The sequence below is a fragment of the Nymphaea colorata genome, chromosome 2 (genome assembly GCF_008831285.2).
Source record: "Nymphaea colorata isolate Beijing-Zhang1983 chromosome 2, ASM883128v2, whole genome shotgun sequence".
Lineage (NCBI taxonomy): Eukaryota > Viridiplantae > Streptophyta > Magnoliopsida > Nymphaeales > Nymphaeaceae > Nymphaea > Nymphaea colorata.
This window is the reverse complement of record NC_045139.1, coordinates 2,005,023-2,065,970: the sequence shown is the minus strand read 5'-3', so window position 1 is coordinate 2,065,970 and position 60,948 is coordinate 2,005,023. Positions and strand designations below refer to the sequence as shown.

Here is a 60,948-nt window from a genome sequence, read left to right as displayed (position 1 = left end):
ATAAAAAATTATTTGACAATAAACACATTTGATGAGTATTTCATGAATCTGTTTTGAAACATGTTCATCAAACAATAGAACTATTGTTTCAATTAACTTACTCTAATCTTTACGATTACGATTGATTTATGGGACAGTTATAAAGTATTTATGCTGCCAAACTACCTCTAAAAATTTAAACTCGAATCTAAGCTGATTCAATCTGATTTTGATAACACTAGCTACAATTTGGATACTTCTACATATAATCGTCTATCATTTTCATTTTTATTCCGTCATCATATGAGAAATTTTGAAGTTGTTTGATAGCAAGAATCCCGCCCAAGGAACATACTGTTCCATGACATCTCATGCAATCTATGTCACCAAAACGTTGTTTCCACTTTATTAATTTCGCCAGCTGCCTCCACCTGCCCACCATGTTCTCATCCCTGTCGTTGCCATGTGCTGCAGCCCCCATCTCTGTTTGATCCAAGAAAAATATTTGATGAGATTTAAAGCAAAAGGTTTATCAAATGACACTGATGTTTTGGAGCCATATTCAAACGCTTCATGATTTTGAAATTTTGAAGTTACTTTATAAATATTATAAAACATTAAAAAAATCGTTAAATTGTGTCATATATTTCTAAAATTAATCAAAAAATTAATATACACAAAAAAATATGTATATTATTTGTGTCATGCATTTTTCAAATTTAAATTTGAGAGAGAGAGAGAGAGCTGAGAAGGGAAGAGATGTTTAAAATTAGGTCATGGGCTGACATCAGTAAGTCACCGTCCATTCTTCCCTCTCCTCTTTCATGGGCGGATATTTCAACCACTCTCCCTTTCTCTTCAGTGTTTGGTAGAGACTAGAGAGAGAGTGAGACTGCGGGCGGACTGCGGAGGGGTCTCTCGGATATTTATAGAGAGAGAGGGAGACAGAGACAGAGTCGTTCCAACTTCTAATAGAGAGGGAGATCTGTTCTTACTTCATCAGTGAGAGAGAGAGAGAGGCAGAGACGAACCATGCAGAGTGGAACCCTAGCCTTCTCGCCCTGCCACCCTTTCCTGAGAAGCAGGAACATACCAAGAGGACTGACCTCGCTTACCCATCACTCCAATAATCTCCCCCTCCCCACAAGGCGTCTGGATCTCAGAGCAAGACATGAGCAGCATGATCATCTGCCATCGAAACCTGCTTTCGACCCCCTCGTCTCCACTTTTCCCGCGGTGTCTCCAGTTGTGTGCAAGAACGGGAGGAAGGATTTCACTGTAAAGGCGAGCTCCGTGCCGGAGAGCGTCGGAGGAGACTCGGCTTCGGCGGAGAAGGGGGGATCCGGTGGCATTGCCCAAACTCTGGTTCTCGGATCTCTCTTTGGTCTTTGGTATCTCTTCAATATCTATTTCAATATCTACAACAAGCAGGTAATCTTTTCTCATGCCTTTTTTTCGACTCTTATGATGTGGGTGCCGAGCAAAATATATTGCTGTTCCTTTTGTCAAAATTTCGAAGTCTATGATTTAATACATGCATGTTTGTTTAACGAATTTTTCTTGTTTCTTTTGAAGAGTTTGGTTGTTAGGCAACGGAAAACCAGATTGCCTGAGAATATGTATTCTGTTGATTCCATTTTTTTTTCTCCGCTTGTTTAGCCGCTTTCGCTTATTTGTAGATCTCCTGACACTGGTGGAAAATAGATTAAGAGTTCGGTGATTATGGTTCTATCAATTTTTCTGGCGGGCTTTAGTATGTAGTAGTGAATGGTGAACTTCGGCTCATAGTTCTCAACAACTATAGCAATGAAATTAGTGCATTGGTAACTGAAGTCCAATTGTTATGCTCATAGCGAGAAAATAACAGTGTCAGTAAGGTTCTAACTTCTAAGTCAGGCACAATGGAAGTGAAGGATAGCCATATATAGTTGTACTAGGTTATGGAAGCTATGGAATTGATTTTATGAAGTAGATCTTTTCATCTTATCTTGTGGATGTGTAATCTGACATCATTGATAATCTTTCTTGATTTTAGCACCTCAGTATCTAGTCTCCTTGCTGGCTTCTCTGTTTTGGTTACTCGAATTTTCTTTTTATTTCTAGTCAAATTATGCTTACATTTTCGAGCCATTTTCAGTTATTCCACTTTGATTATTATGATTACACTTGGTTTTGGTAAAGGCTTTTCCGTTGTATGTCAGTTGTCAATAAACAGAATGATGATAGATATCCAGAGCAAAAGGAAACACTGTGTCAACTTATTTTTTTATTGAATAGCTTGCCGTTTTCAGCCGAAAAATGTCTTATTAATCTATCTGGAGCTTAACTAGTTTATTAGTAATTTAGTAATAATGCCCAATTATGTCGTGTAAGGCTCAGATCACACATCTGTTGAAGTGATGTTTCTCTGCGCAGGTTTTGAAGGTTTATCACTTTCCGATAACAGTCACAACTTTGCAATTTTCTGTTGGAAGTGTTATTGTTCTCTTCATGTGGGCAACGGGGCTGTATAAGAAACCAAAAATTAGTGGCTCACAGGTAAACTGATGACTCCTAGCTTTTTCCCAAATTCTAGACGTAAGATGGCTAACATATTCAATTGTCTTTAACATTCCTGTAATGAATGTGCTATATTCAGCTGTTGGCAATCTTACCATTGGCAGTAGTCCACACCATGGGGAATCTTTTTACCAATATGAGTCTTGGAAAAGTTGCTGTTTCCTTCACGCATACAATCAAAGCAATGGAGCCCTTCTTCTCTGTTCTCCTTTCTGCAATGTTCCTTGGCGAGGTATGTACGCATGTCTCGGATTTACTAAAAGTAATCTTACCAGTTTGATTGTGGTTTATCTTTTCCAGATTGATTTTGCTTTTTCCATACCCCTAGAGCATATGGTCATAATTTTGGTTACTGTTGTTGTTTGGAAATGGTGTGGTGCTTCTATTGATACAGTTGTAGGTTATTAAAAGCAATCCTCTTGTTTATATCTAGGTTACATTTATGATATGTTGGCTGTTGTTAGATTAGCTAGATCCTTACTAAGTTACTTTTACGTGTCCATGTTTTGTACCCCCATCCAAAGGTTTGGACTTCTCATATGATCACATAAGGAGTGTTGAGGGTTTCTTGCTGCATCTATGTGAAAGCAGTTTGTGCCTATGCGATATTTGGTTTATTTTCCCTTACTGACATGATTTTGAAGGGATAAGTATATATTGTTCTGGAGGACATTAGTTAGATAAGGTACATATCATGGTTATGGAAGTCTTCCCCAACTTTACAATTTGCATTTCTTCTTTTAATAGTCTAAAATTTAGAGACACAGAAACGCGTTTTTTTTCAAAAAAAACGTGATAAATTAAATGGCCTTTTAAAACTGAAAAAAAAACGCATTTTGTTGAAAAAAACGTTAAAAACACGACGTTCACGTTTTCTCATTTTTTTCAGTTTTTTAATGCCAAACACTTTTTTTCATTTTCTATTTTTTATTTGTTGCAAATCTACTTATCTTATGATGTTTGTGTTATTAGTTTCTCACTTATTTTATTTTTCACTATTTTTAGTTTTTTATTTTTTAAAAAAAATTGCCGTATTTTTCCCTTTTTTTTCAAGCTCGCCGTATTATACCCAAGAAAAACCTCGCCGTTTAAAATTCTGAGACGTTATTTGTGACTTGTTTCTTGAGATATTTGGTTTAACATTTTAGGTAACTGGGTTTTTTGCTGTTATTCTTCTCTGGTTTGGATTCTTATTAGTCCATAAACTTTTCTACTTTCTTAGATATTAAAAAAAAATGCTTGTTTCATACATTATGTACTTGTGAACATTAGTAACTTCAAGACTGTATCTCAAACTCTGGCCACTGATATATTCACCATGTGCTGTTCGCATGCCCCCGTTATCTGCATCCTTATCAGTTGTCTTAATGAATAAATGTTTTTTTTTTTTAAAAAAAAATTGATTTCATCATTTAATTTTGAGGTGTAAAATGTAAACTATTTAGCCCTATAAAATTTCTATTTCATTGTTTCTGCTGCAAACATTTATAGTTGCATTACAATGTTTATGGATGTTCAAAATTATGTTCTCCACACTTAAGAGCACTTGATCACCTTTTTTTCTTGCTTATTGCAGTTTCCAACAGTTTGGGTTGTTGCTTCGCTCCTGCCAATTGTTGGTGGAGTAGCATTGGCATCGATGACTGAAGCGTCTTTCAATTGGTAAACAAACAACATTCTTACACCCTCATCTGCCTATTCGTGTATGGTTGTTCTTGTAGCTGTTTTCCTTCACTACATATCTGTCTTCTTTTTTCTTTCTCAAGTTTGACGAAGGCTTCTGAAAATTCAAACCTTTAATTGGCTAAAAGCCTAAAACGAAGTAATGAGCTTTAATGAATTATTCAAATAGAGAATCCTTTATCAGGGCCAAATTGTTGTCTGCTATGTAAAACATTGTATGTCCTTGTCATTATCCTTAGTGATTTTTTAGAATGGCTTGGTTTATTCTCTTTGTCTGCAATGGAACAGGGCTGGATTTTGGAGTGCTATGGCTTCTAATGTTACATTCCAATCCCGTAATGTGTTGAGCAAGAAGTTCATGGTCAAGAAGGAGGTAAATTTACTTTGTACTTTCTTGCCAATGAACTGTGGGAGGTTTAGAATTCAACTACTATTCATGCTTGTCTCTTTTAGTTGGAAGCTTTAATTTAGTAATATATTCCTTGCAGGACTCCCTTGACAACATAAACCTCTTCTCAATCATAACAATTATGTCATTTTTCTTGTTGGCTCCTGTAACCATATTCACTGAAGGCATCAAGTTCACCCCTGCATATCTTCAGTCGGCTGTAAGCGTTTTGGAATTTGATTTTTCTAAGAGATACTCTTTATTTTAGGTGATGTATTGTCCTACAAGTTTGGCACATGAGAGCATTTGACCCGAGCTTTCCTGTTCCAGGGTTTGAATGTTAGAGAGCTATGCACAAGGTCCCTCTTGGCCTGCATTTGTTTCCATGCTTATCAGCAGGTAGGCCTTCAGCACTTGAGTTTATGCTTCTGTTATTTGTTATGTATATTTTTGGTCAGTGGCCCTTGTCCTTTGCACATCACATGCATGAAAAAGGTGTACTTGTTAGCATTACATGGCTTCTCCAATATGTGATTGACATACCTGTTTGAACTTGAGAATTGTCTCTCCATGCAAAAGTTGGAGCAAGAGGTGGTTGTTGCTTGTGACGGTTCTTTCTCATCTGAAATAATATAGTAATCCTGCTTTGGAGTGACAAACTTGAAACAGCATGTGGATTAGATCAGCACATGTATTTTGTTTGTGTATACTTTTAAGATAAATCTAGCACATGCCTTACTATTGTATCCATGCCAGATACCATATCAATTTTCAGTTGGCGTAAAGACTGTTGTCCTTGTTTGTTTATGAATCTGTTTCGGGAATGCAGGTCTCATACATGATACTTGCTAGAGTGTCACCTGTAACTCATTCTGTCGGCAACTGTGTGAAGAGGGTTGTGGTTATTGTGACATCCGTTCTCTTCTTCAGGACCCCAGTCTCACCTATCAACTCATTAGGTATGTTTCTTTTACACGACTTATAAACCCAATATTCGGATCTAACTACTAAATATGCATGTCGAGTCAGACATGTTTTCTCTAATGTATCCACCGTTTATCATGCACAGGCACCGGAGTGGCATTGGCTGGAGTGTTTCTGTATTCACGTGTAAAGCGCATAAAGCCAAAGCCTGAAGCCAAGGCTGCCTGAGTTTACTGCCATTTTAGTGATTTAGGGTTTTGTTTTCTAATATTTTCCATGAAAGAAAAGAAGAGCACAAGCAACTGAGCTTTGAGTAGTGAAACTGCTCAACATTGCCTGTATTGATTTGCTGCTTTCTCCTCTGAAAGTTTTGTTGGGAGCCTTGTTTGTTTAGCATCAACTTGTGCCTTAAAATGCTTACTTCGCTAGCAAGGAAATGGGAAAAAGAAGAAAAATTTGTTGTTTCAATGTTTGTTGAAATTTTTTATTTTTTCACTCTAGAAATTATGGAGTTATTATTGTTACAGTGAATTATTCCCAAAAGAATAATACGCCCTAATGCAAAGCTTGGTGAGTGCTCAGCCCAGATGTGATTGCGGAGTGTTCCTAACTATGCCTCCAGCAGTACGCTGATGAACACTACCCTCTGATATTTTGGGCTCTTTCTTCGATTTCTGGGTATTGAATGTACATATTGAGGTTAATCAAACAATGGGACTTTGGAGTTGCGCTAATTACAACTTGAGCTACTTTTCTGCAATTGATGATCCAGCAGTACCTGGAAATCTTCCAAAAAGGAGGTTGACAGAAGGCGAGGAACTTGGGTTGTGGATGCGAAAGGCTTCATTGTCCACTCCAAGCAAGACTACAAACTGGGTTCACACCTTACTGGTGACTGGTTAGAGGAGGAGAATTGGTAACTGTGACCAATGACTGCTAAAACTCTAATTGCAAGTAGTGAAAGTTTAACTATTGGATTTTAGTATGGTACTGGATTTGCATTCAAAATCTGTCTCTGGATTTTATGCGGATTGGAAAACAACTCTACTTCAATGTATTTTCTTTTCTATTTAAAACGGTTTCAGAAAATATATTTTGGAGCTTTTCATTCATGAAAAATGTGTTCGTAAATTATTTTATAAACTTGGGCAGTTTTTTGTAATTATCCAAGTGTTGGATCATTCCTTGCAAATGCACTAAAAGTTTAGCACTTTTTAAAATTTTATCTATTTCATATGAATCCAAAACTTTTGAAAAGACAGGTCCCTCGTTGACAGTTTTCCCCCAAAAAAGCGGATAATAGAGTCGCTGTTGGGAGCAAATGTGTAGTAAAAGCCCTCAAATGTTGCTGTAACATCACTTTTGAATAGTAGCTGTGCATGAAAGGCAAGTGTAAACTTTAATAAAGTCTCTCTCTTTCTTGTTTTTGTATTTAGGAAACCTTTTGTCTCTAAATTTTGATATATATTTTCATTTTATCGGCTCTTTCTCTATACTAGAGTGCAATTCGGTCAAAGCACTCATCACTTATCAGTCAACGCAACCAGACGCAAGAGTGTTTGCTTTTAGGGTGAGATCTGCCACCAGTTTACATCTCATTACAATTTCAAATCCGCAGATTTAAGGCCGGACTGCCTCTCCTCTCCATGTGATCTTAAATCCAATGTTTTTAACATGCATGTGGATGTAAGATCTATGTTCTTTAAATCTTTAGTTTGTTTAATTTGAGTATTTTTTTTAAGCACACTTTTTAATTTAACATCCAATCTATCAAATGCTGAGGATCTTTCCGACGCACTTTGCTGGCTCGGTTTCAACGTTTAAACCTTGAAGGCGGTGAAAGACGTGTGTTTGATTCTCTTAAATCAAACATAGGTTAGTAGAAACATCCAAATATTTTGAACTCTTAATCTCATTCAGCTTAAAGGATTTATGTGTGCCATGTGTTCTACCGTTTAAAGGGAGCACGGGTCAGCTGGTAGCCTTTATGTTGTCAGAATCGTTCGTTTGGAATCGGATCAACGGGCAAACTCATGCCATCCACCAGTCGATTCAAGAGTGCCACCTGCCTGCTTTCAACTATTATTTTCAATATTATTTTATATTCTTAAATTGTACTTATATATTTTTATTTTTTGAAAGATGATTTTAAATTTTTTGCTATTTTTTATTTTTCTTTCTTTTTCAGACATTGCCACCAGCTTTTTAGCATCTTCTAAAATGCAAAAAAATAAAAAAGTGAAAAGCACCAGTAAAGGTAAAATGAGAAAGGATGGAAAAAGAAAAATCCTTCTTAGCCCCTGCCATAACGCGCACGCCCTCCCAGGGCCGAACACGTTGTTCATGTCTTCATGAACAATTAATGATGGATCCGAACAAACGCAGCACGACCCAACCTAATAAAGGCATTTTTTGTCTTTTGGTCGCACCGAGTAGCTTGGCTGTGTTCTTATCAGCCTCGAGTTGGAAGGAAACATCTTCTAATGGTCCAAACCTCGGGCTTGGATTTCATTTCAATTGGATCAACTATACTGTACCCCAGGATTAGATCCACATAAGAATCCTGGTTAATGTTACGAATAACCAGGTCGGATCTCTTTTTCCTTTTGGGATTCAGATTCAAAATTCGATACCAAGTTGAAAGTATGTCGGATCCATATCCAACGTTGGCTCTACACTATCTTTCTCCATTACTCATTACTGTTTTCTGGACTCTCTTTCTCTCTCTCTCTCTTTCTCTATCTAGCACCAATTGATCGTCGTCGTCATGCAAACAGAAGAACAGATGGCAGTTGTCTGCATGGACAATATGTGAACATAAAGCTGCAGATCGAATACATTGAAAAGGTGAAACAAAAAAGCTCTGATGTAGTTCCATGCAACGTAGACGTGGAAAATCAAGTTAGCTAGAAACCAAAGAACATGCAGACTGTTTCATACTCTTCTTGTTAAACAAGCTATGATCATGCTTCTTCCCTTCTCTTCTTCCATCTCCTCGGTCATTACCTACATCTGTTGCGGATTTTTTCAACTTTCATGTCTTCGTTCGTCGAGAAAGGCGCATATGGAAAGGGATTTCAGCTGCTGTTAGGAAGACTGGAACTCAGTTTGAAGTACATCTCCACCAGATCCACGTCTGCTTTCTTCTCTTCTTCACTCATTTCGTCAGGATCTATCATTTCTTTCTTTGGCTCCACCACTTGGCACGGTGGCAACTCAAAGAGATCGTTGATATTAACATCTTGGCTCCCGTTCTTGGTCCTCTCCTGGAAATGAATCAGGAGATCATCACTGGCGTTAAAAGGGTAGCTACCATCGTTGTGGTTGTAGCAGTCAGGGATGAATCCTTGCTCCCTGGTGACGCTCGAGTTCTCATGGGATGAGAAATCCGTATTTGCCAATCGGTTTGAATCTTGTGCCTGGTTCATTGAAGCCTTGTCGTCAATGTGGCTTCGATCTTTTTGATGGTCAAATACTGTGGACGACGATGACGACGACGAAGAGCTTAGGTTCTTGATGTATTCCTGTAAGATGGAGATGGGTTTCTTGGTTTCTGCATCAGAGGACTTGGACCTCCTTTTCGAGAGTTGCCTTCTCTTGGTAGCGTTCCAGTGGTTCTTGATTGAGTTCTCTGTTCTTCCTGGAAGTCTCTTGGCGATCTCTGCCCATCTATTTCCGATCTCTGAATGGGCTGTAATCAGCATTCTCTCCTCCTCTTCTGTCCAAGCATCCTTCTGCATTGCAAGTTAACAGTTTAGATCTTCAGAAGTTTAAGACATGTAACGTCAAAACACAAAGAGAGAGAGAGAGAGAGAGAGAGAGAGAGACACCTTGATATTAGGGCGCAGATGGTTGTGCCATCTTTCACGGCACTGTTTGCCTACTCTCCCCTTCAGCATCTGGGCTATATGAGACCATTTCCTCAAACCAAACTGTTCAACCAGACGCCTCAATAGCCTGCACGCATGATCAGTCTGATCAATAACAGCATGAGAGAGAGAGAGAGAGAGAGAGAGAGAGAGAGAGCAAGTAAGCATGCTAATAAGAATTACCGATTCTCAGGCTATCTTTCTAGAGATGTTACGTCCAAGGAAAAGAGAAACTAGATTTCTAGAGATGTTACATCCAAGGAAAAGAAAAATTTTTCCACAAACGAAAAGTTTTGCTGTAACTGTGTGACATCTTGGTAAAATAACATGAACGAAGCAGCATCGTTCGATTGCAGTCTTCATGTGTGTTGTGCCTTAACTTTGCAAGCATAGCATGAATTAGGCACGATAAATCGGCCTTCAGATCGTTGTTGGTAGCTCAATCTAGCAATGGTTGATCTCTAAAATTAAGAAATCCTATACTGACTTTTCCTTCAATTGTCACATTAAATCCAACTGGACTTTCCTTCTGTTTGCTTTAATAACCACAAGGAATGGCAGCAAAGATAGTAAAACTCTGATTTAGATAAAAAAACTGCCATCTTTTGCTCGATTCTTTCCTGTGGTTTCACCTACATATATATATCAATAAAACTATTCTTTCTTTCAGTGGTCCTGTATATCCGGCTCATAGCAAACAATTTGGCAAATATGCTCAGTAACTTCCTGAGTTTTTGTTGCCTAATTAGTTGAAATATATTTTCAAAGTAAACGAATGCATATTATGATAGGGAACAGTCACAAAAAGAAACCAAATTTAAAATGAAAAAAAAGGATCTATTGCGTATGTATTTTAAAGAAAATTCAGTCATCATTTCCCTCCATTCCATTTTTACCTGTCTTCATCGTCCGTCCATTGCCCCTTGATCACATTTCCCTTCTTCTGATTCTTACTTGTTTTCTTGCTTGAATTGACCTTCTTCTTTCCAAGGCCACGACCAAGAAACCCCATTTGATCACCTGTGGTGACACAAGAAATGTCTTCTTCATATGTTTCTCCATTCTTCCTCCTGTCAACCGCACCATCCACGACTGCTTCACTAAAGCAAGACCCAACCACATCATTTTCACCAAGGAAATCCTCAATTCCCAACGGAAAAGCATCTGCTTCACACCCGAAATAACCCAAGAAACCGGCATTCTCATGCCGGCCGGCAAGCGCAATCGCTGGATTCTGGTAGCCACCCAGTAAGAAATTTGATGAGCTAGGATGGAAATGAAGTATGTTGGTATAGGTGAACGCGTCAACGGCAATTGAAGGTGAAGGCTTGGACATAGAACCCAAATGACTGGATGAAAATCCATCTCCATGCACGGCTTTGCACGCCGGCCGGAAAGCTAAATCTACCGGAAAATCACACCAGCCGTCCATGATATATCTGAGAGCAAATCACAATTTGAAATGAGAAGAGGCTCAAATTGCAGGGCAATTTATTCAGTACAGCTGTTGAGTCTGTCTGTGATTAGACCAAGTGTTTGCTTCGCTCTTGTGAAAGGACTCAACTCATGACCGATGATCTTGTCTGGATCCAACGGCCTGAATCACTCCCCCCGTTGTGACTTTTCAAATTCCTTTCTAAGAGTAAGAGGAATTTATGTGTTCATGGAATTGCTCCGCTTCCCTTATTTAGAAGACTCAAGTCAAATTAGAATGGTGACACGTGGCGACACCCCAATAGGCCTCCCTCAATTTTAGGGTTTTATTTCAGAAACGCAAAGAGCATTTATGAGAATAAATGAAAAATCACGAGGGGGTGGCCAACGAGAAACGTGCAAAATAATAGCCCATTGTTGAAAACTTGAAAAGTTGGAAAATGTCTCATATATCCGTTGTTTATAATTTTTCTCATGGATTATTATTTGAAAATTTGTTGTCTTTATCCAAGATTTGCATGATTCCCCATTCTTCTATTAAATTTTCTGAATTCATTTCTTTTGTTATATTTACACATATATTCAGAATTTTCTACAGTCATGCTATTGCAAATTGCATGATTCCCCATTCTTCTTTTAAACTTTCTGAATTCATTTTTTCTATTAAGTCGATACGTGTGCAAAATGCTGCTAACTGCATTTCAAAGAAAGAAAAACATTAACTGCCTAGAAAAATAATAGTTGATTAGTACAAAATGCTTACAATATTTGTCTGCTGATTATTTTGTTCTGTACCAACCTATATGTAGTTTTAGTGTTTCTCATATTTTTGCATGTCTGATTTTTTTTTTTTTCAGGTGTTGAAAAGAAAATTTTCCCTAATCAGAAATGGCCCGAACCGTTGTTGTTTAGCCCATAGTTATATCCACAACAAATTTCATTGTACAAACACTGTATACTTAAAATTTTAAAAAGTAAAAGTAAAATAAATGTGCCGTTCAATTTCAAATTAATGAGACTGATAATGGATTAGGCCGATTGAGAAGAGCAGATGGTCATATTCAAATTCCAACCTTCCTTTTTCTGTTTATTTTATTTTAAATGGACTTAAACAAGAAGGGTAGTTAAGATGTTAATTAATTGATAGCAATTACATTCCATGCAAGGATAAAGGGAGTGATTAAGGAATTAGGGGCCCTAACAAAACGGTAATGCATGGTTAGTCTTATTCAACCAGACATAATCAATGTGCAATAAATCACGATTATTCTGCCTAGCTTCCATTACCATGTCTCTAAATGCATTTAAATTTTGACTTTCAATTTTGAACATGCTGCCGTTAAGAACACTTTCGCTTCCAAGGCAAACAGATATGGTCTACGGTGTAAATGGATCTGATGAACATCTGGATGTGACCGTAGCCCGATCCAACTGAAAGATTGCATTCAATTCAAGTTTGGAATTTCTGGCTATTTGTTTGGGATTTCCCCTGTAATTTTTTTGGGCCGCAGAGAAAACATGACCTTTGTGTTGGCGTTCCGTAAGAAAAGATCGCTACTAATTATGATTAGACGGGAACACAAATGTTCTTGATCAAGAGCAGAAGCTTGGAAAAGAACCAAAAGATTTGACATCCTTTCAGAACAGTGACTGGAGTTTTTTGCATTTTTATTTTTTTGTAATTTCTCAAGAGATGCAGGAAGTGCCCAAGAGTTAGTTGGACAGGTTGGTCATAAGTTTGATTCTCATGGGTGCTATCCACCACTGTAAATGGTGGAATCACAACACTCTAATTAACGGGTGTACAGTTCAGCCTTCTTTTCTGAAAGGTAAGCGTGTTGACGTCCTGCTTATCCGAAAAAGAGATAGAGAAAGTTGACGCTGAACTTGTTACTGACAAAGATAAGTGGCTTTTCAGGAGCAGTAACTCCTGTTTCGACTATTAGCTAAGTAGGAAGGTGCACTCGCCTTTGCATTAAGCATGTTGACGCCATTCCCAGGGCCGAACGGACCTGTTTCCTGGCGATAGGGAGAGTGCCAATTTTGAATAGACTCCAAAGAAAGGGCAACCTGCTTGCTAATAGATCTTCTGTCTGCCAATGCAAGGCGGAGTCAATATCACATGATTTTCCTGAAATGTAATGGAGTGAAAACCAATGTGGAGTATTACACATGTTAGAAGCGAGATTCTGAATCAAGGAGAGATTGAAAAGTTCCATTAGAAGTGGTCGTAGTGGAGTAAACAGAGAATTAAGGCGAAATGGTTGAGGAAATGGCTCTGTAAAACATGGATGAATCAAAATGCAGTCCTTCATAACGAGGGAAGGGAGATTGTCAGGAATTGGTGGTGGGACTATGGGGGAATATGAAGTATCTATATTGTGGTTCCCCATGGACGCTGAAGTTTAAAAGGGAGACAGAGTTATGGATGATGATCAGAATCAAGCCTTATCCTTGGCTTATTTTTAGGCTGAGGATGGTGCATTTCCTCTGCTTGTATTATGAGGAATATGCAGAAAATGACTTCGGTCTCCGATCAGAAGTGGATTACTGTATTTTTGCTGGGGTATACCTGTGGCAGAAATCAGGTGTGGGAGGCGGAAGAATTTCTAACTGCATTTCTGAACAGGTTTCCCTGGCGCTGGGAGAAGGGTTGTGAGAAGGGCCTATTATGTGTTGATGATCCATGTAATGATGGGACTGAGTAGGATAATCTTCCTGTAGATTAAGTGCCCAAATTAATGTGTTGCTGTACTTTTGCTTCTTATTGATTGATTCTTTGTATCCTTTGATCGTTCGTGATCAACAAAAGAATGGAGCCTGCCTCGCAGCCGCTGGGTTCGGTAAAAGAGATACAAGGATGGGCGAAGCACTTCAGAAGCGGAAAGGCACATCAATTTTTTGAAGAGGGAAGTACGCTTCCTGATAACCACGCCCACATCTTTACACATTAAAATAAGTTTGTACTCGAGTCTATCAAAATTGGAACCATGCAGGAACAGAATATTCAATCCACCATGGCTGGATTATAGCGTTCGAATAAATTCCCCATCGGCAAGTTGTGACACGCAAAGGACACGAATTGAATCGAACTTCCATGTAGACCAACTGCAGTGGGCATTGGAGAAATTGGATAATCGAAAAGTTTGATCACCATTTGCAACTGCTGTGGGCGAAGCCGCAACGACTTTGACGTGACACAAAAAAAAAAAAAAAAACAATGATATTCATACCTTTTTGAGTTTTTTGGAAGAGGATTGTCATACTGGTTTGTTACAAATCTGTTTCCTCCACTACAGTCCCCAAAATATGCTTCAGAGGGAAACAAACAGAATTACATCAACATAAACCCACCCACCCTTGAGAATTAACATCATTATGTGGTCAAAATCATCACAATAAACCTGCCATAGGCCGCCGGAACCCCATCCAACTCAATCCCTAATAGCAGCATCTTCCACAGCCACATCCCTCGGCGATCGGGCCAACTCACCGGCTTCTTCTATCATGCCCTCCTCATAGTCGGAGTATGTGTGGCCGTTCGCACCAGCGGAGTCGTCGTTCACCATATTTGGAGACTGCTTCCCTACGTCATTATCAGCACGAGAAGGTGACGGCTTCCAGACATCCTCCTCATGGTAGGGAGATCTGCTGCGCGGTGGTGAACTAATTGACAGGTGCGCAGGTGGGCTGTCCAACTCCCTTCTAGCCGCAGGGGAGCTTCCACGATTGCCGCACCTGTCACCGCTCCTGCTGCGGCTCCGGCTAAAGCTCCTGCTTCTACTTCTACTCCGGCCCTTGCTCCGGCTCCTCCTTGGGCTGTCACCATAACTGAAGCCCCAGTCCCATCCTTTACCCCTGTTTGGGTTGCTGCGACTACGGCTCCTGCTCCTACTCCTGCTCCGGCTATAACTACGGCCTCTCACCCTGTCCCTATCACTACCACCACCACGCCAACTGTCTTGATGGCCACGATCATAACCGCGACCATGTCCATCATCCCTGCCATGGGCTCTTTCTGATCTTCCAGAAGACGATAGTCCACGACCACCACGACCTCCATAGGCATCATTTCTGGAACCATGCCCACGGGCACCACCACCACCAGCCCGACCACTGCCATAATCCCATCTATTACGACCTTTTGGAAGGCCAACACTGCGTAAAGCTATGTTACGCAGTTCTTGTGGAACCTTCTGGTTTGCACCTTCCAAAACCTTCACCAGTTCACCAGCATATTTTGCATCCTGATCAGAAAAAAACGTGTAAGAGAGACCAGTTGCACCTGCCCTTCCCGTCCTCCCAATGCGATGGACATAATCTTCGACACCAGTAGGAAAGTCATAGTTAATCACCACCCTACATAGCAAAGAAGCAACAGAAGAAGTGTCAACTTAGAAGGGAGAGAAAGTGACTGCAACTTGGGTCCAAAACTAAAATCTGGTTTCTTGTTAAAGGCAAAGATGATTCCTTTCTCAGAGCCACTAAAGAAAATGCAGAATCATTCTGCATTTTATTTCGATACCTGATGTCTTTTATGTCAAGTCCTCGTGCTGCAACATCTGTGGCCACCAGAACAGGAGATTTTCCAGATCGGAACTGACTTAGAACATAGTCTCTTTCTCCCTGAGACTTGTCCCCATGAATAGCAGCAGCATTAAAATGGCGGGCGATGGACCGTACCAACTGATCACACATCCTTTTTGTAGAGCAAAAGACGATCACTTTTGATCCAGGTTCCTGAGAACGTAGTATCTGCTCCAACCGCCTCTGTTTCTCCATGGGCGGAACAACTTCGACATACTGCACAATAAGATTTATGTAAAACTGTTTAACCAGTAAACAAAAACAAAATGTCGATCATGAGGGCCTTGCACTTCAGGTTTTACATCTGCTCAATATAACAAGTAACAAATACCAATAGAGCTGCTAGTAGCAGGCCACAGCAACTATTCTAGAATTCCTACTTCACTATGGTCACGCAGTTGTTCTGCATAAAATTATCAAGCAGCTTCTACCGTCCAACCTTTTAACAATCCATAACCAATCAGAAAAACTTGATAGAGGAGTCATGTATTATATCTCAGAAGTCTAAAGCAATCTAAATTCAAACCAAACCTAAAGAGCGTGATTCTGTTACATAATCAATCGCTAATATCTCAGATTTGACATCCAAGAAAGATGGAACTAACCATGTGAACCTTAAAACCACAAAGCAACTGGATCAGTAGACTCATTTAGTTTCATCCAATTAAATGTGTCCCATATGCATTCATAACATTTCAAAAAATTTGTTGACCAGGAAACGAAATTGATCACAAACAACATTCCACAGTCGTAGGCAACACAAGTACAACCGTTAGAATTTGTATCGAAACTCCAGCTTACACCAATCTATATTAAATTTATACTGGATACCTGAGTAATAGCTTTGTTTGCAACAAGCTCGTCAATGTTCCCTATATTGACCTGAACAGGGTGGATAAGTAGATCAGCAGCAATCTTTCGAACTTCTTTTGGCCAAGTTGCTGTATACATGAGAGTTTGTCTGCGTGGAGGAATCTCGTTCACAATTTTCCTGATCTGAGGTTCAAAACCCATGTCAAGCATCCGATCCGCCTCATCAAGCACCAAATATGAAACTTGACGGAGGCTGACGCGCTTCATCTCCAGAATGTCATTTAGACGGCCTGGAGTTGCAACTACAACATCTACTCCACGGTCAAGATCCCTCAACTGAGGGCCCTTAGGGGCTCCACCGTACAAACACTGACAATCACAAAGGGAAAAAAAAAATAAGGGTCACAACCATCTCACAAGAATTGGACAGACATGGTCACAAGCATGTACTCATGAACAGCCAAGTAGCTATGGCCACAACCATCTCATGAAACTGGACGCCAATAACAAATATGCATACCAGAGGCTCTCACCTTTACAGACATAAAAAACACAGGTATTCCCAGCAAGGGACCAACTAGAATCCCAAAAGACAGAGCAAATACTAGAATCTTGTCATTTTTTACCAACATTGGATCTCTATGCCAAACAACCACAGTTAAGTTTTCAACTGTTAAAATCTGGGAAGTTCAAGAGAACAGATGAACCGATCACAAAACCCATACTGGGCTGGACCATTTTTGAAGTTGTTCACAATAATGTTGCATGCAATGCAACTAGCCCAAACTAAAGGCCATAAAATTATTTGACATACACCCAATAATGCTAATATATGTGCAGAAATCCATCATGTAACCTGCCAGAATAGCCTCAAGTAGAGTAAATACACACCGCACAAGAAATCCTAGATGACCTCCCAAACTTCACCGCTTCTTCTTGTATCTGCGTTGCAAGTTCTCTTGTTGGTGACAGGACCAGGACAGTTGGGCCCATACGTGAATTGTTGTGTCGTTGTTTAAGATGAATAAATCCTGGGATAAGGTAACCCAGGGTCTTCCCAGACCCTGTCTTCGCAATGGCAACAATATCACGATTCTGTAAAGCAACTGGCCAAGTCTGTGCCTGAATTGGTGTGGGAGATGTAAAGCCAGCATTGTGCACCTGAACGCAAGGAGCAGTACAAAACTCAGCAGGAAAACAAGCAAGATCTAAAAAACTAAATAAAAGTACACTCAATCCAGAATTGAAAAGAAAATTAAGTTGTCTTGGAGTTTTCCTCAAAATTATAATTGTAGTAACTACTGCTAGCTAAAAGAAGCAACCCCAAATGTACAAGGCCGCCTGCTGAAGCAAGCTGGAGGATAAAAGGGGTGGGCTTCTTCAGACCAAGTGGTAGACTGAGCCGTCATGTATGGCAGCCCTCCGCGAGCTGGTCATTCAGAAAGCCCTCGTAGTTGGTCCACTGTTAAGGCTCTCCAAATACATCCAGGGCAGCAGCCCCGGCCACGAACTTGTGATTCGGAAAGCCCTCTCATAGTTGGTCCACCGTTGAAGGCTCTCCACATACATGCAGAGCCCCCCCAAAAAAGGGCGGCACAACAGCAGCACAGCAAACGACATTAGCTCCTCCAGGAGCAAATATCGTGCCTACCACAAAGTAGAAACCGAAACTCGAAATCAGTCAGTAGGGAAGAGCCCCACAAATGTAAATAGACTCAAATAATAAAACCAACTTACAGAGAACGTCAAACGAACAAAGAAAACCTACAATGACAGAACTTACACTTCTATGAACAGAGATGCCCAAAATTTAAAAACTGGAAGTATACCTCTCTGAGAATCTCTGATGGAAAACCGGTAGACTCGAATGTTGTGAGCGGTGGAGGAATGTTATCACCCTGAATGATCATCAGAAGTGTTCTCTCAGGTTTAAGAAAATAATAATTTACTATGATCCACCAAATGTGTGTGTGTGTCAGTGTCTGTGTGTGTGTAGTGTGTACACCCAACACAAAGAGAGAGGAAGAGAGAGTTTGATAACGCAATTCTTATTCCAAGCATTTAAAACAAAAATGATAAGAATCATGAACAACACATTTTAAACAAAAAGGTATAAAAGTAGATCCATCAAGCTGTTCCACAAGGTTATAATTTATAACTGCAAAAAAACAGCAATTTGATTTATTCAGTCATTTACAATTTGTACCTCGTAGAATCAAGTTTGCTCCAAAACAAGTCCTTTACTTTATTTTTGGGTTCAAACAATGACTAAAGTGGAGGAGATATTCACGCGCAAAAAAAAAGTGATGATAAAGAACAATAATGACAAGAAATACCAACAAGGAGAAAAAACAAAAGAACATCAAAGACAAATAAGCTGGAAGGTACGAAAAAGATTGTTAACGTTCAACAAGGCTGCAGTAAACAGTAACCAAGCCTGAACAACTATTAATCAAAAGAAAGTCCCTCTGCAAAATCTGAAAGTCAATGCAACTACTACCCAAAAAGACAGTCTCTCCACAAAACAAAAAGTCCATGTATCAGTACTGAATACTGATACTGACCTAAAAGAAACCAGTCAAGGAAGCTGGTGCTTCAACAACAATAACAGAAGCATGCCTTTATATCAAATTAAGACTCATTCAAGGAAATATCTTCCCTAGAAAGGAGTCTCAATAAATTCTTCGCCCATCCACATACAGAGAATAACACATAAAATATTCTTCCAACCAAAAAAAATAAAAAGAAAAGACGCCTTGGAAAAAAACTTCCATAGAAGCAAAAGAAAATTTTTCAAACATGGAGGACAAACAATGCATGAGAAAATAAAAGATAAGAAGCGTTTCCAAGGATTGGAAAACCAATTTATCTGCCTCAACAGGCTCAACACTACAATTTCATGTCTTTAAGATCATAACATAATCTCTAAAGCCAGAACTCACGGTTTACATGCATGCAACAGATCAAGATTCAATTAAATTCAATTTTATAGTTCATCACTGACTTATGGATACTAACACATTGTATACATAAGAGATCCACATATATATTGAATTTATTTTAGTTCCATTTAATCAATAGGACTTACTAACATATGAAACTATTAATCACATCAACCTGTTCTAAAAAATAGTGTGCATAAGTTTAGACAAAATCAGTAAGTCCAAAAGGCAAACATTCATTAGAAAGCACTTAACATAGTGGTTGACAACGTGACTATTTTCCTCCAAAATTGTAAATGATAATTGTTAGTTTGGGAAGAAAGGACAAATGTAGAAATTTCTTAAGAATATGGGACTGCCATGGATAGCAATAAATGCACCCTTTCTCTCTTTTTGGACCTATTACATAAATGCTAGCTCACTCTTCTGTATTTTTGTTCCCCTACAGCCCAACTGGCCTTTATTTTCCTCTTTCTGGATGTGTGTCCCAAACGGTAAGTAGGAAGCCTTTCTTTGTTTAAAACCGAAGGTGACCATTTGGAAGTAACAAAAAAAAAGAGGTTTTCTGCCCTATACAGAGAGAGGGGAAAAAGAAAGGAGAAGCGAAAGAGAGAGGGGAACTTCATTTTTAAATGGAGCAACGACCATTCCAATGGCTACAACAAATAGACGATAAATAGCTGAAACTAGCAACAACTGCATCAACAAGGTTCTACATGCATACCAGTATTGTGATTTCATGTTGTCTCCTATATACATCTGCAGGCACTGCATTTCCAGGATCTGAACCATGTGCTCTTCCAGATGATCGAAAAGGCTGGTTGCTTGAATATGACTGACCATGAGAACCATTCACAGGAGGTATTGGACCATTTTGCAGGTTGCCACTGTCATTTCTTGCAACCTAAAACAAAAGTCCCCCACCCCAATAACAAAAAAGGGAAGACAAAAAAATTTAACCAGTCAACACAAAGAGCATTAGCAAAATGGTTTTTATACAATAGTCCATGGACTCAAAGTTACCATGAAATATGAATCATATGATAATTATGAAAATCATGTGTTCATAACTTGCCATATTAATCAAACATATCTTCCTTTTCCAATAACTTGTCACCTCTCACTCTCAGATATCTATGTGCACAAATAGTCAGTAGGCATGGCACTAACATTTGGATTGGAGTGTCATAATAGCCCAGAAAGATTTATAAGTACATAAAAACATTCAGGACCCTTGCATCTTAAGCAGGTGAGGAAAAAGGGGGCTGGCAGGAGCCATGGACCCTCTTGCGATTTTGAAAAAGGGAAAATTCACTGTTCTAATTTTCAAAATTTTTTAGGCACCCTAAACATTTTGGAAAGCATAATTTGGCTCCTCAAAAACTTTCGAAAATATATTTTGCCCTCCTAAGAAAAAAAAATTCTTGGTTCCACCACTGATCCCAAGAACCATGTTGTCACCAAAACAGTGGAACGGCAGAACACATACAAAAGCTACATAATCAGACTTGTGAATGTTGCAGCAACATCCTTTGCAACACCTTGAATCAAGGGTCAGTACCAACAGGAAACATCAGATCACCATCTCAATGCTGACATCTTGAAAAACTTCCATTAATTTTCATAACTCACAGATGCTTCAAATATCACAAATGTTGTAAAAAGCGTATCGTAAGCCGTATTGGTCTGGCTTTAAGATACGCTGTATCGTAAAATATCGTAACCGTATCGTTTTTTTTAATAAATCAGAAAAAATAGGAAAAAATTTCAAATAAATCATAAAAAATCAGTAAGAAACAAGAATAATATGTTCTTCATAAAAAAACACATAGATTTATAAGTCATAAGGTCCATAAGTCTATTTGATACCACATCAAAAAACAAATTTTAGATGTTACGTATTACATCACAAGATGATAATGAAATTGTGAAAATGTTCAATGTCAATACATACAAAGTGAAAGCACTCTCGACTCTCATTCATAATCTTCATCATATTCATTCTTATCCTCATCTCCATCTTCTTCTTCATTTTCATCTTCACGATTTAAAAAAACCTCTTTCCTCCCAACGACAATCAGCCACCCATGCACAAATCCATGGTTTAATCGATGATTTCATTTTGAAAATCGATGATTTTCCTCCACGGCGGCACAATCTCTAGGTTAAAAATGAAGAAGGGCCGGGTTTTTATAAAAAAAAATCGAAAAGGGGGGTTCCCCCATTTTTTGAAATCAGCCCGTATCGTAAGATACGGGGCGTGTATCGTATCGTATTTTGTAAAAGATACATATCATAGTGTACGTATCGTACAACACTGATCACAATAGCCTTCACTAGCATCAGCATAAGCTTCACTCTCAGTCAATATAACTTACAGGGGCGAGGGCAACTACTGTGGTATGAATGAGCCAAATTATAAATTCTCAAATGTAAATAGAAGATATAAATCGACTTGCAGAAGACATCTTCTTGGTTCTTTTCAATAAGACCACATACCATAGAATCATAGATAAACTGTATATGCAGTAAAAAATGATTAGCCTCAGAAAATAATTTCCCAAAAAAATTTATTGTCTACTCTCCACCCAGTAGATAGCTATAGTACAGAACGTAAGTATTCTTTATCGAATAACATACTCTTTATTGAGATGTTCAACTAGACTACAGTACACTCAAGCATACATGATACCAAATAAATAACCCAAAATAAGAACAAGAAAGTGCAGTTGGAGGATACCTGTTGTGCCCTTGCTGAAGGAATTGGAGCAAGCTTAGGTTGCAGGCCACGTCCCACATCGCCATTACCATCATAATGGTGGTGGTGACCGTCACTTGATCTCATCCCAGTAGAATGTCCACTTCCATGCCGCTGCCCATAATTGGAAGAAGGATCTTCAACCTGTTGCCCATGGGATCCACCATGTTTTCCATGAGCTGGATTTTCGGAATGCTGAAGGTGAACAGATGAGCTGACAGATACAGATGCTAGCTTTGGAGTGGATGGAGGAGGAGGTCCAGGGGGAGGAGGAGGAGGGGCTAGGGTAACTGGTCGTTCATACTGAGTGACATTTGTTTCAGGGTTCCAGAAATACAGGTAACCAGTGTTCCCATCGACCAAACCTCTCCATGGTTTTGGAAGAGTTGGATCTTCAGGAGCATATCGTGGACCAGTCGAAGTGGTAGCCATAAAGTTTCGGTACTGATGAAGGCAACTTTGCAGAGCCTTTAAAACCTTATAATCTGCAAAGTCAAATGTTGAGAGACTGAGATACCAAAGGCAGACTTCACTAAACTCCCAAAGGTTTAGAGCCCACACTCAACCACTACAGATATCACTACCAACTTTAAGTTTCCTGCAAAAGTCAAACAGCATATTGATTAAAGCTTGCCCACAAGGACATCAAAAGCTGCTGGACCCTTTTTGCTGTACATATGGCACCCAATAATACTAATCACAAACATTCACAAAATATGAGAAAACTTTTAGTCCGGAGAAGCATTGTTAATCCAATGCAGCCCAGGTTCAAGAATCTCTTTTCGGAAAAATCAATAATATTGGAGAAATTAAAACGTGAAGCTTCAGCAACTAGGAATCCGCTGCATCCACAGGTGCAGATATTTCACATCACTTGGGCAGAAAGATCTTTTATATATCAATATGTATAATCTAAAACCGCATTAAAAGGCAACATTCTGAAAAAAAAATTGCTAGCTTTTATACTTTTATAATAAAAAAAGTGATAAAAACAAATTCTATCACACCCAAAAGTAGAATTGCTTGTATCGGGATATCCGAAACCGATGGCTCAGGAAGCTTATGTTCAATACAAGTGGATCACTCTCAAACTCGACAAACATTCATGTCAAAACTAAACGCAATTACGAATCAACAACCGAACTTAAGACAGAACATACTAAACGATAAAGAACCCCCACAAAAACGTACTAAACAGCAACATCTCCAAACCAAACGCCATGCCTGGAAAGACCGAAACTACTCTTCCCAAACTCCAAGCTCTCTCTGAAACAAGCTGAACCATCCAGTCCATCAAAACCCTAGTCTGGGCACAGATTTCTTCGAAAGGATGCGAATCACTCATTCTCAAACAGCGCGCCCAAAATGGCCCCAAACACAATCGAACCACCAACCTTTCAGATATCCTTAGGCCCCTAACATCCATCCAAAGGAAACAAAATCACCAAGTTTCATCGAGGCCTAAAACCAAAATCGAACTCTGCGCAAAAAACCGAATGATCCATTCTCTATGTCCTATGACCCTAGTTCCCACGAACAATCCCAAAACGAGTCACACGACCTGTGCATCTAACACCAACCCAAAGCAAAAGAAACCACCGAGATTTTCACAAGCCCTTAACTCAAGTTCCTCCCATACCGATCTGACACCACCCACCCAAAAAAAGAAAAACCCTAGCTCCAAGTGCCAGATAAAAATCAAACAACAACCAAAGACTCACCGATTCACAATCATCATGGCTCAATCTTCAACCCAAACCAAACAAATTCACTCTTTTACAACCCTAGACCCACGGCGACAGAGAGAGAGAGAGAGAGAGAGAGAGAGAGAGAGAGAGAGAGAGAGAGAGAGAGAGAGAGAGACCTTCAAGCAGCCAAGGTAGGGGCTTGAGAAAGAACGACGGAGCTCTGTCGCCTCGCCCTCCTCGCCGATTGGCTCACTTTTTCCGCGCGCCCGCCGGAGACTCCGATTTCCTCTCGCTTGCCCGCCCGCCTCCAAGGACCGCGCGAAAAAACATGAGCCGTTCCTTTTGCCGTCCCCTCACCCTTTTATAGACGAAGTACAGAACGAGAGGGGAGGTTCGAACTAGTGCTGAGTTTCCATACGGTGGCGGCCAACCCCACGGAGCCAAAGCTGCGGTTTCACTGCTGAGAGTCCTCGAACGGCCAGGCGGCAAATAGTTAACCTGCTTCTCACCTCTCCCTTCACTCTTTTTATCGTTATTATAACGGGAATATAACGCTGTATTAAATAAATGTCACATTCAACTTGGCTTTTATTTCTCTGATATTTGCCTGCATCTTAAAATACCCTTGAGGAAACAAAAGAAAAAGGCATTCAAATAAAAACTTTAAAAAAAGTAAGGAAAAGGAACCACGCATTTAATGGAGGTGGGGTCCAATAAGAAACTTATCTAAACTCTCATATAATGTCTTTAAAATGTCAAAATTTTGTTCTTATTTTGAATGCCACTGACAAGCTAAATGCAATTTAAGGATGCTTATATCAGGGGAATCACTGGAAGAACCAGACCCGTTGGTTTAACTTGTTACATTTAGTTCTCTAATTGGCAGTTCATGAGAGGTGAGGTCACTCACCTTCTCCCAGTTTTTTACTGCTATGAAGTGACGAGTTGAAGTGATTTGAGATTTCCACGGATCTCCGATTCGATCTTGTTGGATTTATATATCGATAATTTTTTTGCATTTAACCATGAATATAAAATGTAATGGTGGTTGAACCATTAGATTTTACATTAACATGGATCTTATACTTTAGATATGAGATTCAAGGTCCTAGCTTGGGGAACTCTGTCTCTGTCTCTCTACATATAATTAAAAAAAAAATAGTTTAACTTATATAAAAATTTTGAAAAATTATATTTTCAGCTCCTTTCAAACTTTAGAGTTGTGAATTTTAGTACGGTAAAATGCGTTAGAGTTAAAGTAGAAATCCAATGGTACACTAAAAAATGTCACAGTTCTCAACCAAGATTTCGAAGACGAGCAACCCTAAAATGGGCAGCAGGTGTTTGGTAGTTGTATCATGGAATTATGGAAATTGAAATCTCAAAACTTTCGATCATCTTTTTTGGCAAAACCATCGTCACTGCACGTATACCGTGGCTTGCAATTTGTAAGAATAGATACTTTGACCTTTTATGGAAGTATCTTTTCTAGCTATAATTTATATGAAATGAATTTGGGCCACCAGCCTTAGTACCTTTATAAGGACTTATCTGTCAATTTATATATATATCAGCAATTTAAGCATCACTCTTACAAATTCATTGCTGTGAATCAGATCCCTGTGGCTACTTCTCAGAAGAGAAAGGGACAGAAATAAATATATATATATATATATATATATATATATAGAATCTTAAATATTATTTCACACTAGATGCATGTGGGTTATGACTACATTGATCAAATTGAATTGATTGTACGCTCTACATTCAATTTACATAATTTGTCTACGTGTTGTTAGCCACTTTATATAATTCATAATAAAGTGCAGCAGTAATGTTATGCTGGAGGGTAGTCACTTGTTAGAAATTGCCGCAATCTGTATCAAGCTTCCTTGCCAGCCTCCTGAATCGCCGGCGAGTCTCCGGTTCAGATCTTACCACAGAATCAACCTTTCTAGGTTGGGTGGTAGTATAGAACGTAAGTGAAAAGACCCTTTCCCTGCCACAATCCTGCTCCCGTCTATGTACTAGTTCTGAACTCTTTGGAGCAGTAACTGCAGAGGCTCCATTTCATCTCCTGTTCGATCGATTGCATAGACCATCTTCTTTGAACACTGCACTCTGCTACTTATTTCAAACAAATTTTGTTTAATGGCAGGCCTTTCCTTTTTCCCTTTAATCCAGAACCGTAGGGCTTACCTGAGCTGAGTCAGGCTGGAGCTGGGCTCGGCTTATAACTTTCTTGGCTCAAACTAAGTCAAGCTGTACAATATCAGGCTGAGCTCGACTTGATAGACGAGTTGTCGCTTGAGCTCATCTCGTTTAAGCTTGTTTATCAACTCCTCTTTTGACATGACCTCTTCCCTTTAATTTTTTTTTTTAAAGAAAAAGACAAGCTAAATTAAATTTATCTCCCTCAACTTTAATCGAGTCAAGTTCATGTACTTCTAACTCGACTCGTTTACAAGCTCGACCTTTCAGTTAACCTTATGCACGATTAATTTAACAAATGAGCCTCAAGTTAATCACAGTGGAGTAAGTTTGAGCTGAACTCGAGTTGGCTCAACTCATGTTCTTTGAATTACTGATTTAAAAGCTCCAATCTAATGCAATGTTTGCTTGAACCATTTTCTTTGGTGTTTGGGTGATCATGGATTGGCAACTCAAATGTACCTAAGAAACTTGATTTCTCTGAAAAGAGTTCAAGAAATGCAGGCATAGCCTTTTCTTTCAATGAAGAAAGAGCGAATCCGATCCTAGACCCTCTGCACGGACTGAAGTGAATCTCTACTGCCCTTCTCCAACCGGAAGATTTCATCCTTCATTCAAAGTTCAACTGTTTTGGTGTTATCTTCTAGTACCGATAATACAGCCAAACAGGAAGAAGCTGTGGTAGCATTTATGATTCAAATGTTCCTAGACACACTTGAAAACACATTGTCATGTATTTACAATCACTCAAAGCTATATAACAAAAAACAGGATTTTCATTTCATCGCACTTGTTTCTCAATATGAACTGTCGATATTACATTATTGCTCCCCCAAAAGAAAGCTTTATTGCTCACAAAAGTATGGATAAACATGAACAATGTCTACATGGATTCAAATGTTAGCCGCCTTACAGCTCTCAATAGGCAGTCTCACAAATGTTGAGTATTTACTTCCATTGGGCATGTTAGAAATCCTCAAAAGTTTCCAGAAGTATACATATTCCATTATTATTCTCCAATGCAGATCTGATTCACTGTAAAGAAACTTTTCTCACATTGACAAATGGTCTAATGATACAATGTCAATGAGAGACGGCCCCCGTAACTAGTGGATTTATAACATACATATAGAGAGAAATGGTCTAGTGAGAGAGCCACAGAAATGGTCTAATGATACAATGCCAATGAGAACGTCCCTGTGACAACCACTGGATTTATGGCCACGAATATCCACAATTAAATATTATAAATATAGCCGAAAACTAAAGACTTACCCATCATACACTTGGAAACTGTAATGAAACGATTTATCTGCTCTACATGAAACGATTTAAAAGCACCCATGAGACATAGGTGCAAGGTCCACGTTCGCAACAAACTATTATTTACCATAAGATCATCCAGAGGCACCTCTTTGTGTCTTCCTTGATTCCTCAAATGCCATAGGATATCTATACACATGGAGGTGTACATGTTTTTTGGATCAAACAGACGCCAAAAGAAATCATTTAGGAAAACAGAATAGGTGAAACAACAACTCCGCAATTTTGACAGTGGAAAAGGGAATGGGGAAATGAAAGAACTTAACAAAGAAATTACTGTTCATAGAAAATTAGAGTGCAAGAATAGATCAGTAAATCCAATAAAAAATTTGTCAGACTGGTCATAATAAAGCTGAGAACAGCTTATAGAATTTCCAAATCCTGGCTTTTTTGCAGGTCTAAAAAATTTATTGTTTTACGTTTATGAATAAGTGGAAGACAATTCTGCGATCATGATGTTAGAATCAGCCAGTCCTTTTCACCAAAGATTGCACCCTGCTCCTGCATGCCAACCATGCACAAGTCATTTAATGTTTCTACAGTCAGCATTAGTTTCTCCAACAAAAACTCCAAAAAGCATGAAAGGTTGAATTTATTGAAATATGATATCATGAGCAATCCAGGGAGAAGCAACAGAAAACCACTATGGTAATGTCAAGGTAAAAGAGAAGAGAGATAAAATTTATTCAACTGAAATTCAACAATTGTAGACAGAATGTTTCTACAAAGAAACTACGTACCAGAGCGCTATTTTTTCTTAGACATTATGCATAGCACTGCATCCAAAATCCGGAAGTAGTCAAAAAAAAGTGCAGAATGCGTTCCCTCAAGCCCATGTCTGCTGACTCTGTTACTTCCAGTGAGATTGTTGCATGGGCTTCCTCCTACGATTAGATCAAACCCACCAAGCGTCCTCATCATGGTTGCCAGTTTATCATTTGTCAACTGCTCTATATCTGCAATCTCCACCAGCTTGCCCTTCTGACCAGTTTCATACCACCAATTTTTCAGGATATTTCTACTAATTTCAGACTTTTCAATGGAGACTACATTTTTCAGCTGAATTCCAAGCCTATGCAAAGCAACTTCAGCTCCCCCTATCCCAGAGAAGAGTGAAAGGACATTGAGACCATTGGGGAACATTCTCTTCAAGACAGATAGATGGTAGGCTACTGTATCCACTTGAAATGAGTTTCCAAGGGCCTTCAATCTCTCAGTCCTGCTGACACCACCACCTCTTGTATGATACTTGGGGAAACCCAGCAGTGGCTCTATCTCATCAGGCTCAAGTGGGGCCAACTTATGCAGGCCAACCCACACAAGATTCCACTTCCTGCACTGCTCAAGTACCTTTTGTTGATCAAAATAAGAAGGTGGCCCATCTGATGCAGCAAGAATATTTCGCAACCTCTCAGTGAGTTTTGCACTTGCGGTGCATGTTTGGATGCAGTTCAGCTTTTGTCTTGGATCCCATGAAGGCCACCACTTCTTTGTGTAAGGCAAAGCCTCTTGTATAGTTAACGGTGGAATAGGCTGGAGCTGAAATCTGTTGTCAATTGGAAGGTTATGGATATAACCCCTCTTCCTAGCAGCAGCAGAAAAATGTTTGGAGTCAACAAACTCCGGTTTGATATCATATAAAAACCTAGATATCGTTTCCCACACTCCCTTAGGTGTTAAAGCCACATTCTCATAATAAAAGTATGGAGGCCCTATAGCTGCATCAGGGAGCTTCCTAGACATTATGATGGGATTGTTAGGAAGACCAAAACCAACCATGGTTTTAGCTGGGACCCAGAAATTTGAAGGCACTGTCTCTTCATCATCATTAAAGCTCTTCCTTGCATAGCAGACTCTCTGCCTCTTCATATATGAGGCACTTCTGTGAATTGTACTGTCCTTATTTCTTGTACTGTTATCAAACCCTTTCCGCTTTCCCCAGGATCTTGAAAGACCACTATCCATGCTGTCACATGATCTCTGCAAATAGAAATAGCATAAGGTGTACCATGTTTTCAAGAAATAACTAATCGACAGAAGAGGTAGGTTAATAAATGTACCTCTTCCTCTCCCCATTGTTCACAAGTAGAAGATGATCCATACGTTGGATGATAATCAGCTGTTGCTTTGTCCGTTTGAGATGCATAGATTGAATCGGCAAGTTCCCAAATTGAAGCATTTTCACCTGATAAGATGATTGCAACCAACCATCATTGTGTAGTCAAAAAGTGAAGACGTTTAAGAAACAGATGAACAAATCAAGGTTGAAGGAATAAGTTTTAGGAAAGTGACAGCAAGATCGTATTAGAGAGCAACCTTCCTATGAAGGCTAAACAACATGAGGCGCAAGACAACAGACAAACCCAGATTGTGCCAATTCCAATACGAGATCAGACTATTAGAATGAATGATGATAAGGGTCCTTTCTTTGAAACATATTTTAATGCAAATTAAAGAAGGAAAATCAGATACCAGTATGGGATAAAGAATAAACATAATTAAGTAAGACACTATAAAGAGAATCTTGAGAGCTAGCTACACAAGTCCCTTTTCTAGTGTGAAAAAGGATCAGACTATAAATGAAGTAATGCATATTGCAGTTTTCCAAATAATATTAAGTTGGGAAGCTGGTCAGACGACTGACTGACAATAGTTTGCAATCTGAGTGCATCAGAAACTTAAATTCTTTAGCTTTGAGTGCTTGCTCTTTCAATTATAGAAAAGAATTGCCTTATTTATGCCCAAAAAAAACAAAAAAGCTAATTAGCATATAAAATACTACAAACAAGAGCATCCAACGTTATAAATGATATGGTTATAGTCTATATGTCAATTTCCACGTATCCAATATATGTACCAGTTAGAAAATGAGGCAATATTCAACAAATCAAAATGATCCTCACCAATGCACCCTCCATCAGAAACTGTTCAGTTGGACCCTTTGTGAATCACTAGAGAAGATGGCTTTCAGATCTATCCTATAGGCACCATGCCAATAACGTGGCAAAATAACCACAGAACTCCCAGGGTTACAAGAAAAGGATTCTCATAAAGTGGAGAAGAAACACATTTACGTCAAACTAGACATCCAGACCACTCTTCCAATGGAAACCCTTGGAACAATTTTCTCTTCTAACAAACCAAAAAGGCAAAAACTATATATATTTATATATATATATATGTGTGTGTGTGTGTGTGTGTGTGTGTGTGTGTGTGTGTGATGTAAAGGAGCTTCTTTTCTATCTAGAAAACCAATTACCTCAACCTCAACATGACATCCTTCATAAGAAAAAAGTGGGCCAAGAGGGCATTTTCTAGGAGCATCTCATCCTTTTAAGGCTATTATATCCCAGAAACTTCCTAAAATATGCACGACATTGGGCCTATTTACAAATCCCTGTAACATGATATAACAAAATATCACCACTAAAAGAAAACTCAACTTCAAACCATAAAGCAAGTACAACTAAATAATATCCACTCAATGATAGAAACCCTGCTTATAGATGAAGCATTTGAAACGTGTAAGCACTAAAAACACAAGAACAACATATCTAAAATAACTATGATAATCAACTTTAATTTGCATACAAACCACATCTGGATATTGCCAGAGTAACCTCATCTATGGGAAAGCCCATCTCCACCAATTGCAACCTTGTCTTGTCAATCCCAAATGAGTTTTCCAAACCGCGCTTATCATCTTCATGTCCCTGGTGCAACACATTAGCTAACATTTAAGATACTCTTCTAAATACACTTACAAGTGATATATGCCAACACAAGCAGATCATCATCGTGACTATAAGGAATTGTTCAGATCTTTGCAGTGAATAATTTACTTCAGTCAAAAACCAGAGCTTAATTCTTCCAATTTAAACAAGCAGAGCAATTATTAAACTAATGCTGCGTAAAGCTGCAGGAGTTAGGTTTAAAGTGGACCACAATATTGGCAGTAAAGGCCGTTAGGATGTCAACATCTTTAGAATGCATCTTGAGGTTTGCAGTTTAAATCCACCAAGATTTTTAGAACCAATCTACCAGAGCGAAGACACTTTCCTTTCGCTGTTAGTGACTTCCAATACAATGCACAAGGAATGTCCAGCATTTTCATTTGAGGCATGATATGGTGCACCATCCAACTCAAAGTATTTTGATACAAGGACAACTGAGGTTAAATGTCAAAATTTTTACAGCATAGACTTTGCACTACAAACTTAAGAGTAGATTCATATTATTCCTAGAAATCCACCTTAAATATCATAGTACATCAATAGTAATATTACCTTATTTTTAGTATCAACTTTAGCATCGCTTTGTTCATCATCTGATATATCATATTCATCATCAGGACTCCACGGATCATGAGGAGAATAAATACGAAGAGAGGAGTCATCAAGTGCCTACATATAGATTGAAAAGATCATTGAGAATCTTCTTTGAATAATCTACAAAGATGACAAGCTTTACCTGAAAATGACAAGCTTTACCTGAAACCATCTAGCATTACATGTGGTACCCTTTATTGGAGTAATGAATTAAATAACTTCATACAGGCGTACCAACGAATGTTCGTATCTGGAACCAAAAATCTCCAAGTGGGATGACATGACTACAATTCGGTTATGATATGCTACTTTGTTTCTAAAGTGCCTATACGCATTTCCGCTTTACAAAATATCGCACTGCCACGACAACTTTTGGAATTTTCCGATTTATTAGACTCTTCCAAAGAAACTCGCACAACAGTTTTGGCCTATGGATTTCAATCAACTTCAATAAAAAGGGCAAAGGCCCACCACCGTCAGGCCAAACCATTTCTGTTTCTCAGAAAAATTACACAGAAAATTAACAAGGGGACACAGTTTAAACAAATCAAAGGAGGAGAAACACACTTACAGAGTATGCGAGTAGTGTCTCCAGAACTGTATCAGCATCCCCATTCTCTGCGCCCAGAAAAAATAAGAACCTCAACGTCATGTGTTCTATTTCCAGACACTACTATACATATTTCAGTTGAATAAAGAACGTAAGCAGAGCAACCCTACGGATTCCTAACCGTTTTGTTTTATGGCTTTTTCCACCATATTCTCTGCAAAACCCATGTCCAAAAAATGGCGTTTCAGCCCGGAACAAGATGAACTCGGGCCTCTGGTATCTCCCTCGCCATTTCTTTCAATATCTTGAGCCTAGCATACTCAAGAAATTATAAATTTAAGAACTACCCAACACTCACAACTTCAAAATCCAAAAGCCAAGACCAAAACAAGTGCAACACTTTAATCCTAATAACTCCAGAAATCAACCAAAATGAACAACTATCCACTAATCCCAACTTCAGTGCCAATGGAAGAGAAGGCAAGAGGCCGAGACAATTTCATCACCTTACGGGACTGCCAACTGAGACTGGAAACTTCTTCTCCATCTTCTTCACCTGATTCAGACGGAATACTCTCTTCGCAGTCAATGATTGTCTACATAAACCAAAGAGGAAGAATTCGTCGTTCAGCAAAAGGATTGAAACCAAAAAAGGAAGAAGACAAAAAATTCAAACGAAGAATTTCAGAATACATTCAGGTTTCGTTGAATGACACCCTATAGAAAAAAAAAAATCTTTCTTAAAAACCAAACATGTGACAACCTAGTTTCTTAACTAGTCCAATAAAACATTATTTGTACGTTTAGGAAAGAACACAAGAAAGGACATTTTCTGTGGCTAACCACAAGGGAAGAAACTCACGCCCTTTGGACAAACCAAAAATGTTTCCTACGAATAACATGATGGTATGCACAAGCTTATCAGCCTCTTTTGAAAATAGTGTTTTCTAACAAAAACCTGTTTCGATCATCATCCAAATACACGTTAAACCTCATTTTGCCTTGGAATCACCCAAACGCACCCTTAAAGCCACTCAGCAACAATATGAAACTGTTCATCCAGCCCTAAACATTCGAGCATAATTATGAAACACATAATACATATCAAAGTTTTGGGTATATTCATGAAACAATAACAACATGGGGTCAAACAAATCCCTGGAGACATCATCAAAAACCCACCATCTTCTCATGAGTTGTTTTGCAGCTTCAGAACTCTATGTTCTATCTGCGACCACAGTACAGAACAAAGGTGAAGACTGGAATTCAACTCTGAAAACAAAGAAACACACCTCCATGTTATCAAGGAGGGAAATAGTGAAAGGAAGAACGTAAAAAGACGAAATTGCCAAGGAGCTGAGACTCTATTACCAATGCAAACCAACCGCCAAACTCCTCATCATTTGGTCCATTTGCTATTTCAAGAAATGGGAAATGGAGTTGGATTCTACTTTTATAAAATGTTATTTAGTTGTTGGATGAAGAAGAAATTAATCATACTTTCCGAGCAAAAGCAAAAGCTCTTATTTCTTTTTTTAGTCCTTCAAATTTAGAGTTGGATTTACCTTTTGTTTGGATTTTAGATGGAGGAAAAGTAAAGGAAGGAGAGGGATGAAAAAAAAAAAGGAAATGGTTTGGATAAAAAAAAATATTAAAATCATGTTTGTTTAAACTACAAAAAAAAAAAATTATAAAATTTATAATACTTTACAATAATATCCAAGCATTCAAAAATGATTCAATAAAAAATAAACCACAATTACATTCAACATTTTATTGTGTAGTAATAAATATGATAAAAATTTATATCGAACAAACAAAATGTCATTTTAGATGCACTAAGTGGATAACATAAAAACGACAAAACTTGATTTTGCTAAAAGGGTCCATGAGAAATACCATCCAGTCTCGAGCAATGGTGAAAAGGGTGAGAGTCAGACTTGGTGCCAATCAGAGTCTTGACCAGTAGTGAGGAGCAGAGTTACGCAAGATCGGTTGATGTTTCTTTTGTGAGTGGGTGGAAAGGATATACATGGTAAAAATGAATAAAGTTTTTAAAATTTGAAGGGGGTCGAATTAAAGTTTCTAAATTTTGACAAACACCAAAATAAAGATCGTAGGAGAAACTTAATTGGTAAGTAGAAGTTACATGAATAAAGTTCATCAAACTCATGGTCAAGGGATAAACTTAATTGGCAAGTAGAGGGGGCAGTAAGTAAGACTGAAGAGGAAAGGGGGAAAGAACTTTTAAAGTTTATAAAAAGAAAAAACACTGTTTTTTTAAGGATATATATATATATATATATATAGAGTGGTGGAGCTAGAAATTTTTTTGTCAAACTATAGTTTTAAAATTTCAACTATAATTTTTAAATTATATATATATATATATTAAACTATTTTTTTTTTACATTTACATATAAATTTTTAGAGTTTTTAAAATTTGAGGGGACCCTCCCGGCCCCCCTTCCCTCCGATCTAACTAATAGAAAAAAAAACAATCGTTGTCTTCCTCATTCAAACACAATATCAAATTTATCAAAGAATCAAAAGGTTGTCATCCTGAAAATGGATAAGAAATTATCCAGATGTATAACATACATACACGAAGTTGTTATGTATAACATTAAAGTTGTATGAGTTGCCACCTATGTGACATACTATCCCAAAGTCCGCCTATATGGGTCCATGTCTTTAATTTTTATTTTATTTAAAATCAAGTAAGGGCTCTTGTAAAATAATCAATAAAAATGAAAAAAAACTTTTCTCCTACTGTATATCAGTCCTTCCACCTTCTCAGCATAATCTAAAAGGGCTTGCAAACCCCAATTACCTATAAAAGTAATTTCTTTTATTTGCAGTTTTTTGTTTCCTCAAATGAGCTGGTATAAACTTATAGTGGAATTAGGTTGTGACAGTTTCCATGCTATGATGTTATGATAATGTTCAGTAATATTTCTTATATAAGCTAAAGTTCTGTTACCTATTGACAATAGCATTATCATAGGGGTCATTTTGCAACAAAAATATTTTGTGAGTGTTTTAATCTACTTCAAAAGTTAAAAAAGATTAATATTAATGATTGATAATGTGCATAACTGCATACATGTATACATGCCTACACATAAACGCACACACAACTACTTAAAAGTCACCTACCCTTAACTTCTTTCTAGTCAAAAGTGTGTGTAATGCATAAATGTATGCACACACTCACACACACCCTATCTAAGGGTTATATATATATATGAGGATAGAGAGAGAGAAAGAAAAGAACTGAACAAATGAGTTTCCTTAAATCAACTTTTTTTTTTCTTTTTTGAGAAATACTTTGGACAGACACCCCCTCTCATTATATATATATATATATATATATATATATATATATAGAGAGAGAGAGAGAGAGAGAGAGAAAAAAAAAAAAAGAGAGACCGCAAAATGAGAATTCATTGAAGACAAAAGCTCTAACAAAGAAAGAGAAAGAGAGAGCAGTGTGTGCGTGTTACTAAGAGAGAAAAATTAAGTGGTCTTGGGACAATGTATAGTAGCTTTTAACATAACGATGGTGTATGAACTTCATACACCAAAATGTTCCGCGTCAATTAGATCAGGAACCAGACGCTTAACAATGGCAAATCTTATGCCAGATGATCAACAAATCAAACACAGAAAAACATAAAAAGAGGAAATTGCCAAGTAGCTGAGACTCTATTACCAATGCAAACGAAGGGCCAAACTCCTCAACATTTGGTCCATTTGCTATTTCAAGGAATAGGAAATGGAGTTGGATTCTAATTTTATTAAATGTTATTTAGCTGTTGGATGAAGAGGAAGATTAATCTTACTGCCCGAGCAAGAACAGAAGCTCTTATTTCTTTTCTTAGTCTTTAAAATTTAGAGTTGCATCAATACTAAATCGTGAGATCTTCATTGTGCTTCAACTTCCACATAAAAACACATCTCATTTTATCGCATATGAATATATGCCTATGTGAACAATGCCCCTTGAGGCTATTAAATGCTATTTAGTTGTATTCTTATTTCCATTCAGGTTTGCTTTTCAAGATAGAACTCAAAATCAAAGGGCATGAATGTGTGATAAGCGTAGGATTTTAAGTTTTTTCATTTAGCAATGAAACTGCACATGCAATTTGAATCTTATAAATTACCAGATTCAAGTTCTTCAACCACGATCGTATATACTAAATCCTTTCAAAGAGTACAACTTGTATTGACTTATGAATGTTCTGATCCAATGGTCCAATTGGAATACCAAATCACAAGGTGAACACAAATTATTTAGGAAAATTTGAGTAAAATCCTATTCAACAAAAATGGGGTTTATGATAACAATAAAATACGAGACCATACAAGAACCATGGATAACCAGTCCAATCAAATTGATCAAATGACTTTGTTAGAGTACCAAAAGAAATTTCATAAACTCTAACAGTTAACTGATTTATTTTCTTAGAAATGTAAGTTTTTGAGATGATAATATATGAGGTATCCAAACAACTGCACACTCTTAGGCATTTCAATAATTTAGGCATGATAAATAGGTTGATCATTTCATTTATTCTTGAATAATCCAACTTTTTATATTAATATTGAAAAATCTTTGGAATTGCTTATTAATAATTGACATGCGGTTAATGCAGTTTTGCATCCAAGTCCAATTAAAATGCGAATCCATTTCAGGTGGATGTTGGATCCAGACTTGTTTTTAGACAATGAAACATTATTTTGGATCTGAGCCAAGAATTTATGATGCTACATTTGGTATTGCCAGATCGAACCCGAGATCCAGCTGTTTGCAATTCCTAATGCCAGTGCATCTAATATCACCGGAATATTGCCGGATCAAACCCGGATTTTGAGTGCGCTTCTCGATTGAATCTAGTAGAATATTTGAATCCTGTTTGGGTTTGAACTTTATTATCCATTATGAGATTGCTAGAAGGTGATCGTATTTACTTGGACCATAAGTAGGGATGGCAGTGGATCATATTCAAATTGGCACATTGTTAATCATATATGCTTTTTCAAATATTCACATGTTCGGATTCAAATAAGAACGACGGAAAGTCATATCTGAATCTTTATCCAATCTAATTTCACAATTTGAATCTAATATGGATCTGTTTTTTACATTTATATATGAATCTGAATCCAAACCACGATTTTGAACCAAATCTAGCCAATTTTCAAAATTTAAGGGTGTTGAATATAAAATATTTGTCTCAAACTAAGACCAGTTTGATTTTGATTGAATATTTATGTACATTCGAATTCGTACTTGAATATGAATATGTGTCATTACTTAAATCTGAATCTCATCTGATTTTTTAATTGGACATTTTTTTTCTATATTTGACTCTTTTTTTTTGGAAAAATTCAGTTATATTTTATGCAAATCAAATATAGTACTGTCATCCTTACCTGAATATTGTTTCAACAAAACCCAAAAGTCCTCATCCTCAGTTCTGTCGCTACTCAACTTCTCTTTCCCGTCCTCGCAGCTATGCAAACACGGATTCTGGAAGGGAATATTCAGAGTCAGATTTAAATGTGGCTTTCCTTTCTTGGCAGCATTGGTTCCATTTTCAATTTTACTTTATTTTATTTTATTTTTATAATACCAGATGCAATAAATGGGTAGAGCAGGAGAGTGAGCAATTTGGTGTACAGAAGAAGAATTGCTTACAGAGGGAGGAGTTCAGTGTGGGCGGAGCCAGAATTTTTTCATGAGGGGAGTCCAATTAATATCTCTATATTTTGACAAGAATCAAAATATCATTTGTCAAAATATTTATATAAAACAAGTAAAATTTTCTAAAATTTACATCGATTTTTTTTTTGGTGTTCAGTGCAACACTTGTTGGAATGTAGAAACTGATCCATACTTAATAGGTTTTCTTATAAATTCATGTTATTTTATATTTTGTGGTTTTACCTTAGTCTTCATGTTTATTAGGAGGCAGTTTATTATATTTTTCAATTTTTGTGCGGTTGTAAAAAAAACTTGTGTGGCCATAGACGTAGAAGGACTTTGTCTCAGAACCATATAAGTTTTCATGTTTTCTCCTTCTTTCTCTTCTTTGTTTTCTTTTCTTGATTGTTAAAACTTAAAAAAGAGAGAGTAAGAGAGCCTTGTACCTCACAAAACCCCCTTTATCCCTCTGCACTTAGGGTTTAAGGCTGTTTCAAAGCTTAAATATACCAATAGCACCAATTTTCTATCAAAAAACTTACCAATAAATAAATCAAATTGATGGCAAGACTGCCTGACCAACTATGCTAAGCCGCTTTGAGCTATTCAGATTGCACTCAAAAGTTACATGAATAAAGATCATCAAACTCACAGTGAGGGGAGAAACTTAATTGGCAAGCACAAGGTACATGAATAAAGATCATCAAACTCATGGTAAGGGGATGAACTTAATTGGCAAGCAGAGGGGGCAGCAGCAAGTAAGACTGAAGAGGAAAGGGGGAAAGAACTAGGAAAGTTTATAAAAAGAAAAAGCACTGTCTTTTTAAGGACCTATATATATATATATACAGTGGTGGAGTCAGAAATTTTTTGTCGCAATGACAAACTATAGTTTTAAAATTTTAACAGGAGCTGAACTACAATTTTTAAATTTATATATATGTATATTAAACTTTTTTTTTTAATTTACATATAAATTTTTATAGTTTTTAAAATTTGAGGGGACCCTCCCGGCCCCCCTTCCCTCCAATGTAATCAATAGAAAAAAAAAAACAATCCTTGTCTTCCTCATTCAAACACAATATTAAATTTATCAAAGCATCAAAAGGCTGTCATCCTGAAAATGGATAAGAAGTTATCCAGATGTATAACATGCATACATGAAGTTGTTATGTGTAACATTAAAGTTGTATGAGTTTGCGACATATGTGACATAGTGCCCCAAAATCAGCCTATGTTGCTCCATGTCTTAAATTGTTATTTTATTTAAAAATAAGCAAGAGGTCTTATAAAACAATCAATAAAAGTGAAAAAAAGAAAACTTTTCTCCTATCCTATATCAGTCCTTCCACTTTGTCAGCATAATCTAAAAGGGATTGCAAACCCCAATTGCCTATAAAAGTAATTTATTTGATGCGCATTTTTTAATTTCCTCAAATGAGCTGGTCTAAACTAAACTTATCTTGGAATTAGGTTGTGACAGTTTCCATGCTATGATGTTATGATAATGTTGAGTATTATTATTGACAATAGCATAACTATAGACTTTATTTTGCAACATAAATATTTTGTGAGTGTTTCATGAATCTCCTTCAAAAATCATATTTTGTGGGTGTTTCATGAATCTGCTTCAAAAATTAAAAAAGATTCATAAAACAATAAAAATTGATAGTGTGCATAACTGCATGCATATATATATATACATGCTGCATATACACAAAGGCACAACTACCTAAATTTTCCATACCCTTAACTTCTATCAAGTTAAAAGTGTGCCTAACTGCATATATGTGTGCACATACACCCTCCTTTCCAAGAGTCTATCTCTCTCTCTCTCTCTCTCTCTAGAGTCCAAAGTACCTCCCAAAAAAGAATATATATATATATATATATATATATATATATATATATATATATATATATATATATATATATATATATAGAGAGAGAGAGAGAGAGAGAGAGAGAGAGAGAGAGTCCATAACGGCATATGTGTACACATACCGCCCTCTCTAAGGGTCTCTCTCTCTCTAGAGTCGAAAGTACCTCTCAAAAAAGAAACATTGAGTTAATGAAACTCATTTGTTCAGTTCATTTCTTTCTCTCTTTCTATCTTGAGAAGGGTATTTCCAACCCTTAAAAAAATACTTTACCTTTTATATTTATAACTGAATCTTCGCCATTCAATCTCTTCAGATCTATGGTCAACATGAACTTGATCAAGTCTGGCCTATGAGGGTTTGGTAGCTGCCTTTAATAGCATCACCCATACCATAGGGGCATAGAGTAGAACACAATTTCTTTTTTTTTTTCATATTTTTTAAGAACATTGAGCATTTCAGATGGTGTAGTACCTTTTATGCCAAATAGCTGGCATCAAGGAAGAGTTGTGCCATATAACTGGCAAAAAAGGGAATATATATATATATACAGAGAGAGAGGCCACAAAATGAGTCTTCATTGAAGACAAAAGCAGAGAGAGAGAAAGAGAGAGAGACACAGATAGGCCACAAAATGAGAATTCATTGAAGCAAAAGCACAGAGAGAGAGAGAGAGAAGCCACAAAATGAGAATTCTTGAAGACAAAAGCAATAACAAAGTAACAAAGAAAGTAGGCCTGAGCATCGGGCCGGGGCGACCAGGCCCGGCCCTGTACGGGCCGGGTTCGGGTAAAATATTTTCCTTATCGGGCTCAACTTGAGATAGCCCGGCCCGGCCCGGGATCTTAACGGGTCGGGCCCGGTTATCATTCTCTAGACCCGGCCCAACCCGACGGCCCGTTAGGTCTTCCTTCCTCCGCCGCACCCTGCCGCCCTCCCCCCCCCTTTCGCATTTTTCCGTTTGTCGTCGTCGAACTACGCTGGTCTCTTCCATGGCTGCCGTCAACGGCCTCGTCGGCGACAAACCCGCCGGAGAACAAGCCCACCGAAGAGTACCGAGCTTCTCATCTGAAAGCTACCCTTCCAGCGTCTCATCCGTGTGATCGCTTAGGATTTCAAGACCGATCTGAGGTTTCAGAGCAGCGCCAATGCAGCACTTCAAGACACCAATCTGTGCGCCATCCACGCCAAGAGGGTGACGATCATGCCAAAGGATATCCAATTGGCAAGGCGCATCAGGGGCAAGCGCGCTTGATCACGTACATCGAAAGCATGTTGGTGCCTGGCGAAGATTAGTTTTGCTAGGGTTTCCCGTCCTTTCTTTCTGTTTGCGTTTTGGGGTTGGAAATGGCGAAGACCGCGTACATCACACTTTGTTGCTGCACGAGAGAGCCACACTGAAAATCTCCAGCAGAAGAAAGAGGTCGGGGAAGGAAGGGAGCGGACGGCTGCCTTGGTCGCCGTCTAGGAATGGAGGGAAGCCGATGGGGTCGTTGGCAGGGCGGAGAGCCGACCGGGAGGAGGCGGAGACGGTCGTGTGGGCATCGGGCTGACCCTGCAAGACTCGGCCCGGCCTGCCAGTTAACAAAAACGGGTCGGGCTGGGCCTCGGGCATGGTCGACCAGGCCCGGTACTCGGCCGGTCGGGCCGGGCCCGGGCCAGAAGGGCCGGCCCGGCCCTATGCCCGGGCCTAAAAGAAAGAGAGAGAGAGTAGTGTGTGCGTCTTTTTAAGAGAGAGAAATGAAGCGGTCTTGGGACTACGTAGAGTAGCTTTTAACATAATGAGGGTGTATGAACTTCATACACCAAAATGTTCAGCATCAATTAGATCAGGAACCAGATGCTTAACAATGGCAAATCTTATGCTAGATACAACAAATCAAACACAAAAAAACATAAAAGGAGGAAATTGCTAAGTAGCTTAGACTCTATTACCAATGCAAACGAACGGCCAAACTCCTCAGCATTTAGTCCATTTGCTATTTCAAGAAATGGGAAATGGAGTTGGATTCTACTTTTATTAAATGCTATTTAGTTGTTGGATAAGGAGGAAGATTAATCTTACTGCACAATCTAGACCAGAAGCTCTTATTTCTTTTCTTGGTCTTTAAAATTTAGAGTTGCATCAATACTAAATAGTGAGATCTTCATCTGCTTCAACTTCCACGTAAAACATGAAACCTTTTTATCGCCTATGAATATGTGCCCCCATAAATTGTATTCTTGTTTCCATTGAGGTTTACTTTTCAAGATGAAACTCAAAATCAAAGAGCACGAAGGTGTGATAAGCAAAGGATTTTAAGTTTTTTTCATTTACCAATGAAACTGCACATGCAATTTGAATCTTATAAATTACCAGATTCAAGTTCTTCAACCACGATCGTATATACTAAATCCTTTCAAAGAGTACAAGCTTGTATTGACTTATGAATGTTCGGATCCAATGGTCCAATTGGAATACCAAATCACAAGGTGAACACAAATTATTTAGGAAAATTTGAGTAAAATCCTATTCAACAAAAATGGGGTTTATAATAACAAGGAAATATGAGACCAATTTAAGCTAAACCAGTTTGAATCCTATTGAACATTTATGTACATTTGAATTCGTATCTGAATCTGATTGGGTGTCATTACTTAAATCTGAATCCGATCCGATTTTTTTAATTGGACATTAAATTTTTGTCTATATTTGATTTTTTTTTTTTTGTGAAAAGTTCAGATATAGTTTATCCAAATCAGATATAGTACCATCATCCTCACCTGAATATTGTTTCAACAAAACCCAAAAATAGCATTTCAACTACTGTATGAGTGAGGGAGTGAAAGTTCCAGGAAGCATCCTTAATTTTGTCGCTACTCAACTTCTCTTCCCGGTCGTCGCAGCTATTTGCAAACGCGGACCCTTCAGGGAGAGAATATTCAGAGTCAGATTTAAACGTGCCTTTCCTTTCCTTTCTTGGTGGTGTTGTTTCGATTTTCAAATTTACTTTATTTTGTTCTATTTTTATAATACAGTATGCAAATAAATGGATAGAGCAGGAGAGTGAGCAATTTGGTGTAAGAAAGTTGGTTGGTGTACAGAAGAAAGAATTGCTTAGAAAGGGTGTCCAGTAAGAGCTATGTAACCTAGGTGCAGGTGCGGCACATCTCAAAAAATTTAGGTGCGGCGGTGCGGCACTCGTATATATTATTATTATTAATTTTTTATTATAATATATTAATATATATAAACATACATGACAAAAAATTGTAAACATTATATATAATATATATTAATATTATTTGAGATTCAAACAAATATCCAATCTTAGATATCCTTTTTAATAAGTAACATACAAGGAGTTTATATTTGACTCAATATCTGATCCGGATCAGGTAATGACAAGTAACATCCCATAGGAGGCCCGACCAGACGTAGGTTCCCATTCTCTCTCCTCTTCCTCTTTTGTCTCCCTTTTCTCTTTTCGTTGCCCTCTCATTCCTCTTCCTCTTTGTAGCATTGGATGCAGACAAGAAATGGAGGAAGGAGCAGCGGCGGCTTTCACTCCGGCAGGCAAGCTCTCATGCCCTCTCTCCTGCACTCCTTCTCCTCTCCCTACCGTCCTTTGCCCACACTCTCTTTCTCCCTACTGCCCTTTCCCCACACTCTCTCTCTCTCCCTACTGCCCTGCCCTCTCTCCCGCACTCTTCCTCTCCCTACCGCCCTTTCCCCCACTCTCTCTCCCTCCCTACTGCCCTGCGCTCTCTCCCGTACTCTTCTACCGCCCTTTCCCCCACTCTCTCTCCCTCCCTACTGCCCTGCGCTCTCTCCCGTACTCTTCCTCTCCTACTGCCCTTTTCCCCACACTTCACTCTCCCTGGTGCCCTGTTTCCTTGCAGGTGCGGTTTGGGTGCGACCGCTTAAACAGGTGCGGTTTGGGTGCGCATCTTGGTCGCACCCACACCTGCACCCGCATCGCGTCGACGTGGGTGCGGGTTCGTTTCTGCCGCACCATAGTGACAAAGTAAGAGTGGAGCCAGAAATTTTTTATGATAGGGGTCAAATTAAAGTTTTTAAATTTTAACATGGTCCAAAATATTATTTTTAAAATTTTTATATATCACAAGTGAAAATTTTTAAATACATGTAAATTTGAAAATCAAAACAACACAGCCAAGAAAGGAAAGCCCTTTGAGGTATTCAGATTGCACTCAAAAGTTACATGAACAAATATACTCATGTTCAGGGGAAGAACTTAATTAGCAAGCAAAGGGGCGCAGCAAGTAAGCTTGAAGAGGAAAGGGGGAAACAGCTAGAGAAGTTTATAAAAATAAAAAACATATATATATATATATATATATATATATGAGGATAGAGAGAAAGAAAAGAACTGAACAAATGAGTTTCCTTAAATCTTTTTTTTTTCTTTTTTGAGAAGTACTTTGGACAGACACCCCCCACTCTAAGGGTCTCTCTCTCTCTCTCTCTCTCTCTAGTCTAAAATACCTCTAAAAATAGTATATATATATATATATATATATAAAGAGTTCATAAGTGCATGTGTACACCCCTCTCTCTAGAGTCCAAAGTACCTCTCAAAAGTGGAAAAAAATTGATTTAAGGAAACTCATTTGTTCAGTTTCTTTCTCTATCTTTGGAAGGGTATTTCCAGCTCTTGAAAAAAATACTTTACCTTCTATATTTACAACTTAATCTTCACCATTCAATTAGCTGCCTTTGCCTGCATCACCCGCACCATAGAAGCGTAGAGTGGAGGACACAACTTTCTTTTTTCATATTTTTTAAAGAGGTGTCATACCTTTTATGCCAAATAGCTGGCATCAAGGAAGAGTTAAGGAATATATATATATATATATATATATATATATATATATATATATATATATATATAAAGAGAGAGAGGAGAGAGAGAGAAACAAACTACAACCATTGAAGACAAAAGCAGTAACAAAGAAAGAGAGAGAGAGAGAACAGTGTGTGAGTTTCTTTAAGAGAGAAAAATTAAGTGGTCTTGGGACTATGTACAGTAGCTTTTCAGATAATGAGGGTGTATGAACTTCATACACCAAAAATGTTCAGCGTCAGTTAGATCAGGAACCTGACACTTAACAATGGCAAATCTTTTGCCAGATGATCAATGAATCAAACACAAAAAAACAGCAGAGATGAACCCATGAAAGAATCAGATCCAGTTGAAAGGGCCAGGAACAAATTTAAATATGTGAATCAAAATGAAGAAGACAGATTAGAACTATCACACATTGAACAGGATCAAACGCCAGAAGGGAGGTAATCTAACAGTGATTTACCTTCTTCGTCTCTTCCGTTGTGTTTGGATGGAGGGAAAACGAGAGAAATGAACAAAGGAACGTAAATGAATGAGAAGGAAGGTCCATTCCTTTTTATCCCAATCTCTCCAAAATGGAGAGATTGAATTTATATTAAAATATCTTTTTTTTTTTCTTTGCATCCAAACACAGTCATTAGTTCTCTTTTTTTTTTCTTCCTTATTAATTAGTCATCCAAACACATGAAGACTTTGCTTTCCATTGATTTTTCTCTATCTCCCTCCATTAAGGTTGGGCACTGGGTCAAGCCGCCATAGGTACCCGATAGCCCGCTCAACTCTTGGTTGGGCCCAAAAAAAAGGCACCGGGCTGGGCCGGTTGGACACAATAATTTTTTAAATATTTTATTTTATATATATATATATATATATATATATATATATATATATAAAAGCTCAAACTCGGGTTTTAATGGTCGGGTTGGACTAACTCCTTATGGATGGAATTTTCCATGGATATTTCCATGGATATCAACGTGTATCGACTTCGGATCCAAGTGACGTATCAACCACCTGTTCTGATCGATATGAACTCATTTCTTATTTTGTATTTAAAATAATTATAAAATTAATCAATAAAACATAAAAGGAAACCTTTTTCAACCTATTAAGCCCAATGGCGTTCAACACTTCTGCAGAATTACCGTTAGATGATTTTTGTTTCTCTTAAATTAACTGCTGAAAAATATTTTGAGTTGAGAAGTTCTACATATTGATAAAAAAATCTTCACTTCATTACTTTGTAAAATGATTTTCTTAAACTTTAGGAGATATTTATATACAGTAAGCTTAGTCCATCTACCAGGATTTCGTACAACTTAAAAAAATGGGCTTTCATCTTATTTTTCTTTTACTTAACTTTTATTATCTTCCATTTTAATTTTTTAAAATAATGTACATATTAACAGTTCTGATTGATGCATAATTGATTGAGCTGCAACCTTAGCAGCTTGGCCGATTTGATTTGATTTTTGAATTTTTACCAATGTTGTAGGTATCCAAATAGCTAGCTTATACATAAACCAGATGGCTTATTTCTTGAATTTAAAAGTAATCTAAAAATTTGAAATTGATTTTTAAAAATATAAACAAGAACCTATGTCAGCCCCCTGTCTATCACCACAAAACCACATTCTTTGGCATTGATGAACTGATTTTTACAATATTAGTCATAATAGTTCCGAGAGTTGCTGTTTAACTTCTTGGGTGGACTAACTCATGAAAATCCTGTTGTCAGTTTGATTCTTTTTGTGTATTCACGCAACACTCCAAGTCCATAAACAATTTTAGCCTCAGGGCTCATCGAATGACCGTTCTTAGTCATAAATGCAACACCTCAAGGTCTGAGACTTCTCCACTCAACCTCTGCTAATCAAGTGAGCTCAATGATGCAAGAACTGGTTGCAACCCTTTAACATTTACTTTCTTCAACTTGGGCCTAACAAAATTTAGAGACAAGAAGTTCCTTAAATACAAGAACAAACCCTAAAAACAAAATAAAAACAATGAAATATATAAGTCAGCTGCACATAAAATAAAATAAGAGAAGTGGATAGATAGAGCGGTAGAGTCAACCAGCAACAGAGGAAGGATGACACCGTAGCCAAATAACAAAGTGGACATTCATGTATAAGACATGCTACAGACTCGAACGATGAGAAGGTGCCTATGAAGACCTTGTTGTTGGACAGAACACCAAAAGAACTCTGGCTTTCATCTCCCACATTTGCCTGGTAAACTGCATATTCCAGAGCATCCTTTGAGTTTCAGGGTTCGATCCGAACCCAATCGGCAGATCTCCTCTGGCAGTGACGGCAGTGATTCAAAGTGATTCAAACTCAGGTGCTCCAAACTCCCGAACTCGCCGATCGAAACTCACATTCTCCTTTACAGTGGTCGAGCACCAGTTTCTGTTTCTTTTAGGGTTTAGGGTTAGGGTTTAGGGTTGGGAAGCTAGTAAAGTCGGGCCAAACAATTCACGCAACCATTGAGGTAGGGGGCCTTCAACTTTGGGGAGATCTGCAGATCATTAAACTTCTTTCAGAAAAATTTTTGTTCCTGATGATCAATATGTACTAAAACTGGAATATGAAAATTAGGAAATGTAAAGTCCACGACAATCATTTAAGATCTTATGATCAAATAGATTAAAAATTTGTGCCACCAATTTTTTTTTTTTCAAAAAGATTGTGGACAATAGAAAGGTAAGATTGTTTGAGCAATAAAAATCTAGGTATGACAAATTTATTCTAAATGGTTGCTTTCACGAGTATTTCCTGGAACCTGCACAATATATATGAGCAAGGCCTACTAAGTATTTTAATTAGCCTATTTATTTGTTTCTTGTTTAGGAAATGAGAGAATAAAGACGTATCCTGGTGTAATTCATGAACTCACATCTGTTACCTTTTTAGAAAAAGTTGATGAGAATTAATCTTTTGATATTGAAAAGCACTTTACACGTGATATTATACGAACCATCAATCCGTCTCGCTTTTGGGTTCGAACACCTAATCCGATGGATCCCAACCCATCCGCTTAGTGGTTTCGGCTTCAGCTTTAAAAAAACTAGAAACCAGAACAATCATCTATTTAATATCCCATTTATAAGCCGTTGAAAATTTCTTCCAATCTTCAATATCAAACCAAACTTTTAAGTTGTTACAATCCACATTCCTTAAGACACACGTGTCCACACGTGTGAGACCCTAGGCCCGAGTGTTAAACCGTCTTTGATACTACTGTAACAACCCGACTCATAGTTATGTTTGTTTGCCTGCCCTCTTGCTTAGGTCCTGCCAATTTGCCCTCTTGCTCATGCCATTGTGGTTGATTTTTTGCATAATCTCATTATCTTATTAAGTGTTAATCGTTATTCTCTCATAGTTCTGTTTATTATGCAACATAAATACGCCTTCTTATTATATTTGTGTTGCTTGTTTATTTAATTAACTTTGTTATAGTATTTATATTTTTTAACTTAAAGCCTATTTATGTCTTCAACTTAAAGTTTATTTATGTTTTTTATGAGATTATACATATGATTTTTCTTTTTTGGAATTTATAAATTTTACCGTACTACCATACCAAGATTTTTTCAATTGGTCATTCCTCTATTCATTTCATTTCTCTTACCCATATTTATGTGACATAGTATACAAGTCATGTCATAAAAACTGCAGGAATTGATGCACTTGGTTTCCAATCATTATAACCTAACTCTCCAAAGTGAAAATCTGTGAATATAATCATACGACAAAAAGACAGGAGGAGAAAATGAAAAAAGATCCTCCAAACCATAACAGAAGTTGAAATTGGATGCATTTTTTAGAGTTTTTTGTTCAACCAACAAGTCAAGTGTTGTGCCAAACACAGTTGACAGGTAGATCAGTAGCAGTCATAGAAAAACACGTTTTTTTTAAAAAAAATGCAATAAATTAAATAGCCGTTTAAAACTTTAAAAAACCTCACCGTTTTCTAATGCCAAACAGGGATGCCTGTGTTATTAGTTTCTCATTTATTATACTTTTTTGTTTATTCTTAGTTTTTTTAAAATTTACATTTTTTTTTCATTTTTTTCAACCGTGTTATACTCAATAAAAACCTTGCACTCTCATATGTTATTTGTAACTATGATCAATAGTTAATATTCTTTTCAAATCAATTAGAATTTATCATCTTGTTGCATGTAAACCACAATTTCAAACTCTTTTTCCTCCAACAACAAGCAAAAATTTGAGAGACTGAGCTAAATTGAATTTGGTGCCACTGCTTTGAATCAGACCCTTGACATTCCACGATCCCGAGAATAAGACCAATGGGGAAAAAAAGGAAGGTATGGAAAGAAACTCAGCTAAATTCAAACGAATCTAGCATAATTCATGGAATCTTAACAAGAAAAAGCAAAACTCCAGAGAGAGAGGCCGAGTCAGCGAGAGAGAAAAAGCGCTAAAGAGGCAGGAGTCACCCCTACCTGGGACGTAGTGGGACGAACTATCGACCGAAGAAGATGATGTTGCTGTCTTGTAAGGAAAATGAAAGAACTGAAACCCTCGGTCATCGCCTAAGGTGTGCATGAGAGTGAGAAGGGCGTGAAGCCCTCTGTCGAAATTTGAGGGCTTCGACGCCTCTTCCTACCGCAGAAAAGGGAGTCAGAGCCTTCATTTTCGACAAGGAAAAAGAGCTTGCTGGTCAGTAAAAGGGCTTCGAAGCCCTTTTTTCCAACCAGCCAGAGAAGGAGAGAATGGTTTGAGGAGAAAAATGGAAACTCTCTGCGCAATCAAAGGCTTGTGAGAGGGAAAGAAACAGTCAAACTAGGGTTTCTGGTGAAAGAGTAAGAGGGATGGTAACAGAGTAGATAGACAAAGCTGCAGAGTCACCCAAAATACGAGTGGCAGAGTCTTCCTATACAAAGAGAGCCACAAAATCCGGCAATGAGAAGGTTCTAAGCCCTAATTTTGACTCTACACTCTCTCTCTCTCTCTCTCTCTCTCTCTCTCGCGCGCGCGCGCGCGCGTCGCATTTCTTGTTGATTACGGTGGTTCAGTTTCTTCTTTATTATTACATGGGAATGGGTCCAACAGATGCACCCGATTCCATTGGGATCTAGGCACGGTTCCGATGCCGTAGCTAGAGTTCATAGAGTTCATGTTCCTTGCAGTGGTTGCTCAACGATGCCATTTTGTTCGAGCATGTGAGGACATGACAATCTATGCTCAATGTCATGGTTCTCTAAAACCGTAAAGAGACCTTGATAGAAGACTTTTAGCTATATAGGGAACATGCAACATGCCGTTCAAAGCAAACTTATGTGGAAGTGGAAGTGGAAGTGTGGAACCAATGTTACCGATTCAAACCTGACCGTCTTCAATCTGCACGTTCTCCTCTCTTAAGTACTCAAAGTGAATAGGCAGGTTGTTGAGATCACTGGTAACATGGAACGAGGCACTCAAACCTGGGTACCATTTACCATTAAACACTGATTCTTGATGAGGAGCAGCAAGGTATGCTTTCGGTGTATGTGGAGGATTGTTATGAATGAATGAAGCAAGTTGATTGCAGGTCCGCACATAGTGACCCTGATTCTTCACAGCTTTGACATGTGATGCAAGGTCTATCCTTCTAATCTTTTCCTCCCATTCCATGATAAGGTGCTCAGTTTCCTCTTCCATGGGTATTTGAACCTCCATGATTCCAAATTGTTTGTAGATGTGAAGTTAACTGCAGCATTAGGAGTGTCAATCTCATGCATGTCCATTATGTGCCTCTCTTGGATCAACAACAAGCTGTATAGTTCATTCAGTGATGCGGCATTATGTCTAGACTTGATGGAGGTTTATTTGGGACTGGTTTGGACGCAAAACGAAAATATTAATCAATATATATATTTCCATTCTTTAGATCTTGAAACTGGCCCTTTATTTGCATAATATGAGAATGGTAGTGGGCTGAATATGAATCTTTCGATGCACTCCGACCATATAAAAGGTGTTGAGGCAAAGTCCACCCAAATTTTAAAGTGGTTTGGTCTCAAGAGAGACCTACACCCAGTGCTCTCGTCGCTCTATCTCTTTTCTTCAGTTCACAGCGAGATGATTTTATTAATATCAAGGCTAGTTACAATTTCAACATCCCCTGTTTCAATGGATTCTGATTTGCACATTGGGAGCTAACATTTTTATCAATATCTTTGATTTTATTGCCCCGTTTATCACTTTCAACCATTGTGCATCCTGTCCCATTACACTTTCCCTCCTCAACACAATCTCTTTCCATTCCGGCGTTCAAGAACCTTTTACAATGATGCAACGGGATGTCCCCTGTATTGCTGTAGATTTTCTTTCTTTCTAAATAACATCAGTTGATAATGTCATTAACAAGAGTACAAAAAGAAGACTGAGGCTATTAACACACACACACACACACACACACACATATATATATATATATATATAATTATATATATACATATATATATACATATATGTATACATATGTATGTATGTGTGTGTGTGCAAAAAGCGAAACATTACAGCAACAGCCTATTCTCCTATGATATAGTAATAGCTAAAACAAATCATCAAGCGATTCCTGGATGAGATGACCCTTGTGCTTGACCTGTTATGGTTGCGCTATTCTCAGGATCTTCTGTTATCAGCAGATTGGTACTGCCTCTCACATCCTAAAACCAAGAAAAGACCTTGTCTAGGCAAGGGAATCTCTTATCCTTTTCAGTTTTGGAAGAATCATCCTCATGGTCATCCGATCGTGTGCACATTCAACAGCACATGATAAAGCTACTTCAATGACTGCAATCAAGCAAGCAATCTGTTGCTCTTGGATGGCTATTTCACCGCAACGGATGACGCTCATCCTTACTTCATCCTGGACGATCTCCATAATATTACCAGGGATTCTCTCCCTTACCCACTTCTGTAGATTCAGATCGGCAGAAAAGATCTCATGGGTGGGTCTCTTCCCTGTAAAAAGCTCCAGCAGTAGAATTCCATAGCTGTATACGTCACCCTGTGTGGTTGGTTTTCCACCCATTCCATACTCTGCAATCAATACCAAGATGAACTTAAGGAAGTTAGTCATGAGAAAGAAGCAAGGTCCAAATTCACGGCATGATTGAACAATGTTGAATTGCTTTCACAAGTCTCAGTCAACGACTCATCCTGTCCACTTGTTAGTTGGCAAATAAAAAGGAAGCAGTCAATACCTGGAGCGATGTAACCAATAGACCCTTTGAGCCCTCCTGTACTCAGTTGATTGACAAGAGAACCTTCATCAAGCAATCTTGCAAGACCAAAATCCCCAACCTTTGCAGTCATATCATCATCCAACAGCACATTGCTTGGCTTGAGATCACAATGAACAACGGGGGTAACAGAATCATGGTGGAGATAGTCCAGGGCGCATGCAACATCGATGGCAATATTTAACCTTGACAGAAGGCCAAGCGCTGCTTTGTCTCCTCTACCATGGTTGCTATCAGGATACAGCCATTGCTCAAGGTTCCCATTAACCATATACTCATAAACCAATGCCTTAAAATCTTCATTCTTGAAATTAATCCCTGAACAAGCAGTGATGAGTTTAATGAGGTTGCGATGTCGAATGCCTCGTAATGCTTCACATTCTGCAGCGAAACTGGTGGCAGCGCCATGACGTTGCAGGTCAATGACCTTGGTAGCAACTGCAGTTCCATCCCCAAGTACACCTCTGAAAACAGAACCAAAGCTGCCGCTGCCGAGAAGGTTCTCCAAACTGAAATTCGATGTCAAGGCAAGAATTTCATGGTATGTGATCATCTGGTGTTGCCCTTTGAATGAATGCACACTTTTGATTGCTGGCTGTATCTTCTTTCCGCTGCTCAGTACTAACCAAGCGCAGGAAAGAAGAATGAAAATTATTGCAAAACTTGCAAGCGCAATTCCAAGTTTGAGAGCAAGTGTCCGCCTCTTTGGATGAACATGGGAATGGCAGGCTGGCAACATCAGAACTTTGGGTCCCCCACAGACCCTGTCGTTGCCTTCAAGATCTATTCTGTTGAATTCTAAGAACACACCAGAGTTTGGGACTTCGCCTTCAAGATTATTGAAAGAGAGATTCAACAGCTGTAGATCATTAAGTAGTCCAAGCTGTACTGGAATTGCACCAGAGAGATCATTAGATGAAAGGTCCAGGTATTGGAGGCCCTTGAGCTGACTAAGGGACTTGGGAATACCGCCTGACAGAGCATTGCCATTGAGAAGAAGTCCCTGCAAGCTCTTGCAATTTTGAATTGAATCAGGGATTTCTCCAGATAAATGGTTTCTAGAGATGTCAATGACAGCAACGTTAGCTAAACTCCCAATGCTGACGGGCAATTTCCCAGTCAATGAATTTTGAGAGAGATTAAGTAACAGACTTAGGCTTGGGAGTTGGAAGATCTCCTCAGGAATGCTACCATTGAGATTGTTCTTTGACACGTCGAATGACTGAAGAGATCCAAAGTTTCTAAAACTGAAGGGTATCACTCCCATGAAATTATTGACAGACAGATCGAGCTTACTTAACTTGGTGAGGTTCCCTATGGAAGTTGGTATCTCCCCTGAGAACTTGTTCCCCGCCAGAATCAAGGCCTGAAGTTTAGGGAGACCACCAATTTCCGGTGGCATATTTCCCTCCATTGAATTGTGGCTCAAGTTTAGCAAAGTGAGACTTTTCAACTGACCAATTTCTGCTGGAATCCAGCCAGAGATCATGTTCCCACCCATGTAGAGCTTAGCGAGCTGCCTTGACAAGTTCCCTACAGAAGCTGGAATTTCTCCCTCAAACAAGTTCCCATCAATGGCAAGATTCTCAAGTTTGGTAGCATTGGTAAGGGATTTAAGCAAACTCAGCCCCTTTTCTTTGCTGTTAATAAGATGGTTGAACCCAATGTTGTAGAAAACAAGGTCCGCTAGCCTTTCCAGGCCTCCTGGCACGGCACCACGGAGCAGGTTGTGTGACATCCTGATGCTCTGTATCTTTGTGAGATTATGCAGACTTGGGGGGATGGTGCCAGTGAATTTATTGAAACAATTGTGGAAAGACAACATTTTGGGCATGGTGAAGCCAATGTCTGCAGGGATTTCTCCCCACAATTGGTTTGAGGCCAAAGCAAACGTGCTGATTGAGGACATATTGTAAAGAGAAGTTGGGACCGAGCCACTGAGGCTGTTCGAGGAGATTTGCAAGTGCTGCAGATTCCTCAGACGACTTAAAACTTCTGATATGGGACCGTGAAGGGAATTGGTGCCCAAATTTAGGGTGGTGAGGGACGAGAGGTTACCAAGAGCAGGAGGAATGATGCCTGAAAGGTTGTTATGCGCTAAGTTCAAGACTTTCAGGTGGTATAGACGGTCAAGCTCAGGAGGTATGGTGCCGGTGACTTCATTGTCAGTGAGGTCGATGACTTCAAGGCTAGAGCATTTGGTGATGTTCATAGGAATGGCACCACCGATGGCATTTGAGCTCAAGTTCAGAAATTTCAGGCGGGAAAGCCCTCCAATATTCTCAGTAAGGCTGCCAGAGAATTTATTGTTCTGGAGGTACAAGAACTCAAGGAAGGAGATATTACCTATGCTGGAGGTCACCGGTCCTTTCAGTTGCAGCCCTTGTAGATCAATTCCAATGACTCGTCGGGTGCCATTGTTGCAGGAGACTCCTTTCCAGTTGCAGTAGCTAGAGCTCTGGTTCCAAGAAGCCAAAGAACCAGAAGGGTCGCTCACGAGGCTCTTGAAGGACATCAAGGCTTCGTGATCAGTGACGGAATCACTGGGAGCTGAACCAACAAATAAAGAGCAAGAGAACAGCAGAAATATGACAGAAGCAGCCGGAGTTGGAAGCAAAAATTTGAGAGCCATCATGGTGGTACGTAGAATTAGTTGAACTTCGCTGCTGTATGGACGGCACTAAGGGAAAGAGCTCCTTGTTTATAGGAGAAGAAAGAAGGCAACTGAATTTTGATGCCACTTGAGTCAACGCACAAATTGTCTATCTTCCTCTCGTGTGGAAAATGTTGAGAAGAAACAGTTTGCGCTGCGAATTGGTCTACTGCATGGGGGCGAAGACTGACGCGTGTAGTGATAGGAGTCACAGGACATCGTCATTAGTTTGACACGGAAATTCATAATCTAACGGGCCTCCAAAGAAATGACGATAATTGTTTTTAGCGACTGTTCATTCTATATGGAGACTCAGTCTCTTCATTTTTTTGTTATTTAATATTTATTTTCTTATAAGATCGAGAAATACTTTTTAGTGATTTAAAAGATGACGTCAGTGAGCATAAATTTTTAAATATTTCACTGCAACAAGACTTAACTTGAAAGTTTTTAAACTGTCATTAAAAGTTTAGCCTATTTATTTTAAAGTAAACCCAAAAGAGAGTTTAATAGACTTTTTATTTTAGTTAATGAGGTCAGTTGGCAATCGCTTTCTCTCTCTTTCAAGATTTTCCAAGTTTTTCTACAAGAGAAAAAATTGTGTCCAAAAGTTGGGTTCTCTTGATGACTTAGGCAACCGCCCTTTTGAAAAAGAAACGGACATTTTCATCCGCTGTCATGCACCGTCATTTTTATGGAGCGTCGATGTCTTCATTTATTTGACTTGGCCTTCGATGTTCGACTTTCCATTCAGAAACTAAAAATTTTCAACTAAAATTAAAAAAAAATGTAATTTGGTCTTTGTAAAAATTTTGAAAAATTCAATTAGCATACAAAAAATTTTCAAAAATATTATTTCATATCATTTATAATGACTGGACACCCAATAGCAAGATTTTAGTTCTTTCACGCTTTCTTAGCTCTATTTTATATATATAGACTTTGAAAAATTGAATGGTGACTCCATCCAATGAAGCTTATCCAATTTAATATGATGAATAGTTAAGAAAAAAACAAGGACAAATATGATGGATATTCTTGTTATATAGTATTAATTTATATTTTATCTTTTTGTTTTTCTTTTAATCATCTAAATCATCTATTTACTTAGATCAATGATTTTAATTAAATGGTTGAGTGGCTCTACATAGCTACCGTCACCATTCACTCACTCTATTATATATATATATATATATATATATATATATATATATATATAAAAAAGTAAAAACCAGACCCTTTGATTTTTAAAATATTTTTTTTGCAATCTAACCTGGTTAATATGATTTTAAGAATGAGTTAATGCAAAACATACACTAAGTTGATCATTCATTTGTTAGACTAGAATGATGTTTTTATAATAAGAAAAATGAACAATTTCCATGGCATGATAAAAAAACAACATTTTTCGTTAAAACAACTTGAATAACAATCACAGCATGTTTTATATCAAAACAATATCTATAAACATATTAAGATGTTTATATTTTATTTAAAATAGTTTTTTAATAAACAATCAATAGATTGATTTTTATCTTTAACCCAAGTGTCTGCTTTTTACCAATTATTCATATATATATATATATATATACAATTTTCTTACAAGAGAAATTTGGAAAAAACAAAGTTTGCGTGGTGAATTGGTCTACGGCGGGCGAAGAGTACTCACCCCGTAGCCACTAGACGTTGTCATTAACGCGGAAAATCACAATTTACTAGCGACTCTTCATTCTATATGAAGAATCGGCTACTTCTTCATTTTTACGATACAGGCTTCAATCTTCCACATCTATTATCTACAAGTGAAATTAGACATGGTGATATTTAACCGTCTTAGAAGGTCGACAAATATTTTTTGATGATTTAAAAGATGACGTTAGTGAACATAAACTTTTAAATATTTCACTGTAACAAGACTTGCTTTGAAATTTTCTTAACCGCCAATAATAGTTTAGCATATTATTCTAAAGAAAACCCGAAAGATGAGCACAATAGACTTTTATTTTATTTATGTGAGATCAGTTCCAATCCCTTTTTCTCAGTTCCAAATTTTTTTCGTAAGAAGAAAAAGGTGTCCTCTATTACTAAAAAAGTCAAATTCTTAATGATGCTTGATGACTAAAGTGCCTCATTTTTCACAAAGAAATAGACATTTTTATCTGTTACCATGGTTTAGCCACTGTTCATTATATACATGGAGCCTCAATTTCTTAATTTATTAGATACGGGCCTCCGATCTTGGACATGCTTCTTCGTGCAAATGAAGAATAATTTATCTGTGTCGTTTAGAGGTCGCTTGATAACGGTCTCCCTAAACAGGACAGACTGAACGTCCTGTCTACTTTGCCTCGTGTTTGTTATTATATTTATTTTGTCATATGCATGCAGAGTCCATTTGGTGTGCTTTGTCCACTGTTTAATAACATAAACACTTTGTTAACGACAAAAAAATTCTTAAGTCTTTCTTGCTTTCTTATATATATATATATATATATATATATATATATATATATATAAAATTCAGAGTTACCAGTTTATTCATGAAAACTGATCAATCATAATAACTTAAACTTCAGAAAAGTTCAATTTTTAGTGGTATAGCAAAAAACATCTTAAACGTCGAATTTCCTATGTAATTTAGAAAGAAATTCAAACATGATACATTTTCAAAAGTAGTGTATTTGTGTAGAATTTTATTTTCCACTGTATAAAACCACACATATAAGTCCCCTTATTTTGTATCTCAACTGTTGATCTGTAAAAAAATTAAAGGCTGAAATAAGAACTATCCTTTCTTTCCCACTCATACTTAAACTTTTAGTTGTGCAAAAAAATTACCGTCAGTAAATCCATAGCGGGTTATAAAAGTAGGTGTGCCCTCTTCGCCCTCTTCTTTTTTACGCTTTCTCTTTTTTGTTTTCTCAATCATATCCTCGAAAACAATCTTACCCTCCTCCTAAAAGTATGTTCATGTATCTCTCTCTCTCTCTCCCCCTCTCATTTTCTTCCTCTCACTCTCATTTTCATACATATTTTTTTATTTTTTCTTATTTCTCATTGTTATTAATTTTATTTAATACTTTTATTATTCTTTTTTTCTTTTTGCCTAAGCTATTAGCCAAAAATCTCTAGCCTCCTCTACTGATAATAGTCATTACGGGAGTTTTTTTAATAATCAAGACTCCTACGGTGAAAGTTTCACCGCCATAGATCACACCTCCGCGGCAGTGGAAAACGTTTTTATTGGCAGAAGAAACTTTTTACGGTTTTAGTGACGAGTTCCTTCGCGTTAATAAAAAGGTTAATTTTTTATATCGTCTAAACGTCAGTAAAAAAGCTAGTTTTTACTAAAGTTACTATCGAAACGTCAACGAAAGTTTGGCTAACGTCCACAATAAAACAAACGTCAGTAAAACCAATAGTGATATTTTGCTTACTTTTATTGACGTTTTCTTCCGTCAGTAAAAACCTTTTTTTCTTTAGTGCGAACTAACAGAAAGTTAATTTATCTCGGAAACACGTAGGAACTAATTGTCCATGAACTAACAACGGTCAAAAAAATCATTTGTTAAGCAGTGTTTTGTAGTAGTATAGTACATGGATTTAACATCTTAGCATGCTTGCCTACGCTTGTATGTGCATGTGTATGTGCCATGTGTGCACACATATAATATACGAGTCTAACATGTTAGCATGCTTGCCTGCACATCTTTATATGTGTGTGTGTGTGTGTGCATGCACGCATGTGAACACAAGATGGCATACAAGTGGAAGAGTGAAGCAAAATCAGAGGCCTATATCTTTTACTTGAAGCATGAACAAAGGCTAATGCGTTCCTCTCCACTACCTTCATCTTCATTCAAAGCCAAGCCATCTCCTGGACTCCTTCACCACTTCCGCCACTAATTTCAGGCTTTCCTTAAAGCCTTCTCCATATTTTTTCTTCAAATTATATAAACTCAAATGCACATTCAGCTCTTACTTGCATCAAAATAATGGCTCAAGCCTGCTTATTTCTGCTCCTAGCACTGCTCATTGCCGTTCAAGGAGTTGCCATCCAGGTCGATGACTTTGGAGTCCTTGAACTCAACAAGCTCGAGGCGTGGAGCGAGGACGAGGAGATGGAGGAGGAAAAGGAGAAGGCCATGGCTCCGAAGTTGCAGAGCTATGGCGGCGGAGTGACGGTGGTGAATGTTGATAGCCTGGGAGCCGTGGGCGATGCCATCACAGATGATACTGAGGTTGGTACCTTCTCTTGTTGTCAAAATATGCATCTGCAAGGTACCTTCATCTTGTTTAAATAAGAACAGTTTAAGGGTCATTTAGCAACAAGAACACTTGATGAATCAACTCCAAATATTAGAGTAGATTCATGAAACATTAGCAGATTCAAGCAATACTCGAACTAGTGTTCCGTCGATCTGTTTTAATATTTGGCTAGATTCATTGGGCATTCTTGAAGTATTCTTACTACCAAAGGATCCCTTAGATATTTAAAAATCATGATCAATGCAGTTAATTAGATTTTAACATCCCATATTTGTTTAAAGTATTTTCTGAAAGGAGGTCGTTCCATTCAAGGGAGAATATATAGACCGGATATAGAAAAATATCTGATCGAAATTTTGCCTCCATTTGTAGATTTGGATCTTGAAATAAGGTGCAAATGCCTGTGTAGACTGGATTCACAGTTCAAGCAAGTAAACTGTAGTATATATTTGCAGTTCTAATTTAACTTTGGTTTTGTGCTTCTTATTTTCTTCCGTTGGATTCAACTAAAAACTGAAGGTTCGGATACAGAACCAGATTTGGATCCAATGACATCCATACCACATTATCAGCGTAGATGGTATGGGACTAAGCTTTACTGTGTCAGACCTAACTAATGTCATCTAATTAATCAGATCCAGTTTCAAGTTGGGACTCAGCTCTAACTTTCCAAGACTAAACCTTAGATCCAAATATGTCAAGACCCAATGTACGTGTAATCAGGTCGGTTAATTTCTGTTTTTCAAATTTGGATCTAAAATGACATATCAGATCTAAATCGAGTTTAATAACCATGACCTGTTTGCTATACCATGCACAGCCGGATGGATCCAGACTTGACTTAATAATCAGGTAAACCTAATCCAGTGAAAATCCTGGTCCTAGGGATGCAATTGGTTTGGGTTCTGATCCAGGAGAAAGCTGGGTCCAGATTGAATTCAATACAGTTACAAGGATCGAAATATCTGATCCATTTTAGAGCCATATTTTAGCTTTTTGATTGTTAGCATTTAATGCTGTTATTTTTCTACAAATTTCAAACAGGCGTTCGCTAATGCATGGACGATAGCGTGCAACGCATCAAACGCAGTGTTCCTGGTGCCAGAAGGGAGGAGGTATTTGGTAAAACCTCTGAGGTTTAAGGGGCCTTGTGCCGATAACTTGCTGGTTCAGGTAGCTTGAGGAAATTACCACTCTCTCTCCTCTCTCTAACTAGTATGAGTTTGTGTGGTCTGCTGCCCACACAGACCCTATTATTTGTTTTATTTATTAGTGCAGCTCAAACCTAAGAATATTTCTTATGTTAGTGCTCATCAACTACAAATTTCTGGTTCTGCTATGTCTTGTAGGTGCAAAAGGCCCTACAAGTTATATCTAGATTTGAGTCTTTTTTGTGGATTTCTTCTTGTTACTTTTCAAATGTGGGACTTAAGAAGCATTTATCATGGTTTATTAACTAAAAACAGTTCGAACTATGTTCATGTGAAAAGAAGAGATCTACCACAATTCTGTAGAGCTGATTTTCCGCATCTTTAGATACTGTAAACATTGAGTCTTACCGATTAATCGGGTAGATTGCATTTTTTCTTGTATGAAGAGGTAGATTGCATTAATCATGTGACCATTTCTTTTGATTAAATGATTCTCCAAAGAAACTATGTACAGATCTAATCTTTGCTGCATTGATTACATGAACAGATTGCTGGAGAAATCGTAGCACCAGACGAGCCAAATGATTGGGATCCCAAGAACCCAAGAACATGGCTCGTCTTTTCCGGCTTGAAAGGTGTGATCTTCCAAGGTGGGGGCATCATCAATGGCTCTGGTAGCAAGTGGTGGGCATCATCATGCAAGATCAACAAGAAAAATGTAATCAATCTCCCTGGTTCTTATACTTCTATCAAATCACAGTTCATTACATAGCTCTGCTTTCTTTTCATCACTCAAGTGATTGACAGTAGTTTCCGTTTCTTTTCTTTGGCGTATGCTGCAGCCATGCAGGGAAGCTCCGACTGTGAGTCTCTTTCTCTTTCTCTCTCTGTGTCCCTCGCTCTGCTTCTCCTCTGTTAATAATGGGGGTTGCATGCACGCAGGCATTTACAGTTGTTTCGAGCTCTGCTGTGAGAATAAGCAGTCTGTCCTTCAAAGACAGCCAGCAGATCCACTTCACGGTCTCGCACTCGGACGCCGTTCGAATCTCCGACATCAACGTTGAAGCTCCGGGCAACAGCCCCAACACCGACGGCATCCATATAAGTCAATCCAGCAACATCTTAATCCAAA

At 38.1% G+C, this 60,948-nt stretch overlaps 5 protein-coding genes across 7 annotated transcripts in view; 2 read left to right on the top strand and 3 right to left on the bottom strand.

Annotated features, from left to right (window-relative positions):
• Positions 1–788: 788 nt before the first annotated feature.
• LOC116246764 (phosphoenolpyruvate/phosphate translocator 2, chloroplastic) lies at positions 789–6,001 on the top strand. Its single transcript, XM_031618627.2, has 9 exons — positions 789–1,410; positions 2,395–2,517; positions 2,618–2,770; positions 4,115–4,200; positions 4,510–4,594; positions 4,710–4,829; positions 4,940–5,008; positions 5,439–5,568; positions 5,679–6,001. The coding sequence occupies exons 1-9, from the start codon at positions 1,012–1,014 to the stop codon at positions 5,759–5,761; spliced, it is 1,248 nt and encodes a 415-aa protein (XP_031474487.1). The 5' UTR covers positions 789–1,011; the 3' UTR covers positions 5,762–6,001.
• An 8,041-nt stretch (positions 6,002–14,042) lies between these two features.
• LOC116247249 (ATP-dependent RNA helicase-like protein DB10) lies at positions 14,043–23,963 on the bottom strand. Of its 2 annotated transcripts, none has more exons than XM_031619295.2 (8): positions 23,801–23,963; positions 21,919–22,534; positions 19,903–20,082; positions 18,066–18,134; positions 17,128–17,397; positions 16,255–16,605; positions 15,362–15,639; positions 14,043–15,195 (listed from the first exon to the last, which is right to left on the bottom strand). In XM_031619295.2, the coding sequence occupies exons 2-8, from the start codon at positions 22,366–22,368 to the stop codon at positions 14,271–14,273; spliced, it is 2,523 nt and encodes an 840-aa protein (XP_031475155.1). In that variant the 5' UTR covers positions 22,369–22,534; positions 23,801–23,963; the 3' UTR covers positions 14,043–14,270. The 2 variants fall into 2 exon arrangements, with proteins under 2 accessions (XP_031475155.1, XP_031475156.1); XM_031619296.2 differs by having other exon boundaries at positions 21,919–22,421.
• A 2,633-nt stretch (positions 23,964–26,596) lies between these two features.
• On the bottom strand, positions 26,597–33,362 carry LOC116248649 (DNA (cytosine-5)-methyltransferase DRM2-like). 2 transcript variants are annotated; one of them, XM_031621557.2, is made up of 9 exons: positions 33,222–33,362; positions 32,546–32,635; positions 32,221–32,350; positions 32,061–32,107; positions 31,448–31,564; positions 30,757–30,874; positions 29,222–29,346; positions 27,902–29,141; positions 26,597–27,662 (listed from the first exon to the last, which is right to left on the bottom strand). In XM_031621557.2, exons 1-8 carry the CDS (start codon positions 33,222–33,224, stop codon positions 27,909–27,911), a joined length of 1,863 nt encoding a protein of 620 aa, XP_031477417.1. In that variant the 5' UTR covers positions 33,225–33,362; the 3' UTR covers positions 26,597–27,662; positions 27,902–27,908. The 2 variants fall into 2 exon arrangements, with proteins under 2 accessions (XP_031477417.1, XP_031477418.1); XM_031621558.2 differs by having other exon boundaries at positions 26,597–27,656.
• Positions 33,363–50,783: 17,421 nt separating this feature from the next.
• On the bottom strand, positions 50,784–54,750 carry LOC116247905 (probable LRR receptor-like serine/threonine-protein kinase At3g47570). The gene is made up of 2 exons (XM_031620350.2): positions 51,705–54,750; positions 50,784–51,540 (listed from the first exon to the last, which is right to left on the bottom strand). Exons 1-2 carry the CDS (start codon positions 54,376–54,378, stop codon positions 51,188–51,190), a joined length of 3,027 nt encoding a protein of 1,008 aa, XP_031476210.1. The 5' UTR covers positions 54,379–54,750; the 3' UTR covers positions 50,784–51,187.
• A 3,563-nt stretch (positions 54,751–58,313) lies between these two features.
• LOC116247906 (probable polygalacturonase At1g80170) overlaps positions 58,314–60,948 on the top strand; it is a 5,139-nt gene continuing 2,504 nt past the window's right edge. Inside the window, exons 1-5 of the mRNA XM_031620351.2 lie at positions 58,314–58,637; positions 59,710–59,838; positions 60,364–60,534; positions 60,659–60,679; positions 60,759–60,948. The exon at positions 60,759–60,948 is cut by the window's right edge and continues 18 nt beyond it. Of these exons, the coding sequence (XP_031476211.2) occupies positions 58,392–58,637; positions 59,710–59,838; positions 60,364–60,534; positions 60,659–60,679; positions 60,759–60,948 (757 nt within the window). The 5' untranslated portion in view covers positions 58,314–58,391. The remainder of the gene's footprint in view (positions 58,638–59,709; positions 59,839–60,363; positions 60,535–60,658; positions 60,680–60,758) is intronic.

Bases quoted from the DNA above. Each gene is read 5' to 3' on its own strand.
- LOC116246764 (XM_031618627.2), top strand. From the start codon at position 1,012: ATGCAGAGTGGAACCCTAGCCTTCTCGCCCTGCCACCCTTTCCTGAGA. The intron at 4,595-4,709 runs GTAAATTTACTT...TATTCCTTGCAG, and splicing joins AGTTCATGGTCAAGAAGGAG to GACTCCCTTGACAACATAAA. The intron at 5,569-5,678 runs GTATGTTTCTTT...TATCATGCACAG, and splicing joins CTCACCTATCAACTCATTAG to GCACCGGAGTGGCATTGGCT.
- LOC116247249 (XM_031619295.2), bottom strand. From the start codon at position 22,368: ATGGCTACCACTTCGACTGGTCCACGATATGCTCCTGAAGATCCAACT. The intron at 18,135-19,902 runs GTATGCATGTAG...ATGATCATTCAG, and splicing joins AACATGAAATCACAATACTG to GGTGATAACATTCCTCCACC. The intron at 15,196-15,361 runs GTATCGAAATAA...TTTGCTATGTAG, and splicing joins CTTGACATAAAAGACATCAG to GGTGGTGATTAACTATGACT.
- LOC116248649 (XM_031621557.2), bottom strand. The intron at 32,351-32,545 runs GTGATGAAATTG...TGAGTATGCTAG, and splicing joins TCAGTTGGCAGTCCCGTAAG to GCTCAAGATATTGAAAGAAA. The intron at 31,565-32,060 runs GTAAGTGTGTTT...ATCTATATGTAG, and splicing joins AGACACTACTCGCATACTCT to GCACTTGATGACTCCTCTCT.
- LOC116247905 (XM_031620350.2), bottom strand. From the start codon at position 54,378: ATGATGGCTCTCAAATTTTTGCTTCCAACTCCGGCTGCTTCTGTCATA. The intron at 51,541-51,704 runs GTATTGACTGCT...TATTGATTGCAG, and splicing joins TATTGGTTACATCGCTCCAG to AGTATGGAATGGGTGGAAAA.